General features: G+C 35.3%; 2 protein-coding genes across 4 annotated transcripts; one reads left to right on the forward strand and one right to left on the reverse strand.

Moving 5' to 3' along the window:
• The first annotated feature begins 23,842 nt into the window (after nt 1-23,842).
• On the forward strand, nt 23,843-34,601 carry LOC133822153 (alpha-glucan water dikinase, chloroplastic). Of its 3 annotated transcripts, none has more exons than XM_062254397.1 (34): nt 23,843-24,007; nt 24,478-24,759; nt 25,091-25,132; nt 25,296-25,405; nt 25,498-25,576; nt 25,681-25,772; nt 25,863-26,016; nt 26,256-26,477; nt 26,779-27,114; nt 27,209-27,319; nt 27,462-27,551; nt 27,658-27,798; nt 27,922-28,010; nt 28,117-28,251; nt 28,464-28,626; nt 28,749-28,838; nt 28,917-29,102; nt 29,653-29,715; nt 29,795-29,857; nt 29,946-30,005; nt 30,098-30,250; nt 30,330-30,413; nt 30,578-30,754; nt 30,840-30,946; nt 31,160-31,373; nt 31,453-31,556; nt 31,673-31,802; nt 31,936-32,061; nt 32,239-32,349; nt 32,771-32,869; nt 33,464-33,637; nt 33,717-33,809; nt 34,004-34,119; nt 34,298-34,601. In XM_062254397.1, exons 2-34 carry the CDS (start codon nt 24,508-24,510, stop codon nt 34,500-34,502), a joined length of 4,371 nt encoding a protein of 1,456 aa, XP_062110381.1. In that variant the 5' UTR covers nt 23,843-24,007; nt 24,478-24,507; the 3' UTR covers nt 34,503-34,601. The 3 variants fall into 3 exon arrangements, with proteins under 3 accessions (XP_062110381.1, XP_062110379.1, XP_062110380.1); XM_062254395.1 differs by having other exon boundaries at nt 23,849-24,007; nt 25,088-25,132; XM_062254396.1 differs by having other exon boundaries at nt 23,851-24,007; nt 24,487-24,759; nt 25,088-25,132.
• A 1,348-nt stretch (nt 34,602-35,949) lies between these two features.
• On the reverse strand, nt 35,950-37,064 carry LOC133820938 (uncharacterized). Its single transcript, XM_062253497.1, has 2 exons — nt 36,791-37,064; nt 35,950-36,705 (listed from the first exon to the last, which is right to left on the reverse strand). The coding sequence occupies exons 1-2, from the start codon at nt 36,994-36,996 to the stop codon at nt 36,261-36,263; spliced, it is 651 nt and encodes a 216-aa protein (XP_062109481.1). The 5' UTR covers nt 36,997-37,064; the 3' UTR covers nt 35,950-36,260.
• Nucleotides 37,065-72,089: the final 35,025 nt, after the last annotated feature.

Raw genomic sequence — 72,089 nt, forward strand, 5'->3', positions numbered from 1 at the left:
CTGTCATATGTCTTGAACAACCGCTATCAAAGTACCATGAACTAGATGCATGCATTTTATGACAGGTAAAAGTAGCCAAGCAAACAGAGTTAACCTTTTTGACCCATATTGTTTTTTATTTTGAATTTCTTTTGGTCAAGAATTGATAGCTCAAGTGGTAAGGGCGAACTTGAGGATCTTACCCATTCCAGGTTCGATTCCCCACGAGCAATTACAAACCTTCTTGGGGCCACTGGGGCAGTCTCCGATTGAAAGCGCTAGGGCCTCGAGGGATTAGTGGGGGTGGGGCCCCTGATACCCTCGGTTACCAAAAAAAAAAAAAAAGAATTGATTCATACTACCAAAGTGTTTAACATAATTCTTTTTGAACAAGTTTAACAGAGAAAAACACTTAGGTCTTCTGTGTCCTTTCATCCCACAAAAATGACAAACTGGTACAAAATGTTCAATGTTTCTTTTTGGAGAAATTTTCTTTAGTTGTAGATCTGTGGCAACAGATGACAACTTTGTGCTCTCAGCAGAGTGACTTGTTCCTGCAAAACGGTTAGTTGGCACAACAGACGGATAATTCATAGATTTTACAAAAACCGTTTTTCTTGAGGACTCATATCCATTAGATCCTAATCCACTGTAATCATCAAGCTTTTTTCCTACAGAAAGAATATCATCCAATATTCCTGTTGACCGCGTTTTTGGCCAACGACGTGTAGACGTCAAAAACGATAAAAACCTTCAAGAGAAATAAACGACACAGACGATTTTTATAGTGGTTCAGCCCCAATGTGTTGGTAATAGCCTAATCCACTTAGAGTTGTGATTATAGATCTGCACTCAAGATCAGATGAACCTGAGTCAACTGAGTTTCTTCAGTGCAGATTACAAGAATACAAGAATTCTCTCAAATACAAGTACTCTCTCTCTCTCTAGAAAATTAGAATTCGAATCAAAAGTTCAAAAGTCCCCTTTATGATGCCATGAGCCTTGTATTTATAGGCTCAGGATCGTACATATGATATCCCCCATAATCGGGATATTTTGTTATTCTCATTATATTTAATTTACAATAATATTCAAAATATAACAATATACTTTATTTGTGGGATAAACTGAGAGATTCCCGCACAAACCAAGACCGATTCCTGTTGAAGTCGTTTCTGGGATCTCTTGCGTAGCCCTGCTCTGCCTAGTCGATCCATATCACACTCAGGCTGGTCGGCCAAACCTTCACTGGGCAGACACGCACTTGACTGGGCAGACATGCACTTGACTGGGCAGACATGCACTTGACTGGCCAGACATGCACTTGGCTGGGCAGACATGCACTTGACTAGGCAGACATGCACTTGGCTGGGCAGACATGCACTTGACTGGTCGGACATGGTCATGACTGGTCGGCCAAGTTCATGCTTGGGCAGACAAACATGTGACTGGTCGGCCAAGGTCATGCCTGGGCAGACAAGCATGTGACTGGTCGGACAAGGTAATGCCTGGGCAGACAAACATGTGACTGGTCGGACAAGGTCATGTCTGGGCAGACAAACATGTGACTGGTACAAGGTCATGCCTGGGCAGACAATCATATGACTGGTCGGACAAGGTCATGCCTGGTCGGTCATGACACTTGACTGGCTAGTCAAAATTCTTCATTGGTCTACCAGGTCACTCCTAAGCCAAATCACCCAACCATTCCTTGCCATTTGTCATTTCTATTGCCACGTCATCGTTTTCAAATTTTGGGGATAACAAATCCAGATCTAGGATTAAGCATTTTGACACCTTTTTGTAAAAACTCAATTTCTTTATTTAAAGAATTAATTTCATCATTTTTTGAAGCAATAATCATCTCAAGTTTTTCAATTTTTTCAACAAAATTTTTATTATTGCTAGCCATTAGACGATTCTCAGAACATACTTTCAACCATTGATCATACATTATTTTATAAGACTCTTTCAATGACTCCTCATCTAAGTCAGAATCATCAGAATCACTGTCAGAATTCTCATTATTCTGAACATAATTATTAAGGCATAACACATTCTTGTAATCGACTGAAGAGAAAACCATACCTTTGTGAACAGAGGTTAAGGCAACACTATTTTCCTCCTCATCACTCTGTTCAGAGTCTTGATCACTTCATGTGGCTGTCATGACTTTCTTTTTCTTTAAGGTATTTGCACACTCAGATTTAATGTGTCCAAATCCTTCACATTCCCTGCACTGAATACCCTTTTTATTAGTCTCAAAGGGTTTAGAAAAATTACCTTTTGGGTTTTTGGATATGGCCTTTTTGTTTCCCAATTTCTTTATGTATTTTTGGAAATTTTTTGTCAACAGAGCCATCTCATCATCCGAACTTTCCTTCTTTTCTTTAGAATATTTCAAGGCAATAGATTTTTCCTTGATTTCCTCTGTCTTACCTTTTTGTCTAATTTGTTGGTTTAGTTCAAAAGTTCGAACTGAACCCATCAGTTCCTCTACTTTTATTTTGTGCAGATCTTTTGCTTCTTCAATTGCAGTGAGCTTTGTCTGAAACCTGTCAGGGAGAACTCTAACAATTTTTCGAACCAAAACATTCTCTTCAAGTTTTTCACCAAGAGCAAAATATTCGTTAGCAATATCTGACAATTTCTCATAAAATTCAATGAGGGTTTCATTTTCATTCATTTTCAAATTTTCAAATTTTGTTGTGAGCATAACAAGCCTAGAATGCTTGACATCAGCAGTACCTTCAAATTGAGTTTGAAGAATTTGCCAAGCATCTTCGGCCGAAACACATGAAGAAATTAATTTAATGTAACATTCACCAACACCATTAAAAATAGCATGTAATGCTTTATTGTTGTAACTGGACAGTTTATCTTCAGCATCAGTCCATTCAAGTTCAGATTTTACCTTAGTTATATCATCGCTTTCTGCTGGAGGAGTCCAACCACTTAAAACAGCTCTCCAAGCCTTTTCATCTTGAGATTTGATGAAGGCTCTCATTCTAACTTTCCAATATGGATAGTTCGAATCGTTGAGTAAAGAGGGGCGAGTTATGGAACCTCCTTCTGTGAAAAAAGACATTGCAAGAACAAGAACAACAAACGGAATAAACCAAGATCACACTCAGAAATGAGTGACCCGCTCTGATACCAATTGAAATTCCATTTTTAGTAATTACCAAATTAATTAAACCATGTGAATTAATTAAAGTGCGGAATGGTAATTAACTGTTTACACAGATTACAGTTCTGTCGGGACAGAAACCAAACTTGTCACGACAGAAACTGAACACAATAAAAAGACAGTGCAAAACAATAAAGAACACAGCGAATTTTTACAAAGTTCAGAAACCCTTTCGGATAACCTACTCCTTGGGGTCACGCCCAGGGAATAAAACCAATTAATAAAGAATCACAAGTACAAAAACATTGACTTAAACAAAACAAGACTCCCTTTTGAGATTTGCCGCAACTTTGTTGTACTTTTCTTCACTAATCTGATTTTGATTGAAACGCTCAACCACTTGAACTCCCTTCAATGGCCAGCGAGTGCTTGCATCCTCTCGACGCAAGGCTTGTAAAAATCTTCTCCCGAAGACTATAAACGTTGTGTTCAAATTACAATGTGTATTCACTCATGAACATGGTATAAACTCACCACTAAAAACTAAACACACATATTACTACAAGATCACGTGAATACTTATGATCTTGAATACAAAGAGGAACTCTCACAAATATTACAATAATACTCACGAATAATGCACCAAAGAGTTCACTTTTCTCACTACCTTTAGAGCCCTATTTATAGAGTCTTTTTCGTGCTCATAAAGGCTAAGAAAGAATTCTTCTAATAAAGGAAAGAATCATAGAAGTTATTCTTGATTGATGAAGAGTTGCCTTTTTTAGAAGATGCTGATCCGACATATACGATATTGGTGGGGACAGCTCAGACTTGTGTCGGATAAAAAACAAGCTAAAAAAGGAAACATCAATTAATGATATTAAGGAACCAGTTTCCTGTTTGTAATTTTTGAGCTGCACGAAAATATATAAGCAAATAAACCAGAAACAACTTTTGGAAAGTACCGAATATTTGCAATATAAATCTTCCCTTTATAAACAAAATGGGACAATATAAGCTAAATAAGGAAGCTCACAATTATCCAAAATTCACAAAATGGGAAAGTGAATTTCCGAAAATTATAATAAAGGGAAACAAACAATTCTGAAAATTATAATAAAGGGAAACAACTAATTCAACCAATTTATCTTTTAAGAAAAAGATATTTCTATAAAAATGCCAATTATAGGATTTACATGTTTTATGGTCCCATGTAGAGTCCCAGAATTTACTTAGCTAGTTAGATAGTAGTAGTAGTAGTAGTAGTAGTAGTAGTAGTAATAGCTAGTATTAGTTATAGTATGTTCATTACTATGGATTTTGGTTCAAGTCGGGACTTAGTTGGAAACTCCTAACAATAGTTATGGATTTGATAAGTTTAACCTATAGTTTAAGAATATTAATTATAACATAAGGTTTGATTAAAATTGTTGGTTATTAATATGATAATTATTATAACCTAAGATTTAGATAGAGCTAATAAGAATATGGCACTTGTCATGAGCATGGTTATTCCTAAGGTTATGATTATTAATGAATTATTATTTTAATGATAAAATAAGATAAATATAAGACTTAGTCTTCACCAAAATCTGATAGGAGCATGATATTTGTCACAATTTTATTTATTTGTGGATTAGGATGTAAATAGATTTTTCGTAACTTTAGAGTACTGTAACTTCCGACCTGTTTTTGACCCATTTATGTTATGAATTTCGAAAAATAGTATTTCTAGAAAGTTGTAGATAATTTAATTAGCTTTCTAACGGTATAAAGAGAGTCCAAATCAGAGTTCTACATCTCCAGATATGTTAATTTTACTGTAGGGGAGTTTAAAGTTACGAGATTTAGGGAGTTAGAAGTTAGGATTCTATTTGGTTTTATTATTTTAAAAATCAAGCTTTGAATCTTTAAACCTCTCTGAAAAATTTGACCAATTCCTAAGCCTTTGGCTGAAGGATATTCAAATATTTTCAATTAAATTTATTATTTTTATTCAAAGCCAAAAAGAAGGTTTTTATTCCTAGAACTCTATAAATAGGACCTAGCACCAAGCCTTTTCATTCATTCTTCAAGCATTGATCAGAGCCTTCCATGTGCTAGTGAGACTATAGAGTGATAAACACTTGGATTGGGGTTATAAGCTTAATCATTATAAGCTTAATAAACACTTGGGAAGTAAGGTTATAGTGTATTTCGGTTTCGAGGTATAGTTCGGTCATAGAAGCATTCAAGGTATTCCTAATTCTAGTTCCTTTCTGTATTGATTCTTATAGTTCTTCTCTACTCAAATCCTAACTCAGTCTTTTCTATTCTTAGGCATCTAAGTTCTTCGAACTTAAGGTTTTCATTGGTAAGTATCGTTTCGATGGTGTAGTTTATTCTTTCCATCTCTTTTCTTTAGTATACTCACCTCTATATTATGGTTTTTAGGAGTGTTCCAAAATCCTGACTTTGTTCTCATCATCCCGGTATATTGGTAAGGAAAATAGGATAGGATTTTATATGTTATATGATAGGTGATATGTTATCCTATGTTATGTTGTGTTATGAAATGTTATATTGTGTATGTTTGTAGACTTGGGCATATGACCTGTACACTAACAAGCCCCAATAAATTTATGGGCATATGACTTGCTTAGCTAGCAAGCCCCACAAATCTAATGGGCATATGACTTGTTTAGTTATGGGACCCCAAGTAATAATGGCCATTATAGTATGTGTGACATATGTTTATGATATGTTTTATTATATGCTACGTTATGAATTTTATGTATATGAGTTATGTGTTAGGTTTTCCTTGTTGGGCATTAGGCTCATTCCTTTATTTTTTAGTGTGATGCAGGAAACTAGATACAGAGGCGGAAGGATTCTTGGAAGCTTGGCATGTGTGTTGAGGATGAACGGATTGAGTGGACTGCGTGTCGATCGAGGATGGAGTTATTTATATTTAGTCTTTTAGATCATGTTTTTCCGCATTTAGTTTTTTAAACAATTGAATTAAAGTTTATGTTTTTCTTTTAAACAATGGGTACCCATGCCATATTTTCTATTATTGTGTATTTGATACAATATTTTGATATTTAATAAAGTTATATTATTTCTTATGTATCTTTCCCAAAATAGTAGTTATGTATAGTAGATCTAATGGTCCAAGGTCATAGAAATAGTTGGGTCATTACATCCCATGTACAGTTTTATGTTTTAAATAAAACATATCCATTTCTTTTGATCAATATTTTTCACCTTAGCCTATTAATAATACCTAGATGCACGTTTATAACCAAATGACTCATTTAGCGAGTTAAGCACTGTTTAAAGTCCATAGTGACGGTCTTGGAGTAACTAGGGCGTTACAATTTATGTGATTTAGGGTTGTATTCATTGCTTCCTATTGTTTGAATTGACCATATAAATATAGGGAATTCACATTAGGTTGAGTTTTCTATTTCTTAACTCGAATAGTTAACACTTTTGCATGCCTATCATTTCAGTGAGAAGAGTTTCAGTGGTAATTGCATTAAAAAATAATAGAGTGGATAGTAAAGAAAATAAGATTCCTAAATGTTTCATAGTGAATTTAATCTTTGTGTTCTTGTTATTATTTGATTTCTGCAATTTTCATTTATTTCTGTTTTCTTGTTTTCAAATTTCACAAATCTAGTTTTCATTAGCCAAATATAAACTATAAATTAATTATTTGGTAATTGATAAATCAGTCTTCATGGGACGATACTCGTTCTTATCGAGATTTATTACAAATTTTGATTACGTATACTTGCGTAGCTATAAAATCCGCAACAGTCGTCACTGTAGGGTCGTCAATAACACACGATCAGGTCCTCCGAATTCCTGGTACCCTGTAGGGTATCAGGAATTTGGAGGGAACAAGAGGCGGAAATTGACTCTACGGTGACGACATGTCGTCGCTGTAGGGTCATCGTCGAAAGAAAAGAGAAATATGTTTGTCTATAGCGATGACCTGTCGTCACTGTAGGATGGGGAGGGAACTCAACCGCTCATAGTTGGTTGCCTATTTGCACCCCCTATAGCAATGGCTTGTTGTCGCTTTAGAGTCATCGTGGTAAAAAAAGGAGAGAAATATGTTAGTCTAGAGCGACTACAAGTCGTTGCTGTAGGATAAGGAGGGAACTTAACCGCCAAGAGTTGGTTGTTTATTTTTCACTCCCTATAGCGACGACATGTCGTCGCTATAGAGTCCAATTTAATCCACTGGTCAGTTCTTTTGTACTCTATTGCGACGACATGTTGTCGCAATAGGGCCAAAAAAAAAACGTGGGAAAGTGAACCGCCAAAAAATTTAAGTCAAATTTTACTACTTATAGCGACGATATGTCGTCGTTGTAGGGTCTCACCGTTTGAGTGAAACGGTGTGTTTGATATCAGCGACGACCGTTTATTACCTATAGCATGTCGTCGCTATAGAACCCTTCGATATATTTCCCAACCCAAGCCCTTCTTCTCCATTTTCTCAAAAACTCTGAACTTTCAGAGTTGTTCTCCTCCGCCTCAGACTGCCCCAGGATGCCTCCCCAGCCCATTTTTTTGCCATTTTTTCGTGAGGTTCATGAATTTATACCATATTCTTTCTATTATGCCCTTAAAATTGTAATTTTTTAAAATATGTTCTATTTGGTATAAAATGAGTTTTTTTTTTTTTTTTTCAGATTCCATTGGAGCGTGAGCCCGAGCTTTTGCCTTTGGATAACTCCCCAATCCGAGCCCTTAGGTATTGTTTTTAAATTTTGTATTTTTTTTTGTGATTGATAATCTATTGATAAAATGTTAATTTATGTTTTCAAATTGTGTAATTAGTTATTCTTTTATTTTTTCATTTTAGATTTGTATGTTTGTTAATTTGATTATATTTGTGTGTGTTTTTTTTTTTAATATTTTGTGAGTGATTAATGGTTAAATTATGTTTGTAATTGGGTAATTAGTTATTTTAGATAGTGTTGAATTTTATTTTTCATTTTAGATTTGTATTGTTAATTTAATTATATTTGTGATTTTTAACTTTGTTTTATGTTAATTTAATTTAATCAAATGTTATGTTATAAAAAATGTATGATAGGTTAGATATATGTATATAAATGTGAATATGTTTATATGTATATAAATGTGAATGTGAATTATATTTTTAAATTGCGTGGTAGGTTAGATTAATATGATTAGATGTTTATAATATATGTATGTTCTGGGATTGATTTATATGTTTTTATGCATATTTTAAATTTTGGGATAGGCTAGATTACAGCCGATATGCTGCCGAAATTTTTGTAGATTTAGAAAAACTAAGTATTACAAAGTAGTTTTAAAACTCGTGTACGATTAAAATTTTTAATTAATAAATTTTAAAGCAATTAATAAAAATTAATATAAAAAATTATAAAGTGTAAATTAAATGTAGAGTCCAAGAACTTTACTTAGCTAAGATAGATAATAGTATGATAGTATGTTTAGTATTATCATTGTTACTGTGGATTTTTGGTTCAGACCGGGAATTATTTGGACACTCATAGTAGTACTTATAGATTTTCTAAGTTTAATCTATAGTTTAAGAATATTAAGTTAACCTAAGGTTTGATTAATGTGACTGATATTAAGGATTATATATTTTATACTATAAGGTTTAGATATCAACCAATAGGATTTTAAGCACATGTTATGAATGGTGATTAAGGATTAAAGATTTTTTAGGATTAAATATAATAAGGAGTAAAGTTTGAATGTTATAGGGTCAGTCAGCAGCTTTTAGTACGTTGAAGGCTTAGTCAAGGCTGTTTACTCCATTCAAACTTAGCTAAAAATGTGTAATTTCGTGTTTAAATATTCAGCGTGTGCCGATATATCGCAGCTATAGGGGGCGATATGTCGCAGCACGTAGATACGGAAAACACGAAACGATGCACGGTCGCCTCGGGCATACTGGCCCAGGCGATATATCGCCTACAGGGGGCGATATATCGCCTCCTCCAGCATGAATTCAAATACTTTTGAATTCTTTTCCTTTCAGCCATTCAAACTTCTTCAACAGTCCAGCATCTTTTGAACGAGTCTTCAGCCTCTGCTGAACGATTATTCAAATGATTTTCATCTAAAAAGCCATTATTTTTATTCAAGTAAAATCAAGATACTTTCATTCCCAAACTCTATAAATAGGACCTAGTACCCAGCCATTTTTCACCATTTGCTCTAAGTTCAGAAGCTGCTAGTGTTAAGTGAGTGTGAGAGTGTAAACACTTGGTTTGGGAAAAACTATAAGCTTAAACATCATAAGCTTATCAAACACTTTGGGAAGTGAGTTCTATAGTATTTCGGTGGAGGTTAGATCGATCTTGCAATCTTTGAGGTAAACCCAAAACTCTAGTTCCTTTCTGTATTTTATGTTATTTCCTTTCTCAAAACCTTCTACTCAATCCCCTAACCTTATTCTTATTTTGGTTAGGGAATCCAAGCTCTTAAGCATATAAGTTGGAGTGTTCCAAAAGTTCTAACTCAGTCCATTTTATCCCGGTAACTTTGGTAAGGAAAATAGGCTAGAATTAATATGTTATGTGCTTATGTTATCTATATGTTTTATGTTATTAAAAGTGTTATGATATGTATATGTGTATGTTTGTAGGCTTGGGCATATGACCCATATGACTAACAAGACCCCAAATGGGTTATGGGCATATGACCTACTTAGCTAGTAGGACCCCATTAATCCCATGGGCATATGCTTGTTTAGTCTATGGGACCCCAAGTAATAATGGCCATTATAATAAGTGTATTATGTGTTATGTTATGTCTTTACGTTATTATGAAATTATGTTTATGTTTATGACTATGTGTTAGATTTTTCCTTGCTGGGCATTAGGCTCATTCCTTTCTGTTTATGTGCAGGAAATAAGCTTTAGAGGCGGAAAGATTCGTGACGCTTAGAGGATGTGTATCGATGGTGAATGGAGTCAAGGGGCCGAGCGTTATTCGATTCGAGGATGTAGTCTTCTTTATGTTTTTTTTATGGTTTCAAATGTATTTTCTGCATTTTCTATGTAACCCTTTTTACTTTAAGTTGTTTTTGTTTTAAAGACGATGGGTACCCATATCCTACTTATTTTATGAAAGTAACCTTTGTTTCCACAAGTTTCAATAAAATTATGGTATTTCCGCAAAAATGTAAGTTTTATGTATAGATCCGTTAATGGTCCAAATAGTCTAGATTAGTGGGTCGTTACAGTTGGTATCAGAGCAACGGTTCCTTCGCATGAAGTTCTCCTCGATACACATGCTCAAAGCTCCGAATCGGACCGCCAAGTAAGTGTTTAAGTTACTAGTTATGTTACTTATGTGTATAGCTAACATTTTTAGTGTTTATGTTTTCAGTTAAGAATGAACGGAGCTTTAAGCAATGAGGATATCCGAGCCATTAAGGCTTTAAAAAGAATAAGGGAGCCAAGAAACACCATAGGAGCACTAGAAAAGATCACTCAAAGATTGATTTTGTTCCACAAAAAGATAGGTCACCTTCAAGAGTCTAAGCAAATCATGATGAGAGCTGCAGAACAATATGTCCTAGTAATTAGGCTTTTAAAAGATTTTCCGTCAGCAATTTTAACTTTAGAAGAAATATGGGAGAATATAAATAATGACGATGACTTACAAGCAGCCCTAAGATATTATTCTCTCATACTTAAGTTCACCTATGATTTAGAGTTTCAATTCACTAATGAGCAACAACATAGGATCTTCTTAAATCTTCCCCGAGGAAATTTTGAGGCTCAAGACAATGATGATTATAAGGAGATAGATAATGATATGCTAGATGAAGGATCGGATGTAGAAGATCCCGATTTTTAAGAATAGCTAGTTTTTTCAATGTTTGTTTTGTTTATTTCTTTATTTTATGATTGTAATAAGTGAAAATTATTTTTTTTCCAAATTAAGTTCATGTTATTTTATTTTCATGTATGAGTTTGATTTTTTTCGCAATCATAATGAGTAATAAATAAAATGAATAATGACTAAGTTCAGTGAAGGTGGATACAAATCAATGAACCAAGTTTCCTTATTGAGAGTTAGGGGGCCTTAGTAGTGGGAACGATTTTACTGATCCCAGCCCTCCCTCAATATGGTTAACTTTGGAACAAAGATAAGTTTCGAGCCTGAGAATTAAGTCATATAGGATGATTAGAAACACACTTAGAAAATAAAGATGACTTATTTTTCTAAGTATAGAAACCCACTCTAATAATAAATAAAGACCTATATAATTTTTCATAAGAAGTCATAATAAATAGGTCCGAGATATGTTTGTTTTAGAATAAGTTTTTGCCTTAGAGCCTATTAGGGTAAGTTCTAACAAGTTCTCGACTGTTAGAACTTTTGGTGAAGATGTCGCTCCGAAGATCTGCACGCACCAACGGAAACGCCTCCAACGTTGTTCCAACGACCAATGATGCCCTCCAGTTCGCAGAAGAGGAGTGCGTGATACTACTAGCCGCAACGTGCCGACACCGTCAGCTGACAACACCGCGGAAATCGCTAGACGGCGACAACAAGTCGAGGAACTCTTGCAGCAACAACGTCAACAGGCGCAGACTCAGCCTCAGCCTCCGCCGCAACCGCAGCCGTAGCCACAACAAATGGCCCTAGCACCCCAACAAGTTGGTCCATATGGGGGATGGCCAGTGACGAACTACGCACCACATCCAGTACCGAATATGGAGTCAGTATATGAGAGGTTCCGCAAGCAGCACGCTCCAAACTTCAAAGGGACTATAGACCCCTTTGAGGCAGAAGAGTGGCTAAGGATGTGAAGCCAATTCTTACGCACATGAATTTCAGTAATGCAGACCGCATATCCTGCGTCTCGTCATTACTCAAGAAGGATGCCAGAATATGGTGGGACTTAGTTCAACAGACTAACGATGTCACCACCATGTTATGGACAATATTTGTGGAGCCGTTCCACAAGAAGTATTACACCTCGGCAGTCATCGCTAATGGTAGAAGAATATGCTCGTCAGTTCAACAGATTAGTCAAGTTTGCACAGAGTTGGTCCCAACCGAATTTACGAGGTTGACCAAGTTCGTCAGAGGACTTAGACCAAAGATGGAATTAGGGGTTAAGTTAGCAAACCTGGGAACCACTACCTATGCCAATATTCTAGAGACGGCAATCGAAGTAGAAAGGATTCTGATGAATGTTAGTAAGGAGAAGAAGGATTAAACGATGGTCCCAGACCAAAGTCTCTGCATTGACCCAAGGAGGAACCCATGCTAGTAACAAGGATTTACAGGTCAGATCCTATCCTCGATAGTATATGTTCTAGTATTGCTTGATTGGTAGCTGTATACTCGTAGATCTCGTTAGGAATGATAGAAAAACTAGACAAACCTAGTGAAAGATTTAGAACTAGGTTTGTAACCGAGTTGCCTTCGGGCAAAGTAGTTCTATCATCACGAATAGTACGAGGCGTACCGATCAAGATTGAGGACATAGAACTAGAAGGAGACCTGATAGAGCTAGTGATCAAGGACTTCGACGTAATACTAAGCATGGATTGGCTAGCACGGCATGGCGCAACGATCGACAGCAAACGCAAGAAGGTGATGTTCGAGACTCCTGACGGCCAGAGACGATGCTTCATGGGACAAGCTTCAGGACTACGCACACCGTTAGTGTCATCTCTCAAAGCTCAGAGAATGATGGAGAAAGGATGCCAAGCATTCTTAGCCAGCATCATGAATGTGGAGAAGGAGACATCACTCAAAGTTGGAGATGTTCGGGTTATACAAGAATTTCCAGAAGTTTTCCCCGATGACTTGCCAGGATTGCCGCCAAATCGAGAAATAGACTTCACGATAGAATTAGTACCCGGCACCGAGCCTATCTCTAAGGCACCATACCAGATGGCACCTACGGAACTCAAGGAGTTAATGACACAGCTATAAGAACTCCTAGACTTGGGTTTCATTAGGCCAAGCCATTCACCATGGGGAACTCCGGTACTATTCGTGAAGAAGAAGGACAGAAGTATGCGCATGTGCATAGACTACCGTGAGCTGAATAAAGTGAACAAATACCCGCTACTTCGGATTGATGATTTGTTTGATCAACTCCGAGGCGCGACTGTATTCGATTTACGGTCCGGGTATCATCAGCTCAAGGTAAAGGGAGAAGATATTCCTAAGACAACCTTTAGGACTCGTTATGGACGTTACGAGTTCTTGGTTATGTCTTTGGGTCTTACTAACGCGCAAGCCACGTTTATGGACTTAATGAATAGAGTCTTCAAGGATTACTTAGATAAATTCGTTGTTGTATTCATCGACGATATCTTAGTATACTCCAAGGATGAAGTAGAGCACGAGGAACATTTAAGGATTATTTTGACGCGATTGAAGGAGCATAAACTTTACGCCAAGTTCAAGAAATGCGAGTTTTGGCTTTCACAAGTGGCGTTCCTCGGGCACATCATATCGAAAGACGGAGTTGCAGTAGATCCATCGAAGGTAGAGGCCGTGAAGGATTGGCCTAGACCAAAGAACGCGTCAGAAGTAAGAAGCTTCTTAGGGCTAGCAGGTTACTATAGAAAGTTGTAGAGGGCTTTTTCTAAGATAGCCACTCCACACACCAACCTGACCCGGAAGCAACAAAAGTTTAACTGGAACGATAAGTGTGAAGAAAGCTTCCAGTTGCTTAAAGATAAGCCTTGCTCAACACTAGTACTTAGTGTACAGACACCCGACGATAAGTTCGTTGTCTAATGCGATGCATCAAAGCTAGGATTGGGAAGCGTGTTGATGCAAAAACGACAAAGTGATAGCCTACGCCTCACGACAGTTGAAGGAGTATGAACAACGCTACCCAACTCACGATATGGAGTTGGCAGCGGTGGTCGATGCAAATCTGGCACCATTATCTTTACGGAGAACGGTGCGAGATTTATACGGACCACAAGAGTTTAAAATACTTCTTTACACAGAAGGAGCTCAACATAAGGCAGCGCAGGTGGATATAATTAGTCAAGGATTACAACTACGAAATCCTATACCACCCAGGGAAGGCGAACGTAGTTGCCGACGCGCTTAGTAGGAAAAGCTATGGGAACTTAGCAGTCTTTTCCGGAATAGAAAAGCCGCTACAGCAGGAGCTTATCAGTGCCAGAATAGAAGTGGTTGTAGGCAAGCTGGCTAACTTGTCTATCCAATCGAATCTGCTAGAGGACATACGGATTGGTCAGAGACATGATAGCACACTAGCAACACACATGGATGCAGTCAGAGAAGGCAAGGCTACAGATTTCTCAATATCCAGTCAAGGTTTATTGAGATATAAGGATCGGGTATGCGTGCCAGACAATCAAAGTATTAAGAAGACGATCCTAGAAGAAGCGCACAGCACCCCATACTCGGTTCATCCAGGGTCTACCAAGATGACTCATGACATCAAGGCAGTCTATTGATGGCCAGGGATGAAGAAGGACATAGCGGAGTATGTATCTAAGTGTCTGGTATGCCAGCAAGTGAAGGCGGAGCATCAGCGGCCTGCAGGATTATTGCAACCGCTTAGCATACTGGAATGGAAGTGGGACGATATAGCCATGAACTTTGTGACGGATCTGCCAAAGACGAATAAGCAGCATGATTCCGCTTGGATAGTAATAGATAGACTAACCAAGTAGGCTCATTTCCTGCCTGTTAAAACTTCATGCACGGCAGACCAATATGCAGACATCTACATCCAAGAGATTGTACGATTGCATGGAATCCCCAAGACGATAGTGTCAGATAGAGGATCAATATTTACGTCAAGATTTTGGAGAAGCTTATAGCAAGCCATGGGTACTGAGTTAAGCCTTAGTACAGCTTTCCATCCTCAGACAGATGGGCAGCTGAGCATACGATTCAGATCTTAGAGGATATGCTACGCGCGTGTATACTTGATTTTGGAGGATCGTGGAATAAGTACTTACCACTGATCGAGTTCTCGTACAACAACAGCTACCAGTCAACGATCGGAATGGCACCTTATGAGTTGCTATATGGAAGAAGGTACCGATCACCGTTGCACTGGGACGAGGTAGGAGAAAGGCAGCTTAAGGCTCGAAGCTGTTAGACAAGCTTAAGAAGCAGTAACGCTTATTAGACAGCGTATGCTGGCTGCTCAAAGCCGTCAGAAAAGCTATACGGATACCAAGCGACGCGATGTGGAATTCCAAGTTGGAGATCAAGTCTTCTTGAAGATATCTCCTATGAAAGGTGTCAAGCGGTTCGGGAAGAAAGGCAAGCTTCGTCCCCGATTCATAGGTCCTTTTAGATATTGGACAAAGTGGGAACAGTTGCGTATAGACTAGCCCTACCGCCAGCACTAGCCGATAGTCACAACGTCTTCCACATCTCAATGTTACGCAAATATGTGTCAGACCCATCTCACGTCCTCAAATACGATACGATAGCACTCCAGAAAGACTTAAGTTACGAGGAATGACCGGTTAGCATCCTAGATAGAGGGATGAAGTAGTTACGGTCCAAGAGCTTTCCTATAGTCAAAGTCCTATGGAGCAATAGTTCTGAATGCGAGGCAACGTGGGAGTTGGAGGAGGACATGCAAGGCCGGTATCTGGAGATATGTGATAAGTAAATTTCGAGGACGAAATTCTTTTTAGTAGGGGAGAATTGTAGAGTCCAAGAACTTTACTTAGCTAAGATAGATAATAGTATGATAGTATGTTTAGTATTATCATTGTTACTGTGGATTTTTGGTTCAGACCGGGAATTATTTGGACACTCATAGTAGTACTTATAGATTTTCTAAGTTTAATCTATAGTTTAAGAATATTAAGTTAACCTAAGGTTTGATTAATGTGACTGATATTAAGGATTATATATTTTATACTATAAGGTTTAGATATCAACCAATAGGATTTTAAGCACATGTTATGAATGGTGATTAAGGATTAAAGATTTTTTAGGATTAAATATAATAAGGAGTAAAGTTTGAATGTTATAGGGTCAGTCAGCAGCTTTTAGTACGTTGAAGGCTTAGTCAAGGCTGTTTACTCCATTCAAACTTAGCTAAAAATGTGTAATTTCGTGTTTAAATATTCAGCGTGTGCCGATATATCGCAGCTATAGGGGGCGATATGTCGCAGCACGTAGATACGGAAAACACGAAACGATGCACGGTCGCCTCGGGCATACTGGCCCAGGCGATATATCGCCTACAGGGGGCGATATATCGCCTCCTCCAGCATGAATTCAAATACTTTTGAATTCTTTTCCTTTCAGCCATTCAAACTTCTTCAACAGTCCAGCATCTTTTGAACGAGTCTTCAGCCTCTGCTGAACGATTATTCAAATGATTTTCATCTAAAAAGCCATTATTTTTATTCAAGTAAAATCAAGATACTTTCATTCCCAAACTCTATAAATAGGACCTAGTACCCAGCCATTTTTCACCATTTGCTCTAAGTTCAGAAGCTGCTAGTGTTAAGTGAGTGTGAGAGTGTAAACACTTGGTTTGGGAAAAACTATAAGCTTAAACATCATAAGCTTATCAAACACTTTGGGAAGTGAGTTCTATAGTATTTCGGTGGAGGTTAGATCGATCTTGCAATCTTTGAGGTAAACCCAAAACTCTAGTTCCTTTCTGTATTTTATGTTATTTCCTTTCTCAAAACCTTCTACTCAATCCCCTAACCTTATTCTTATTTTGGTTAGGGAATCCAAGCTCTTAAGCATATAAGTTGGAGTGTTCCAAAAGTTCTAACTCAGTCCATTTTATCCCGGTAACTTTGGTAAGGAAAATAGGCTAGAATTAATATGTTATGTGCTTATGTTATCTATATGTTTTATGTTATTAAAAGTGTTATGATATGTATATGTGTATGTTTGTAGGCTTGGGCATATGACCCATATGACTAACAAGACCCCAAATGGGTTATGGGCATATGACCTACTTAGCTAGTAGGACCCCATTAATCCCATGGGCATATGCTTGTTTAGTCTATGGGACCCCAAGTAATAATGGCCATTATAATAAGTGTATTATGTGTTATGTTATGTCTTTACGTTATTATGAAATTATGTTTATGTTTATGACTATGTGTTAGATTTTTCCTTGCTGGGCATTAGGCTCATTCCTTTCTGTTTATGTGCAGGAAATAAGCTTTAGAGGCGGAAAGATTCGTGACGCTTAGAGGATGTGTATCGATGGTGAATGGAGTCAAGGGGCCGAGCGTTATTCGATTCGAGGATGTAGTCTTCTTTATGTTTTTTTTATGGTTTCAAATGTATTTTCTGCATTTTCTATGTAACCCTTTTTACTTTAAGTTGTTTTTGTTTTAAAGACGATGGGTACCCATATCCTACTTATTTTATGAAAGTAACCTTTGTTTCCACAAGTTTCAATAAAATTATGGTATTTCCGCAAAAATGTAAGTTTTATGTATAGATCCGTTAATGGTCCAAATAGTCTAGATTAGTGGGTCGTTACATTAAAATAATAATTTTACAAGTATAAACTTTTTTAATAATTTTTTATAAAATAAGTAGAAATTAAAATAATAAATGGTAAATTAATAAATTTATAATTAAATTTTTTTATTTAATTAATTTTATAATATATTCATAAAATTTGATAATATATGTAGATAAAATAGGTAATTAAGTTAACTATACTCTTAAAATTAAGTTAAAATTAAAATAATAAAACTTTATTGTTATTTAAAAAAAAATAAAAATGTAAAAATTATATTAAGAATTTGATAATGATTAAATAACATAATAATAATTACAATTAAATATTTGATTATATAAAGAAACTTTATAATATATATTCATAAATTTTAATAATTTATTCATAAGATTTCATAAAATTATTAGCAAATAAATGTAGTTTTTCATGATTATCACATTGTGATAATTTATTTTCCACTTGAATCAGCTATGACGATTGACAAGAGTTGGATAACTAATAGACGACGTAACTCTGATGAGTTTTTGAATGGTCTTCAAGCATTTACACAAATGACCAAGAATCATGTGAATGCTTCGAGAGAAGTCAAATGCTCATGCGTTCAGTGTGTCAATATGGCCAAGAATCAACTTATTCACATGTAATGTTTTTTTTTTTATAATTTAAAAAATCTCACCATTTTTTTGAAGGAATTTTTCATTCTTTTCCGAGCTCTCCCTGAGTGGCAACTGATAGAGACTGGATTGAGCGAGAGTTTTAGGATTGCTACAAGGATAGAAAATGTCGCAAGAAAAGACACTTCGATGAACGTGGAGGGTATGATGATATTGAGATAACCAGAAAGAATCCACTGGAAGATGTGGACAACGAGAGTTGGCAGAAGTTCATTGACCTTTTCACCACTCCACAGTTCATGACACGCTTAAATGCAAATGCTACCAACAGAGCAAAACAGAAGTATCAAAGTCTCTATGGATCGACTTCTTATGCTTCTACTCGATTTAAGAAGGTAAATAAAAATATATAGATAATTTAAAATATTTTAAGTTATCTTAATAATAATTTCAATATTTAATTGAGATTTTGTTAAATTTTGTTTTCTAAAGATGAATATTCAGACTAAGGAACTGCCCAACATTATCGATATGTTCCATGACATGCACAATCATCCGACACGTGGATGGGTGAGCATGAATGCTAATGATGCATATGTAAGTACCTTTTTAAGTTTTGTATATATGTATATTATTCAATTATATTATGTATTAATTGTCTTGTTACTAAACTGCAGGATGCTTTGCAGCAAGAAGTCCAAACACAACCTCAATCCCAATCTCAATCTGAATCTGAAGCAGGAAGTGCCACTGTTAATGAGACACAAGTCGTCTAAAAGGTACTTGGTCAACGTCGTGGCCACAACCGAGGTGTTGGACGCAAGTTGAAGGGCAATAGTACCTTTGCCTCAAGCGCCACCGGATCCTCTTCACAATCAGAGGCATCACCGTTTCCGCCCACCATAGTTGACCATCCAACGGTACCACCTGAGGCTTTCCAGTCCATGATTCAACACTTCAATCAAGCCTTTATGACTCAAAACAACAACTTCCATCAAATGCAACAATTTTTGCAAGCAACAAATCCGAACATCCAAGGTCCACAATTTCAACCTGTCAACTTGGACATGAATATGATACAGTCCATGATGGCAAGATTTCAACCACAACCACCACAATAGCAACCACCACAGCCACCACAACAACCCGACAATAATGACTTTGCACTACTACAAAAAATGCTTTTTAGGACTCGCGAGTTCTCTATTTGAGAGCCTTAAAAACTGAGGCTTTTTAAGACTTGCATTGCGAGTCCTAAAAAATCTCGTTGACTGCCTTTAAGTAAGTTTTTAGGACTCGCATTTTTAATTTTTAAAAAATTAATTGATAGTCAAAGCTCTTGCCGGAGCTCCGACGTTAACGGCGGCGCCACCACCCCACGGTGGTGGTTCGGGAAAATGATCAATCATTTAGTGGGTTTTGATGCCCAAAGCATAAGGAATGCACTAGTGGTGTTCGTTTGGGTCGGGACTGGGCTCGCGGGGGTCGAAGGTCGCCGACCTTCTGCATCCATTGCGCTGGCGTGTGTAGGAAGGGGGTGGCCGGAGTGCCGCCGTCCGTGGCTTGGTTGTGGAGTTCGTGAGAGAGAGGGATAGAGAGATAAATGAGGGAAGAGAGCAAGGAGAGAGAGAGAGAATGAGCTGTTGTGTTATATTTTTCTTTGTGAAGTAAAAAATAAGAAAATTTTAGTTAAAAAAAATATGATGGAATTTGAAATTTTTTAAAATTCAAACTTTTAGGACACACATAAGTTTTTAGGACTCACAATGTGAGTCCTAAAAACATTCTCACAATTTTAGTTAAAAAAAAATTGGAAGGAATTTGAAATTTTTTAAAATTCAAACTTTTAGGACACACATAAGTTTTTAGGTTGCGAGTCCTAAAAACATTCTCGCAATTTTAGTTAAAAAAAATTGGAGGGAATTTGAAAATTTTTAAAATTCAAACTTTTAGGACACACATAAGTTTTTAGGACTCGCAATGTAAGTCCTAAACACATTCTCTCAATTTTAGTTAAAAAAAATTAGAGGGAATTTGAAAATTTTTAAAATTCAAACTTTTAGGGCACACATAAGTTTGCGAGTCCTAAAAAGTACAGGAGGTGTTTGTTTAAAAATAAACTCAAACTTTTAGAACACACATAGTTTTTAGGACTCGCTTCGCGAGCCCTAAAAGAAATTCTTTAAGGACTCGCAACGCAAGTCCTAAAAAGTCGATGAGTTGTTTTTAGGACTCGCATCTAGGTGAGTGCCCTAAAAATGTCATAAAAATGTGTTTTTGTAGTAGTGTTGGAATTGATTTTGATAACATTTAGTTTTATTATATTATTATTTTGAACTTATTAATATTTTGTATTATTTTTTTATTTTATTTTGGAGACAATACTACTTATGTTTTGTTATCTTACATTTTGGAGACTATGGATATTGTTAAATTTGTTTTATTATTTAATTAAATAATTTGGTTTTATTTATTTAATTAATATTTTATTAAATAAATTTTAATATATATAATTAATTTTTTTTTAATTGTATACTTACAGCGACAATATGTCGTCGTCGTAAGGTGCTCGCTGAACACAAAAATCTGAGTTTTCGTGACACTACGGTGGCGACATGGCGTCGCTGTAGGCATATAAACCTACACACTTTTCAGTGATGATATGTCGTCACTGTAGATGGGCAGTCGACGGACCTACATCGACAACATGTAATCACTGTAGGAGTTTTTGAAATTCAAATTTTGCAACCACCAACAGCGACGACATGTCATTGCAATATCGTAGTCTAACTGGAAAAAAAATGATTTCCTACTGCGACGATTGCGTTTTGTCGTCATTGTAGGTTGCTACACATACAGACCTACATCGACACCGTTTTAGCGACCTGTACAACTACAACGACTTCTTGATCTACAACGACTTTCTTGTAGTGTCTACCTCTTTAGCGAGCCATTATGAGCTACTTCAAGTTTTTTTTTTTTTTCGTGATGGGCTTGCTCTAAGCTCTTCATCTACTATTGATCTTCTTAAATTCTTTACTTAATCATTATTCATTCTTCTAAGATTTCTTCGCGAAGAGCTCTCTGCTTTTGATAAATTCTTCTAAGCTTTAATCTTGCTAGGATTTTGTCTAATTTCTTCTTTATTATTCAAGCTTTTATCAAGAAATTAAATTAAACCCATTGTTTCATTTAATTTCTTAAACCGGATTTGTCAAGGAAAATCATCCCCTACACTTTCCAAACAAATACATACCTACAAGAAATATCACCTTTTCTAGAATGTACAGGTATGGAGAATATATTAACTTTACAAATGAAGAAAAAATACAATAACTTCAGTAAGTGTGATACTAAAAGAAACTCTTGCGATTAATTGTATCTTCTTCGAAGTAGAGATACTCATGCGTTTCTTTAACTCCACTTATAGAATCTCATTTTACAAATTACTTTTTTTCTTTTCTATATATATATATATTTTATAATGTATTATTTTTTTTTGAAAAAAGGATTTTATTAGCAAATATCCTTCAACATTACATCAAGCAAAGCAGGAGAGAAATCACCACTCCTGATAACAAGATCAGCAACCAAACGGGATGCTCTTGCAAGGGCATGAGCAACACAGTTTGCAGATTGTTTAACAAATGAAATAGAAATAAGTGTATCCTTCCATAAACTCTTACAATCAGAAATAATACTCCCAAAGTAAGAATCCATTGCGACTGAACTTCGAAGAGCTTGAATCACAGTAAGGCAATCAGTCTCAATAATAACCTGATTCCATGCTTTCCTTTTAATCCAGCTCAATGCTTCCTTTACCCCAATAACAAATTAATTTTCCTTTATGTGAATATCTACATCAAATTAACAGATCCCACGTGTAAATAAATCTAAGAAAAGTATGCATGCCACGAGATTTGCAACTGCCAAAAAAATAAAGGCATTGCTTGTGTGGCTGGCTAAGTGTCTTTTACCTAATTTTTATCATATCATCTTATAATAATGATAATAATATAACCATTTTCTTTTCTTCCCCAACTCTCCCTTGTTTTCTAGTTGGATCGCGAACCCTCTATTTCATAATAATTATTATTACCACATACTCTTATCTTATGAGGTCGATTTGCTTTGTGATGGTGCTACTTTTGTCTGTGTCGTTAGGGTTTGATCGGCTCTGGGAAAAATTATAGTTTTTTATATAATAATGTATATTGTAATTATAATATATATTTTATTAATTTTTAAGAAATTTTGGATAATTTAAAATATTGAAAATAGAGTTTAAAATTTTGTTTTTATATATGTGCAAATGATTATTTTGAACTTTGTTTTTAACAACAAAAATTATTCGGATATTCTCGAAAATTAGTGAATGATTGTTATAACTATAATGTATATTATTATATATATATAATTAGATTATAATTTATTCGTGTGCCAAAAAAAAATAATGAGACTCTACCAATAAGAACAAAAGTGCTGTACCATTAAAAAAATTCTTATAAATTATAATATATATTTTATGTTTTTAACAATATTTATTTAATTGCTTTGATTTTAAATTTATATGTTAAACAAAGAGATCCTTTGATTTTAGTATTCATATAAATTAGGTTACGAAGGATATGTTCATTTTAAATCAAATTATTATATACGTATTTTTTTTTATAAATAGATTGTGTCATCATCATCATAAAATCATTATATTTATGTTTGTTGATGAGTTTATCAAAAGATAAATGATTTTTCAATATAAATTTAAATATTCATATATTTTTTTTATAAATATTAGGGCTGAAGACTTGAATCTTTTTAAAATAATTAATGGACGATCGATATATTTTCTACGTGATCTATCATATAATAAAGTTTAATTTTTTTTATTGAAGGGATTGATTATATTATATTTGACTGAGAGAATCTGACCAGTCTTGGATCTATCAATAAGTGCAAATGCAAAGATAACCCTCAAGATTATGTTATTTACGTAAACGGCAACACATAAACGATAGAAGACAAAAAAAAAGCTAAAAATATCTTATTCATTCAAATATTTGTTTAATTTTTCATGAAATAAAAATGTGAATTTTCTACTGCATGTATATTAATAGTAAATAGTAAATACGAATCTGAGTCATCTGACCAATTCCAGAGTAGCCTTATATTTGTGCTCAAACTTTGGATCGTAAAATTTTCTTCAATTGGAATGGTATATATATATATTTAAAAAATTATTAATAATTTTCTTTTTCTCTTTCATGAATTTTTATTTGTGCCAAAAAGAGAGGACAAAAAAAAAGAAAAAGGGAATTATAGAGCCACACATTCTGCTAAAGAAAAAATCAACCCACGATATTTTTGTAAAGAAAAAAAAAATCAAGAGAGAAAATACAAAATATTCCATAAAGGGAAGGGTCAATCGTGCAAATTTAGTAAGAATAGAGGGGCAATCAATCTAAACCAAAAAATTTAATATCAGAGTTCGCAGCTGCAAATATCTCACTTCCCAATATGATACACGTGACCAGTTTCATTACCGAGCTTTTGTGTACGTGGCCAAATGGAGTCGCTACACGTGGACAGTGGTGTTGATAAAACGCCATGTCACTCGTGTAAACCCGAAGAAGAATCGCAGACAGGACAACCAATCAAGAAGAGTGGAGCAAACTCAAAGCTTCGTTGTTCGGAGCTTTAAGCTCTCCTTTCACCATTGTTCAATACTCTCTCTCTCTCTGTCGTTTTCACAGAATCTGATTGTATTTTCAATCTAATTTCGAGCTCCGATTTCAGGTTGGCTAAGGAACAATTCTCTCTGCTTTCTCACTTTGATCGGTCTTTTGTATATGAATTGTTATTCAGTGATGATTTAAGTTCGATATTGCTCAAGAATGGAGTCATTTTTCTAAATCGATAATGGAGTTTAAAGAATGTGTTTTTAGTGTTTCTGTTCTTCTTTGGTAGTTTATTTAAAAATTGAGTTGTTTTTAAATCAATATTTGAGTTTAAAGTTTAAATACTGTTTTTAGTTGTTTTATTCTTTTCTTTCATAATTTAGACTCACTTCATTTAATAGTTGATATGAAAATTTAAAAAATATATATTATGACTTTTGAATCTCAAAAGTCTCGTTTTTTCAAAATCTATAATTTCGTTGAAAATCCAATCAAATAGTGATAATAAGAATCGTGTGGTTGAAGATTTTTTGTGTGTTCGTTTCTTAATTTGGTTGGGTCTTGGGCGGTAATGATTCTTTTCTCTAGTTTCTTCAGAAGCAAGGAGAGGAAACGAATATGAGTAATTCCATAGGGCACAATTTGGTAAACCAAAGTTTGGTTCAAAGCAAGCTCAATTCGTCTGGCATTCCAGCAAACACGTTGTTCCAAGCTCCTTCCGTTAATCAGGTCGCAACTCGGCCACGGAAGTCACAATCTTTCAAGAATTTTTCTGGGAGCAGTTTGGTCATTGGAAAATCCAAATTGACCATGGGATCACGGCGCTCAACTGTCCCTCGTGCTGTCTTAGCTACAGATCAAACTTCTGAGGTAATGGAAAGTTTTTCTGATTCTTCTTCTCATATTTGACTTAATGGCAGGGGTTATTTATTGGTTGATAAAAGAAGATGAGCCAATTTGATGAGATAGTCTAGTTGAATTTTAAGTCTTGGAAAGTATTTATGGTTATGGCGATTTGTATTTTGTTCCAAGATTGATATATGGGTGGGATTCGTTGTTTCTAAGTAATTAGAAACTGGGGATTTTAATTTTGATTTCTTAAACTAGTTTATTTAAGTCAACATGTTTATATTGTTTGAATAGTCTGAGGAATTGTTTTCTGCATGGTTTATGTTTTGACCATCATTTCCCTTTTTAGCAGCTTGCAGAAACATTCAACCTCGATGGAAGCATTGAATTGCAGGTACATATATTGTAAGTTTTAGTTACTTAGTGCTTATTCTGGGCACATTTGGATAATGAGTCTTTCTTGAGTGAGTTGTTGAAGGGAATTTCTTTTGAATTTGATCCGGAGACCAACATACATGCTAACACAAAAAAAAAAAAAAAAAATTCCAAACGAGCAGGTGGTTGTTAGTGCCCCCACTCCGGGGTCTACCACTCAAGTAAACATTCAAGTCAATTATAGTAGCGACTCTTTGCTTCTTCACTGGGGTGCAATTCAAGATAAACAAGAGTAAGTTCGGTTTTATGACTTTTAATAGACAAGTTTCCCTTTAGAATTTCAGATTTTTTTTTATTTGCTTATGGCCATTTTACTATTTCCAGAAATTGGCTGCTTCCTTCTCGTCAGCCAGAAGGAACCAAAGTATACAAGAACAAAGCTCTTAGAACTCCATTTTCCCAAGTACAGTTAACCAGCATATGATTTATTTGTCGAACGGCTTATTTTTAATACAAATGTTATGACTCTTCAAAGTTCTAACTAATGTTGGTTCATTTTTTATATAGTCTGGCTCCAATTCCATTCTCAAAATTGAGATTGATGATCCCACAATACAAGCAATAGAGTTTCTGATAGTTGATGAAAAGCAGAATAAATGGTGAGATATCACAAATTTATCTCTTACAAAATGTAGTTAATTTAAGAAGGCTAAATGGTGCATTTCTCCTTCCTTATCTTCTATTCACAGGTTCAAAAATAATGGCGGCAACTTCCTTATTAAGTTACCAGCGAAATCTAAATCAATTTCAGATGTTTCAGTTCCTGAAGATCTTGTACAGATTCAAGCATATCTTAGGTGGGAGAGAGAGGGTAAGCAGATGTACACACCAGAGAAAGAGAAGGTATTTCCAATGTGCTCATGTCCAAAGTATCTCTTTTCCTCTTTCCTTTATCACTTTTCTTCTTTAGGAGAGGAAGAAGATTGATTGTGTGTTGCTCTTTAGGTGAAAAGCTTTGTACCAATTATGTCTGATTTAATCTGTTCCTTCATTCTCTCTCTAATTGGATATTTATAGCTTGAGTTGGAGTCCCCTTAATGTTTTCAGTACTGATAAAGTGGGGCATTTTATTAATGACATAGGAAGAGTATGAAGCAGCTCGAACTGAACTATTGGAGGAAGTGGCCAGGGGTACTTCCGTACACGAAATTAGAGCAAGGCTGACAAAGAAAGATGATGTTAGTGATGTAAAGGAGTCATCTCATTCTAGCTCTAAAGAAATTCCCGACGATCTTATTCAAGTTCAATCTTTTATACGCTGGGAGAAAGCAGGGAAACCCGATTACTCCAAAGATGATCAACTTGTAAATTCCATATTCCCAAGATCTTTTTTTTCTTAATTCCAAATAAATTGATTGAGATTTTGTCTTCCTTTGTTGTCTGAACTTAATTCTTGATTGAAAATTCCAAATAAATAATTAAATAGAATGAATCTGTGTCTTTATTTGTTGTCTGAACTTAATTCTTGATTGAAAATTCCAAATAAATTGAATGAGTTTGTGTCTTCATTTGTTGTCTGAACTTAAATCTTGATTGAGACATGCATGGTGTATCCACTGTTAATCTTTGTACTTTATTGTGATAAATGTGATGTTTCTAAAATAGAGGGAGTTCGAGGAAGCTAGGAAAGATTTGCAAAAGGAACTAGAGAAAGGTACCTCACTTGAAGAGATACGAAAGAAGGTCACCAAAGGAGAGATACAAACTAAGGTTGCCAAGCAACAGAAGGGTAAAAAAAATTATAGAACTAATCGGATTCAGCGCAAGAAGAGAGACTTGGTACAGATTCTCAACAAATATGTAGCTAAACCCGTTGAACAAAGCTTTTCAATCAAACCGAAAGCCTTGACAGCAGTTGAGCTTTTTGTTAAGGAAAAGGAAGAACAGGATGGTCCTGTTCTGAATAGGATTATGTTCAAGCTTGAAGATAAGGAACTTCTGGTGAGACAATTATATGTCTGATACTTCTTCTGTTTCTAAAAAACGTACTTTTGTAAGAATTGTTCTAACTCCTGTGTCCTGTCATACTTTTAAGGTACTCGTAACCAAGCCTGCTGGCAAAACAAAGATTCATATCGCTACAGATTACAAAGGGCCAGTTACCCTTCACTGGGCTTTGTCTAAAAACAACGCTGGAGAGTGGTTGGTAATATTCTAACGTTTATATGTTGAATATTGAATTTGATATCATTGATTTCTGCTATATTCATTTGCTCAACATCTTTTCATGCATTTGTATTTGCTGTAAAACCTAGCATCAAAGAGTTATGTTAAATTGATGTTTTCAGGAACCACCTCCGGAAGTGCTGCCACCAGGATCTGTTTCTCTCACAGGGGCTGCTGAGACACCATTAACTTATTCTGAATCTTCTACTGAGGTATTCCAAAACATACATTTCTTGTTTCATATTTCTTGCTTAAATTCGGGCTAGTAGATTTAACATCTCTTGTCCGTAGTCTGAATATTCACAATATAATCTACAGGTTCAGTATTTAAAACTAGAAATTGAAGATGAATCTTTTAGAGGAATGCCATTTGTCATTCAATCTGCGGGGAATTGGATTAAGAACAAAGGATCAGATTTCTATGTTAACTTTGCTGCTACACCGAAGCGAGTCCAGAAGGTTTCTCCTTGTTTTTTGTCTTTATGTGTATTTCTTGCAACTCACTTATGTAGGTCCTTTTTCCTCTGTATTCTACTCCATCGTGACATTTACAAGTTTGATGTCTGAATTTTAAACATCAAGGATGCTGGTGATGGCAAGGGTACTGCAAAGGCCTTGTTGGAAAGGATAGCCGAGTTGGAGAGTGAGGCGCAGAAATCTTTCATGCATCGGTCAGTTCTTTCTCCGAAATTAAACTAGTCTTAGAACCACTGATTTAATCTATTCTTAAGTCATATTGTGCATTGTGTATTCCTCTCATTTGTTTCTTTTTCTCAGATTTAACATTGCAGCAGACTTGACAGAACAAGCCAAAGATGCTGGTGATTTAGGTCTTGCAGCTATTTTGGTGTGGATGAGGTTTATGGCTACAAGGCAGCTCATTTGGAATAAAAATTACAATGTGAAACCACGGTACATCTGTTACTAGCCCTGGATTTACTTATTCATACTTGTTTCAAGGCTTCTGGGTCTTGCATGATGTATTGCTAAATAGCTATTCAAACTCTAGTTTCTGTCATTTGTTAATTTCTTATACTACTTCTTGTGTTATTCTTTATGGAACTATCTTTTCCCAAATTTTGACATGAGGGTTGTGCTATAAGTCATATGTCTTGATGGTGCAGTGAGATCAGTAAAGCACAGGACAGACTCACAGACATTCTTCAAAATATTTATACGAGTCACCCAGAGTACCGGGAACTTCTGCGGATGATAATGTCTACTGTTGGTCGTGGAGGTGAAGGAGATGTAGGACAGCGAATTCGAGATGAAATCCTTGTTATCCAGGTGGAAATAATATCATTTTTTTTTTCCTTCTTCCATTTCTAATAGTGAAGTCTATACCCACTGACCATTGGTTCTGTTCAAAGTTTGGAGTTATTTGAACTATGTTTGTTGGTTATTTTCAGAGAAACAATGAGTGTAAGGGTGGAATGATGGAGGAATGGCATCAAAAGTTGCATAATAACACTAGCCCCGATGATGTTGTTATCTGTCAGGTACTGAAGTTGTAAATACTTCATGAGGCCTAAGATTCTCTTTTAGTTTGCACTTTTTCACTCTTGTTTTCATTGCAGGCTCTAATTGATTACATCGAACATGACTTTGACATGAGTGTTTATTGGAAAACTTTGAAAGATAATGGAATAACAAAAGAGCGTCTTCTTAGCTATGATCGTGCGATTCATTCTGAACCCGGTTTCAGGAGAGATCAAAAGAATGGTCTTCTACGGGATCTAGGAAACTACATGAGAACATTAAAGGTTAGCTTCATAGGCTTTTGAAGTTCTCATTTTTTACTTGGATATTATTTTTCTCCGAATTAACCTTATAAACCAGATAGGACTTTTTGTTTGTTTTTGTGTTTATTTGGTAGCTTACCTAACGTTACTTTGAGCACTTGATATTTTTTTTTTAAAGTACTGACCATAATGGACCATTTTATAAGGGATTCTATCTAGTCTGTTGATGTATTATGAGAGGAGTAATAATATGTGCACTCAAAATATGCACACAAATATTACACACAGTGACTTTTTAAAACAATGGTCCCAGTTTTAATAAATGTGATTGGCTAGGTTAAACTGCTACATCACTGTGTGTAATGTTTGAGTTTATATTTTGGGTGCACATATCATTACTCATTATGAGAGATATGAATTTCAATAATGTTGTACAGGGCCCATGCACTTGATCTTCAATTCTAGCTGCATACCATGTAGCAACTTTCCTTGCTGTGTTTTTTTTTTTTGCCAAGTATAATATGTTGAACTTGAATGTATGATGACGTTGATACAATCTTATTATTCACAGGCTGTGCATTCAGGTGCAGACCTTGAGTCTGCCATTACAAATTGTATGGGCTACAAATCAGAGGTAATCTGAAACTAGCTTGACCTCCTAAAGAAGCTTGCTTGCTCTTGTCAGCGTTTTGATAGTATATAATTGTTTTCAGGGTCAAGGCTTCATGGTTGGAGTACAAATAAATCCTATATCCGGCTTGCCTTCGGGATTTCCAGTAATGTTTGCTGACTCTTTTGAATTGTTGTAATGTTTGTATTTGAAAAATTATGAGAATAGTTTTAATTGACAAGATTTTCAACCAGGATTTGCTGCAATTTGTCCTAGAGCATATTGAAGACAAGAATGTAGAACCCCTTATTGAGGTACGGTAAATTTTGACGAAGGAATGATATTTTTTTGCTCAAATCCTGTATACCGTGGTTTAGTTTTCAACATTGTTTATAATCTGATGCAGGGTTTGTTAGAGGCTCGCCAGGAGCTTCGTCCGTTGCTTTCTAAGTCTCAAAATCGTCTGAAGGATCTTTTATTTTTGGACATTGCTCTTGATTCTGCTGTTAGGACTGCCATTGAAAGGGGATATGAAGAACTAAATACTGCTGGGCCTGAGGTAATTCCTTTTAATTTGGTCACAATACATGATTTATATATTAAACTATCTTACTGACCAGCTCTGATTTATTCTGCAGAAAATAATGTACTTTATCAGTATGGTGCTAGAAAACCTGGCACTCTCGTCAGATGATAATGAGGATTTAATCTACTGCTTGAAGGTAAATAGCTGTTGCAATACCTAAGATAGTTCTGTTTTATACTAATATTTCCATGAACAAATGATGTAGAATATCTAATCATTTGTCTGTCAATTAGATGGATGTTTTCCCTATTCTTCTTCTCTAATTTTATTTTTGAAACTTTTATTCCATGGCTTATGAAGGGATGGAATCAGGCCACCAACTTGTTAAATAGTCAAAATAATCAGTGGGCGTTATATGCAAAATCAGTCCTTGACAGAACCCGCCTTGCTCTTGCAAGCAAGGCAGAGTGGTATGATCAAGTTTTGCAGCCATCTGCGGAGTATCTTGGATCACTTCTGAATGTGGATGAATGGGCTGTAAGATATTACCTGCATTAAAATTCAGAGATATTGTCCCATGTTATAACTACCCAAGTTTTGTCCTTATGATTGCTCTTTGCAGGTGAACATATTTACTGAAGAAATTATTCGGGCTGGATCTGCTGCCTCATTATCTTCACTTCTTAATCGACTTGACCCTGTTCTTCGAAAGACAGCTCACCTAGGAAGGTAAATTATTATTTTTTACTGACTAATATCAAGATGATAAAACGTTAATTTTAATTTATCAAAATCAGATGAAAGCAAAGCACTGCATTCTTATGTGTTTCTTTAACTACAGTTTTAAATAAGGGGTTTAAATGTTGTACGGCCTTGTAGCTTTCACCACTGCATAATATTACGAGTGTTTCTCTTATGTCATTATTTTTTGGCGTGGAACAGTTGGCAGGTGATCAGTCCAGTTGAAGTTGTTGGATATGTTGTTGTTGTCGATCAGTTACTTTCTGTTCAAAATAAAACTTATGAGAAGCCAACCATTTTGGTGGCAAAAAGTGTTAAAGGAGAGGAAGAAATTCCAGATGGTACTGTTGCTGTGCTGACGCCTGATATGCCAGATGTCCTTTCTCATGTTTCTGTTCGAGCAAGAAATGGCAAGGTAAATAGTTATCAAATTAGTTTGCTTTTCTTGCCTACATATGACACGACAATCAAAATGACCAACTTTTTATTGGCAGGTCTGTTTTGCTACATGTTTTGATCCCAATATACTGCTTGACCTACAATCTAAAGAAGGGAAGTTGTTACGTGTAAAACCAACATCGGCTGATGTAACTTACAGGTATTTTCATCTCTTCAGTTCAGGTTGCTCTCTGAATTATAGTTAAATTTCCTATAGCAGTAGATGGATTAAAAGAACTGATATAAAAACTACTTGCTTTTCTTAAATAATTCAAGTGAGGTAAAGGAAGATGAGCTAACTGGTGCAAGTTCTGTTAAAGATGATGCTCCATCAAATCTGAAATTGGTCAAAAAGAAGTTTCTTGGTAAATATGCCATATCATCTGAGGAATTCACAAACGAAATGGTAAACCGTGCAACATTTACTTTCAATTTGAATCTAATAAGTCATATTTTTATATGTTGGAATTTATTATTGTGGCCAAAATGATATGTTATAGATTTTCATTTCTGTATAACATGTCTATCGCATTTCCTAGGTTGGAGCCAAATCACGTAATATTTCTTATCTAAAAGGAAAAGTTCCATCTTGGGTTGGAATTCCTACATCAGTCGCCCTCCCATTTGGATGTTTTGAGAAGGTTCTCTCAGCTGATTCAAATAAGGTCTTCGACCCTTCTAATCTTCTTTTAGTCCTTTTATTATTATTTTTTTAAAAGAAAAAATATTGGTACTTCTGGATAAGGGTAAAAAGATTGCCCCTCAATTGGTCCAAAATTATCAGGCTATGACTTGTACTTGTAGAAAGAGTTTATGAAATGCTCTGCATGTTTAATTTACAGGAAGTGGCAAGAAAGCTGGAAACTTTGAAGAAAAAGTTAAAAAACGCCGAGTTTGATTCCCTTGAGGAGATTCGTGAGACAGTTTTACAGCTTGAAGCACCGCCCCAATTGGTATGCTCTTTCTACTGGTAGTTCTATTACTTGAATTACATCAATCACGTACCCAACAACATGGTTGTGGCAATAGTACATACCAATCTGCAAAGAGTCCAGTAATGGATGTGCCTGTGGCAGGCTGGCATATCTATTGCTTCACCAGAGATTGGATGAGCAAACAAACATAAGAAAGACTTTATGTTTCAATCATGCAAGAAAATCCATAATTATAATTTCTAATTATTCGCTTCATATACTTATCCGGATTTTATGAGTTGCTACATTAGAAGCTACCTACAAAACAATCTCTCGATTCCCCTTTATTTACGTCTTTCAATTTTTTACTTTTTTGACTAAATATTATATTAAAGTGGCAAATACTGAGGTATGTAATTAATACTTGAAGATAGTAGCTTATATGAAAATTTATTTTCAGGTGCAAGAGCTGAAAACAACAATGTTAGGTTCAGGAATGCCTTGGCCTGGTGATGAAGGTGAACAGCGATGGAATCAAGCGTGGATGGCTATAAAAAGAGTAAGTCTACCATTTTGTGCCATGATATAATAACTTATTGAATCAAAATAGTGTTTTAGTTTCAACGATGAGTAGAGAACATAGATTGATAGGCCTGTTGTTGTATTCCTTTTTTCCTTCCTTAATAATGTTTTATTCTAAATTTTATCAAGGACATTTGCGATTAAAGTACCCAAACTTTGGCTGACACTTAAATACCAAAACCTTTTTTTTTTATGGCAACAGTACTAAATGTTACATATTCTTGGCATTCCGTAGGTACTAATCCTTAAGTGTGAGTGTGACTTTTGACAGTCAAGCATAAGTTGGTCTACAGTGTAAATCATTTAAAATATATATATTTTTCTCACTTTTTAAATCTTTAAAATTAGAAAAATTAAAATAAAAAATATATTAAAGATATTCAAAAGTTTAAAACAATTAAAAGTAAATATATCTTTTTCTTCTTCCTCACCCGATGCTTCATTTTCTTCTTTCTTCACCTTCTTCTTGTATTGAACTACAGCAAGAATCATACTATATATCATTTCTAACTCAACATTAGCTTTACAAACGCAATGTCATAAGTATTGCCATTAATATATTACAATTCAGGTGTGGGCTTCAAAATGGAATGAGAGAGCATTCTTCAGCACCAGAAAAATAAAATTAGATCACGATTATCTCTGCATGGCAGTCCTTGTTCAGGAAATCATAAATGCCGACTATGCATTTGTCATCCACACAACTAATCCATCTTCAGGAGACTCCTCTGAGATATATGCTGAGGTATTTATGTTGTTTTGATTATGCTCTATATTCTTTTAATTAATCAAGGATACTTATCTAGGTCTCTTTACTGGGATAGGTTGTCAAGGGACTTGGAGAAACCTTAGTGGGAGCCTATCCTGGACGTGCTATGAGTTTTATCTGCAAGAAGAACGCTCTGGATTCTCCTCAGGTATAACACTCTACTGAGTCTCTACTATTTATATAAATGCAACCAGGTGTTGGTTTCATTAATCATCAAACTCTAGCTACCAAAGAAGACCAATACGATCATTCCTTTCAGAACAATAGAAACAATGTCATAGCTGTTACAATGAATCACTCATTGTTTACCATTTACACTTTGTTTATGTGGAAATTTTTCAGTTGTTGGGATACCCAAGCAAACCCATTGGCCTCTTTATAAGACGGTCGATAATTTTCAGATCTGATTCCAATGGTGAAGATCTGGAAGGCTATGCTGGTGCAGGTCTTTATGACAGGTAACTCCCTGAACTTTTTTTTACACCAGCGAGAAGGATTGGTACTACTACCAAGCCACATTACAGGCTTGTGGGACATTCTGTGTTTGGGGTCGGCTCGGAATCAAGTCACTCAACACACTGCACTCCCTCCATTCCTGTTACAATTCATGCTAATACAATCAATATTTCTGTATAGTGTGCCTATGGACGAGGAAGAGAAGGTGGTGCTTGACTACTCAACCGATCCGCTAATGGTTGATCAGAAGTTTCAACACTCAATTCTCTCAAGCATAGCTCGTGCAGGACATGCAATAGAGGAGCTCTATGGCACTCCACAGGACATTGAAGGGGTGATTAGAGATGGGAAGCTCTATGTCGTCCAAACAAGACCACAAATGTAATCTGTAATAATAGTCTTTGTATGTGGCATTTCTGCCATGGTCAAAGGAAGAGAGGCAACAAGATTAATATATCAGAAAATAAAAGAATAAAATTGGACATTTTAATTGTTTAAAAGCAAAAATAATTAATAATATATTTACGTAGAATATATATATATATATAGGTTTATAACTCCATCTTATTATTTACATAAATGCACTTATTTTCTTAAACAGGAAGTGCGAGTCTGCTTCCCCACGCAACGTGCCTGAAGCATTGCATGTTTATCTTGTTGCTCTTTTCTTTGCTTTCTTTCTTGTTCTTTTATTTCTTTCTAAACCACAAAAGATACGAGAGCTGCTGGGTTTATCAAGAAATTTAAACATAAGAACTACTAACGATATTAGAAGCTTGGCCGAAGAAGTATGGTGCTTGAGAGTCAAAAGAGGAAGTGATCAAGATCTCTCTGACTATTATAAACCCAATTTACATTATCTTTAACCAATGACTTATTATTTGAAGGGAAAAGAAGATATACCAAAATATAGGATTTTTTTGTGAAGAAACAAAAAAATTCACTCCCACTAATTGAAAATATACTCATCTTTTTTGTCACGTAAGTGACAATTATATTGTGTAATACATGGACAAGAAAACGTGGCTAACATGACTCGATGACCATTATTTGTGAGAGAGATCAATAATATTTGGCAGCTTTACTTTTTATTCAGAAATGTGTTGAGAAGTCTATTCACAAGCTTAGTCTCGTTTTCTTTCTAATAATTTTTTACGTTATTATACTTCGTAAACTGACTGATTGTTTGTTCAATCTATACAGTGCATTTTGAGTATTATCAATAGTATCATTTATATATAAATTTTGTGAGAGGGTATATAATTGTTATAAGTTTAATTCTAAATGATAATGTTTTTTAATTTAAAATTTTTATAATGTTAATAATCACCAAATTAAATGCAAGATATATATAAAACTGAACCGATAGTCATTGAAGGTTTAAAAGCGTAGTTAACCATTTTATATTCTCAAAGTAATATTAAATTTGAACCACCTACACTTGTTATTTATAACTGTCATTGTTTTAACTTTCCACTATTTTATTTTTGTCGGTCCACTGAATTAAATTTTAACATGTTAACTTTAAATTTTAAATATTTAACAAATTTATTTATTTTATATTTTATAATCACAAAAATATATACGACATGGTTTAATAGTACATTAATCATATTATACATTTTTTCACAAAGGTGAAGTTCGAAGTTCAAATTCCTCTCCCGATTAAAAAAATCTTATTAGTGCAAGGGCAACTCCAACCACAAAAGTCATTCTGGTGTTGGTTCGACACTAAATAATAAAATTTTAACATTATATTTTTTTTTATTCCAACCATAACACTAAAAATTACATAAAAAATATTTTCTTTATTATTATATTATTTTATCTTATAAATAAAATAATATAACTTATTTATAAAATATTAATATAAAAAATATAAAAAAAGGAAAAAAGGCATTATACCGTTATATGTTGAGACACTGTACCATTCCAAAATGCTGCAATGTTTACCGTGCTATTAGAATTGAATTGGTGTGAATTTCACACCAAAATGCATATATAAAATATGTCCTTCTTGCACTTGTTAACAACCAACATCATAAATTCTTTCTAGACTCCAACAGTGAAAATATCAACCCAGTTTTCACCCTATTATTACTCCATTTATTTACCTAACATAGCTAGGCTAACAAAACAACATTTATTCCCCTTGAAAAGTAGGGCATCCCTCGGCAGTAAAACCTGAAACGACATTGATCCAAACTTCATTCAACCTACCAGTTCGGTGGCGCGAAGAATTGTACTGAGCAATGGTGTAGGAACTACTAGTACTAGTATCAGTAATAAGACTGTTCTTCAGAGAATCAACTTCTTTATCAATGTTATCATCCTTAGCAAACCCAGCAAACTTTCTTATGGCTATGCAATGACTTTTCCAATTGTTAAGCTGCAGATTCAGCTCTGGTAAGGGCTGTGGAGTTGCTTTATGATCATATTTAGTAGATAAATAAAGCCTTACGTAATAGTCCAACCCATGTGACGATGATGATGAAGAATCAACATCAGTAATAATGCTTGTTAACACAGGAGCACTCACTGGAATTTTGGTTGAGTTAAGGTTGGCTCCATGAATGTATTGATACAACCTGAGATTAGAAGTAAAACCCACATAAATAAAAAACAGTGCAATAATCATTAGTTATGTATATGCATATACATAATAATAAGTACCTGTGAAAGCCTTCTTTGGTGGAGTTTTCGAATGAAGTTGTTCCTCGGACTAAAGCTGACATCCATGAACATTCTGGGTAGAGTCTGACCTCAAAATCTGATTCAGAGTAGACCACTTTGTACTGTGGCAACTCAATTGAGCGAGCACCAAGCTTATCAATTATGCTGAGGTAAACTACTGCCACAACAACTAAGTACATCATCATAACGATTATTTTTGAGAATGATCTTTCCAATATATTTTTTTTCCTTCTTGAGTGGTATTGACTAATTTTGCTTTGGTCCTATATGGCTTATATAAGCAGGAAAAGGAAATAGTAGTGCTCTGTGCTACTCTCATTTTAATTTATAATTATGTTTCCTCTGTGGGCGTTCCACCCCACTCAAACCAATATTATACTATATTAGAGTTCTTTTTTAATGCGATAGATACATTAACTACCTACAATTATTTTTAATACCAACATAATTAATAAAGATTAAAACACATTTGAATTTTTTATGACATAATTTTTAAAATTTAATGAGGTGTTTACGTAATATATATGTGTATATGAGAATTCTCCTATAGAGGCTTCATTTTAAGCCTTACCGGTGGGGCTCTCAATGTTCTCGATCCGCAAACAGTTTTTGGCGCAATTTTTTTTATGACCGTGTATACTATAGCTATTTAGAGCATCCTGCAAATTTTCAGAAAATTCCGAATAGTTTACAGTACCGAAAACTAAGTTCAAACATATTGTTGCACGCGTGACTAATTTTTTTTATGCGAATGGAAATCAACATATTTGAATCTAGTTTTTGGTACTGTAAACTATTCAGAATTTTATGAAAGTTTGCAGGATGCTCTAAACAACTACAATATACACGGTCATAAAAAAAATCGTGCTGAAAACTGTTCACGAGTCGAGAAACACTGAGAACCCTACCAGTAGGGTTTAAAGTGAAGCCTCTATAGAAGAATTGTCCTTTATATATATAAGAAAAATATGGATACCAATAAAATCATCTCGTAATATGATTAAAATAAAAGGGCAGTAAATGACACGTTTAGGACTATAAAATAAACACACATATTTGAAAATGAGGATTGTTATTTGATACATTAAGATATCCAACACCATATGATGTGACACCCTAAAGTTGATTAGCGATATTCTATAATATTTATTAAATTAAAACGTGTGTGCCAGATATTATATTACACAAATAGTAGTATGTCACATCATGTAGTATTGAACACCACTGATGGTCTTTAGCAATACTCTTTGAAAATAGATAAGCATCACTTGCTTTTATTGGTAAGAAAAATGTCACTTAAAATGATAAGAAAAATAACGAGTGTTACTATGAGACACCTTAAGGGTGTCTAGTACTATTTGAGGTGAGGTTTAAGTTATTTAATATTATTTATTAAATTAAAATAAATTGGATCCAATTTTAAAATTAACCATATATAAGATGGACTCAAGTCTTATATTCCAATTATGTAACCTTATTTGTAGATTATTGCAAAGGGACACCTTAAAGGTGTCTAATACTATTTAATATGACATATCGTTATTAGTGTAAATCAATATCAAGTCCCGCATAACTTATTTTAAATTAAAAATATATATGAGACCTGATATATTATATCAAGTGATGTTGGACCCCTTAAAAATTCAAATAAATATATATATATAGGACAATTCTTTTATAGGGGCTTCACTTTAAGCCCTATCAGTAGGACTCTCAATGTTTCTCAACCCGTGAACAGTTTTCGGCGCGATTTTTTTTATGACCGTGTATATTGTAGCTATTTAGAGCATCCTGCAAATTTTCAGAAAATTCCAAATAGTTTACAGTACCGAAAACTAGGTTCAAACATGTTTTCCACGCGCATAAAAAAAATTAGTCACGCGTGCAACAACATGTTTGAATTTAGTTTTCGGTACTGTAAACTATTCAGAATTTTCTGAAAATTTGAAAGATGCTTTAAATAGCTATAATATCTACGGTCATGAAAAAAATCGTGCCGAAAACTATCCATGGGTCGAAAACACTGAGAACTCCACCAATAAGACTTAAAGTGAAACTCCTATAAGAAAATTTTCCAATATATTTTATTTCATTAGTGAAATTTGGATATGCATCTTTGTATTTGAACAATTGGAGTTTGTTTCCTATAATGTCTATCAGATTTGTTGATATACTATTATTAATTGTTTTCACTTGGATTTATATATATATATTTTACTTTGAAGATAGATGAGCAAAATTTTAATTAACGAGAGAGGAAATGAGATATTTAACTTCAATCCATGTAAGATACATTTATATCTTATTTTTACATGTTTTAATGTCCTCAATCAAGAAAATAAGACAACTTAATTAAATATTATATTTGTTGATTATATAAAATCTATTAAATATGATGGGTCATTTTAATTGATTTATTTATACCACAAATATAAAGATGGGATAGAAAATTTGAATAATAACATGCTATCTCATGTCCTTTACAACAATAGTAAAATATATATATTTATATATAAGTGTATAATATTGACACGTGCGTGGTGCGATGTGGATTGTGGTGTTCCATAAAAGAAAGACAAGTAGTAGTGGTGCTCTTCCTAGTGAAAAGCTACGTAATATTATTGTTGCCACTAAACCAACTTTATCTCATAAAGTTGCTTATATCTCTTAATTCTTGGTGGGTATTTCCTTCATCGTTTTAATCACATCATTGACCTCTCTTTCGAATTGGAATTTTAAGATGAACAAAAAAAAAAAAAAAAGAAGAAGAAGAAGAATTCCAAAGATTTTCCTTTTCACATTTGGATTCAAATAAAAAATACGAAATTGAAAAAAGAAAGAAAGAAAAGAAAAGTTCAATTAAGTCTTATTTTATAAATTTATTTTAAAAATATATTTTCTCATTTTTGTTTTTTTTTTTATATAATTTTATTAAAAAAACTAAATTCCAAACACACCAAAATTTATTGTGATTGTTTTTAGTAAAATATCTACTTAGAACATTCTCAATGGCTACGATAAAATAATCCAAATGTAAAATAAAATAAATAAAAGGCTTAATATGACCTCCATCTCCTCCTTTATATATTTAAGTATAATATATTTGCACTAAAACCAATAATTCCTACATTAAATATAGCTAAGCTTCAATCAATATATAAACATTTTTTAATACTTTTTTTTATCTTTTACTCCTATTTCTCTCCCATTAGCTAATTTTTTATTATTATTTTTTAATTTTATTCCTTAATGGTAATTATTAAATAATAATTATAAATATAATATTTAAATAGTGTAAAAGAAAATATAAAGAAGTTAATGTATGATGTAATATAAAATTGTGAGGTAAAATAGAATAAATAGAGTTTTGATGAGTTATTTTGATGGATAATAACATATTATATCTTTTCAAATGATTATCCAAATAAATATTGACGCAGTATAATAGTAATGTTACAAATCCATCTTATAAAAAATTAAGTGCTCATTTGGAATAATTAACTTCATTTATTTTCTTTAAATAAATTAAAAATTAAATTATGAATAGTATTTTGGTTTATTTTCTTGAGGATAAAAAAAGTTAGGTAAGAAAATATATATTTTGTTTAAATTTATAGGTCTATAAATGTATTATTTATACAAACACATATATTTACTAGGTAGAAGTAAACGTGCATTGTATGTTTGCTTAGTTTTAAAATTATAAACATTGTTTATAATTTTAATAAAAATTGGTTCGTTGTTTTAGAAAATAAATAGATATATATAATAGAATGAATTATAGTACATGTATCAGCTATTTTTAGTTCCTAATATATCTTACAATGTCATTTGGTGAATTTGACGAAGAAAAAAAGCTCAAATTACTTGATAAAAAATAAATTATCACACAAATTTATAAGATAAAAATAATAATATGTATGTCTTTATTATTTTTAAATAGATATAGTTTAATTATTTAAATTATCATAAAATTTCTTAAGAATATCCTATTTTAATTAATTAATTTATTTATTTTTGTTTAAGTTTATGTTTGTTCTAGTTTTTTAATTTTACATTAACAATAAAAGATTACATATTATATATTTAATATAATATTAAGTTTAAGTTTAATTAAATTTTATTTAAGTTATAAAATATATTATTTTTAAATAATTATCATTGTAAAATATCTCAAAAATATCTTATTTTAATTTGCATAATTATTTATTTATTTAAGTTTAAGTCATGTTTACAACTTACCGTTAAATATAAGAATATTCTGTTAAAGTTAACTGGAAAAAAATAAAAAACTGTTAAAACTAAGAATTTCCGTTATCTACACACTTTTTATATAGAAGAGATACTAGGTACAAGTTGTAACGCCTTGGTTACCCCAGAACAGTTACGGTGAACTGGAAATTTGACCCGCTACCCAAGTCATTTGGTTAAAAACATGCTCTAAATGTGATTAACAGGTTAAGGTGGAAAAACCAATAAAAAGGAAAGGATATTTTTCATTACAAACTGCTCTGCAGAGCTAATCAAAACATTTACAAGTTGTTCTCAGTACAAAATGGCCATTACTGTCTCAAATTTACAATCCCACTGACCTGAGCGGCAAAATAGGGTAAGCCCCCTAGTTCCTCTGAAAACTCATTGGCCGTGGTGGTCAAGCGGCCGCATATGTACACATCACCACCTAAGCTCTCCACTCAAGACTAGGTGAGCTTTTCTTTCCTTTTACCTGCACCACATAGCACCCATGAGCCAAGGCCCAGCAAGAAAACTCAATATAGCATGATATAATATCAACAATGATCATAATAATCATTCAGGACTATCAGTCCATAACAAATAGGTGACAGTCGCAAAAGTCACAAAAGTGGGTACAGCCCCCTCTAGCCATGTGACGATAGGGTCACCAGGGCTTAACAGATAAGTGAACCTTTCATAAGTTTGAACAGGATAGGTGTATGGTGACTAGTCACCAACATAACCTTCCTCATGACCATAGAGTCATAACCCTGGAACATCGTTCCCTAGCCATGTGACAACAGTCACCGGGGCCTTATGCCCTGGCTCTGAGTAACTAGTCTTAGACTAGCCAAGCGCTTATAAGTTCATCGACCTTAGGGTCGGTCCAGCGTTAATGCCTTAGAGCCATTTAACGCTGATATCGATTAGATCTAATCTTCATTTGGCCTTGCGTTCATGACGCTATACCATTTCTGACTCTCAAGTCAGTATCCCTGACTAGTCAGTACATATACGAGTATACCACATTCACTAGCATATAATATGCAATCCATGTCCACATTTATCAACCAACATGCCTCAATTACAATCACGCATGTCAAAAATACACAGGGTGCAGTTTTCTTACCTCAGATTCAAGCTAGAAAGATTAAAAGAACGACCCTTGAGAACGATCAACCTTTAGTCCTTTAGCGGTCACCTAATCATAATCAAACATGGGACATCATTAATAATAATGATCGACATAGGTTTCCAAACCAATATCTAGCCTCCGGGAGATCAATCCAAACTAATCCAAGTAGTAGGAACACTCCCGAGGCCTATAACTAAGTTCCCGCGGTCAAAACATGCAAACGGGGTGAAAACTGGGCAAGGGTTGCGGCCCTAGCACCTTGGGCCGCGGCCCCCAGAACTTCCTGAAGCAAGGGTCGCGGCGCCCTTCATCAAGGGTCGCGTCGCCCAGCATGTACAACACTCCCACCTGCTTCTTCAAAGTATGGCCGCGGCCCCCAACTCTGGGCCATTCCCAAACGTGTTTTTAACACTCCAAAGCCTCCAAAATCATACCTAAACATTCCCCAATCATCAAAACAAAGTTTCCAAGCTTCCCAATACTCCAAAACCCTCAAAACCCAAGGTTCAAACCAACCAAAAACTCAACAATTTACAAAATCTAATTCAAAGCTTAGAAACTCGAAAAACTCAAAACTTAAACTTCGATTACCTTTAATTGGGTTGTTTTCCGTCAAATCCTTCGGTTAAGAAGCTTCTAATCTTTCCTAGGATCGCTATGCCTCGATCCTTGCTTGATTCCAACTCCTAAAACTCGAGATTTCTTCGAAAAGGCTCAAACGGTAAAACGAACTGACGAAAGGGAGAACGAGAGGTTTTCTAACGTACGTTCTATCTGATAAGCTACTTCAAGCTTAAGTAACCTCAAATAAAACCTAGTGCTCGGGGTCCCGAAAACACCCTTGAGGACATTATAGTCAAAACCTCTGAAATTTCCTCCTGATCTCAAATATTCCCAATTTATCATCAAATAAACATTCCTATTACCCCAAAACTGACCTCGTTATGAAAAAACTGCTAATCCATTATATATGACCGTCTCATGCCGAATAGCTCGAATATATCTCCATAATAATAGAATCTCATTCACAGATCACATTATCCACCCAAATACACAAATATACCCTTAGAGGGCCAAATCATCAAAACAACATAATATTCAAATGTGGACCCACATGCACGCATATAACATCCTATCATAATATAATTCACATATACATGCATATTATCAATTAATGGTATAATTAAACAAATATGGCCCTCCCGGCCTACTAATCCCGCCATTAAACCATACCGGAGAATTCGGGGCATTACACAAGCAATGTGTAATGAACGTTTGCTTAGTTTTATTTATAGAATTTATTAATTATTTTTATTAAATTTGTATGATTGTCATATAAATTTAAAATAAATAACCAATATTATATATAAAAGAATGACATAAACATATTAAAAGGAAAATTAATATGGTTTTTAAAAATCTATATATACAGTAAAAGCTCAAGTAATAATGTTGGAAGCAACATATTTTATTACTATGAGGAGGTTATAACTTAATAAAATCATGTCTATATAAAATTGATAACTCTACAAAATAGAGTTATTTTACCACTTTTTATGTGCTAATTGTTGCTTAATTCTTGAGTTTTTAATTGATTTATTAAGTTTTTAAGTAATTTTGAATTTATTAGGTTTATTTTAATTTTATAGATTTTTGTGTATTTTTATAGTTATATTATTGTAAAATGTTATAATTTAAATTATTTAAAATTAATATTGTTAAGTTAGGAGTAAAAAGATGCAATGTTGAGCTTAAATGTTAAATATAAATTAAGTTATAATTAATATTTTCAAAGAATTAATTTGATTTATTTTATAGTTGAAAATATTTTATTATGATTTATTTTATATTTATGTTGTAGGGAACTTTGAAATTTTTATGCTTGAAAATAAAGAAGAGAAAAGAAAAGAAAAGTGATAATTTTGTGAGAAAGACAGAGATTTTGGCATTTTTCAAAGGCCCAAAAGTCATTCCCTTCCACCAGCCATTGGGCCTGCCTCTAGGAGCCCAACCCGAGGCCCACCTTCAGCAGCCTCCTGCTCAGCCAGCCACCTGGCCCGTGTCCCTCCAGCCAACACGCCTCCTGTGCAGCTCAATCCCTCTCCAGTTCCCTGCAATTCGCCAGCTGTCGCCACCAAGCAGCTCCCCAACCCAGCCATGCAGCTTCATCACACCTGGCACCTCACGTGAAGCAATCAACCCCTGCCCAAAGCTTCTCCCAGCATTGCTCCATCAGCAGCAGATTCCCAAGCCCGAGCCCAATTCACACCCGGGCCAATCAAGCCCACCTGCAGTAGCCTTCAGCTGCCAACACAGCCACCATAAGGCCAACAATCACATTTTTCTTCCCAATGTTATTTGTTTCCTTTCACTCAAATATCAATTCACTCTTTCCCTTTTTTTTTTACCTTAACATTCCTAATTTTTTTTTTACCCTAGTTTTTCACTAATCTTCCATCCAACCAAACATTTCATCTTTCCAATACCCTTACACTTACTCTGTTTATCCTACCACTTCCCAACACAATTAAATTAATCAATTTATTTATTTTAATTTGATTAATTTAATCTTCATATTTTGCCTATAAATAGAGTCTTGTAAGACCATTTTAGGTTCTTCATCTTTTCAACATCTTCTACACTTCATATTTTTTACTCTTCTTTTCACTATTTTCTCTCTACCATTTTCATCTTTTGAAGAGCATGTCAAGTATGTTATTTTGTAATTTTTATTTCAATCTAGTTATGAGCTTCTAATCTTTTTTTCAAGATTATTAAGATGATGATGAAGCAAAATGTAACTAGATAGTATTTTTTGTTGTATGTTGATTTCCCATTTGTACAACATTGTTTATGGATTTTTCTATCAAAGATATGCATTTTTCATCTATTATTGATTGTTAAAGCATATTACACTTAGTTCTTCATTATGCAAAAATATGATATTCTTTGATTAAATGTTTTTCATTAAATTGTTCGCATCTAATTCTTAGAGCATAAGTATCATATTTTTCCTAAACATAATCTCTTTGATTTTTTGTAGTTTCATTAGGTTGTAATACAACTAATGCTTAGAAATTATATCTTATATAAGTGAACAAAAATCTTACATTTTGTAAAGTAACTTGTGCTTGAATAGAAAGTGTATTTTGAAAAAAAGTATAGTGTGATTTATTTCAACTATATCTAAACTTGGGAATCAATATACTTATAAATACTATTGAATTTGCATTTTGTGGATTCTAATATCTTAATAATCTTATTTTACATATCTCATTTGAAAACCATTTTTCTATTTAATCTTAAATCTTTTTATTACTTGTCTTTTATTTTTCTAAAACAAAATCTCATCAAATATTTGGAACTACGTTAGAATCTTCTTGCTTTGTTTGAAATAGTTTCTTTTGATGTTAGTCAACTCCCATGGGTTCGACCTCGTACTTACATGAACATTATATTCCGAAACGATTCATGCACTTGCGAGTTTAAATATTAAAACACCCTCTTTTGGATTCAACAAAAATGTTGTAAATATATACATCTAAATCTAAATTGAATAATAATTGATAAAACATGTCAAATTCAATGTATAAATATTGATAAACAAAAATGACATAAATGTATAGCTACAATGTACATATCTATATAATGTTGAAAATAAACAAAGTTATTTTAGAAGTCTAAATTGATAATTAATTTTATCATGAATTTTTAGTATGTATAAGATAACATACATATAAATATATTTAACATTAAGATAATTATTACTATATAGATGCATATTTTATAAAGATACGATCAAAAAATATTTTAACTTATTACAATGTGGAGTTTATTAAAATATTTTATGAATATATGGGAGTTATTCCAATATAGAGTAACACTTTATGGATGTTTTACTGTATATATATATATAATATGATAATATTTTAGATCATAAACTACCTTATTTAAGGTATAAAACATTTATGATATTATTCAAATTACACCTTAACCATTGGAGAATAAACTTATTTATTTTTTATAGAAGATAAATGCTATTATAATTTTTTATGTAGTTACACAGCCGTACTACTTGTATACACACGGTACACACACACACACACACACACATATATATATATATATAATATACTAGATACAAACAACGTGCAATATGCACGTTTGGTTAGTTTTATTTATACAATTTATTAATTATTTTTATTAAATTTATATTAATGTCATATAAATTTTGAAATAAATATCTTATTGTAATTAAATAATTTATTTATTTTTGTTTAATTTTATGTTTGTTCTAGTTTTTGAATTTGGGAGTGACAATAAGAGATTATTTATTATATGTGTTGACGCGGTTTTTCGCCAACAGGAAATTAAGAAAGGAAGAGAAAGGGATTAGTGCTTATGTTGAACCGAAATAGATATATGATCTTAGGAAATGAAATGGTGACTCAAAGTACGTTTTTTAAGTGGTTCAAAGGTTAAAATCCTTCTACTCTACTAGTCAGTATTATTGTTATATACTGGATATTTGATTACAGGGTATTTCTTACAATAAAGAATCCAACCTCTATTAACTCCCAGGGTCTCCATATTTATAAGAGAAGGCACCTGAGTGTTGGTAAGAAGGTCATCCCGTGACCTTCTTACCTATCGTATCAACTCTGTGACATTCATGATTAATTCCTAAACCTGACACATAAGTGTGGTCAAATCAATAGGTAAGGAGATAATGGGCCGCATGGCCCAACTCAGTCGTGGGTGTCTGAATACGCACGTTCACGCTGCGTGTCCGAGAAGTCAGGGATATATCAGACACGTGATGTCTGATATATGCACGTTTACCTTGCGTGGTTGACTTTATAAAGGGTCATAGCCTCCAACTCTAGCTCGTACCACGAGCTGGATACTTAACTCGACCTTCGGCCTTCAGAGCCCGGACTCAGTCCTTAAGCAACCAGAGGCGAACCCTTATGATACCTCGAGCTAAGGAGGTACGATCTTATGATGGCAGCTCTGGTTTTGGGGATGTCCACGAGGTAATCATGCTTAGGCCGTAGCTCAGCTCGCTAATCAGCCCGTGGGAAAATCAGGGCGTACATCTGCCCCCCAAGCCCCTGCTCGTGGCATACGACGTCGTATAAGGCCACAGTAGGGGCTTTTAGGCTTCCCCATGAACTCTTCACATTCCACATTTTACGCAGGCGCTTGATACGTGGAACATCATGGTTGGTGACGGTACGTCTTCCGAGAACCGCATTTAATGGCCTAGCCTATGCCCAGCCGTCGTTTCGTATTTCGAGTGGAGGGTCTTGGATCCCACATCAAGGCCATCCAACGGCCCTTTTTACATGACCCTTCGCGTATATAAAAGGGGTGGCCACCCTACGCATGGGCCACCCTTTCATTTGAAATTTCTGAGAAACTCTCTCCTTCTTCTCTCTTCATCTCAGAAGAAAAACCCTCTTCTTTCCGACTGCCATTCTCAGCGTTCAAGAAGCTCAGGCATAAGGACTCCTTCAAAGCTTTGGAAACAAATACTCCGACGAAGCTCCCACCTAGACGACACCTTCATCCACCTCCCAGCCAAACACTCTGTAAGTCTCCTGACTATGCATGTTTTGAAAATATTTTTCACTGTAGCTTAGGTAAATATTTACTGTAGCCACATGCAAGGGTTTACTGGTTTTTGTGGGTATGAAGGGTGAAAGCCTTTTAGGTTAGGGAATTTTTGCTGTAGGAAATCATTTAGGAGTATATTTTACAGGATGCATTTTCTGGGGAAAATTTCTGGGTAGGAGTTTTGGAATTTTGGGTGCAAAACCGGGTAGCTTAGGGGACACGCTTCACAGGCGGTTTTGCCCTCTTTGCCTACTAAAACTTTCCCTCCAAGGCAAATTCTATCCTGACCCTCCTGACACACGAATTTCGAGTAATCGGGGATCTGTTGGGAGCACAGGCGCGTGTTCATAGAACCGCGTGGTCTCACTCTTCACGGGCTGGGCTTACCTCAGCTCGTGCAAAGAACACTTTGATTCTTCCTCATGCTTAGGTCGCCTTTTCTGAAATATTTTCTTTTGTTCGCTAGGCAACCAAATGGCACCGAAGAGGAACGCTCCAAAGAAGACCGTCGGCAGCTCGGCCTCCCAGCAAGACAAAGGAAAGGCGGTGATGCCGGAATCCCCGATCCCTAACTTTGGGCTGGCAGTGGAGCAGGAGCTCGAGGTGGCTCCTGACACGTTCTTTGAGGCGGAGAGGACCGTCTCAAAGATTACCGACCAGACGAAGATCAACAAGCTATTCCTCTCCCACAACATCGGGCTGGGGAGAGCGTCAGTGATTGCCCGACCTCCCGCGGAAGGCGAGCGGAGCTGCGCGCCGCTCGACGAGGAATTCGCGGCCTGGAGCGGCGAGCATTTCAAGGCAGGGGCATTCCTCCCGCTGGACCAGTATTTTGCTGACTTCCTAAATTATGTGAAGTTTGCCCCATTCCAGTTCCCCCCCAACTCTTATCGGTTGTTGGCGGGGTTGAGATATTTATTTTTGAAGCACGAGTGGGAGGTCCCCACTCCTGCAGATATTTTGTATTTTTTTTGCCTCAAGGCCAACCCGGATCAGCGGGGGCGAGGCGACGGGTTTTACTACTTAACCCGATTTCCCAATACGGCTGCGGTCATCGAGTTGCCCAGCCACCCCAACGACTTCAAAGATCAATTTTTTATGTCGACGGGGTTCAGGAACTGCGAGCTCCACTACTTCAATCGTCCTCGTAAGTGTTGTTCAACCTTAGCTCGTAAGTTACGTATCGTACATCTCCTCCTGTATCCCTTTCTGATTTAGATTAATCCTGCAGCTATCTTTGCGAGGACGGAGAAATCTGTGACCCTCGGGGCTCAATACAAGACATTGGCAGGCTTGCCCCCCAGTGAAAAGGATTACCGCGTGCTCGTGACAGACGAGACAATGGTGGCCTGCAAGCTGATTTTCCCAAATCAGACTCTGAACCTAAGGAGGCCTTGGGGGCTTCCCCCAGCCCGCGATACCAGGTCCATCATCGTGGAGGAGGTCACGGGGAATGAAGATGAGGAGGACGAGGTTTCCCTCGTGAGAAACAAGTAGCGGGCGTTGGAGGTCGCCCAGACATCGGGCGAGGAGCGGATCCTGTCCGGAGCAGCCGCGCGTCCTTCTGTCCAAGGTAACCCTTACTTGTTTAGGAGTTTAGATAGGGCCACAGCAGACCCCCGGCTAGCTAGGTTCAATCCTAGGTAGCTCGTCCATCGTCACCGAAGTGATCCGGACCTGAACACAACCCTGCTCCATTGTGTCGACCGGCTTGTGTTGGACTACCAAGATAGCCGGCCTAAGGGTACCGTAGTAGTAGATAACACCCTAGCCTTTAGGTCGATCCTATTCGAGGAGTATGGGACCAACCTTCGGTCATGGCCATCACTCCGGAGGGGTGCCTAGCTCCGGGGCTTAGGCAATATGTAGAAGAATCTAGCCCTGAATCAGCCTCAGACCCAGAACTCGCGCCAGCTCGGGAAGTAATTGACTTAGGTTCTTCTTCTAGCTCGGGGGGTAGGATTCCCTTTAGTATACATATACTTGAATTTCTCTTTTTCCCCCTTTGTTTTTGTTTATGTATGTTTGCTAACTCTTGTACTAACCATGTCTTTGTTTTGACAGAAGAGATGTCTCAGCCCGAAGAGAGCCTGCGGGGTGCGTTCGTCGGGGGGAACCCCTCAGCTGGGGCCGCTGGGCCAAGAATGAAGAGGCTCCGGACGTCTAGGCACGCCGCCAGGACCCCCACCAAGTCTCCTGCAAAGGAGAAGGAGCAACCCCCAGCTGCCCAGGTCGTGGGAGCGGTTCCTCCTGCTGCAGGGGGAAGCAACATTCCCCCACCCCCTCCGCGAGCTCCGGCCGCCGCCCGGGACGCAGGAACGGAGCTCGAGGCTTCGGCGATTGTACCCTCCGAGGTACGCATCCCAGTCAATCCCCAGGACCTGGAGAAGATTCCAGAGGCCTTTCGGGGAAAGGGGTATGAGTCGGTGAACTACGCCATCAGCCACATATACAAGTTCAATGAGAAGGATCTCCGGGCCATCGAGACAATGAGCCTGGTGGGCATGCTGGAGTCTTCACTGGGCATGACCCTAACGGTAAGCTGACTTTACCCTTTTATGGCTTTTTATTATTACACTTTGCCCTGTTTTTTCTTTCTTCTCCTTTTTCTAAGGCAATTGCCTTTCCGCCTTCACAGAGCGCCGTTGCCCTTCATCGGAGCATCACCAGGACCAAAACTCAGCTCGAGGATATGAGGAGCGAGCACCAGACTTCTCTGCAGGTGGCTAAGGATGCCTTGGCGGTCTCGCAGGCCGAATTGGAAAAAACCCGCCCAAAGGTTCAAGAGCTCGAGACCGCCCTCGCCACCGCGCAGACAGACCTAGATGCCGCGAAGGCTGAGGCCAAAGCCACCCTGGAGGCCGAGCGGACAACTTCGGAAAAGGCCTTGGAAGACCTGTTCTACCATTGCTGGGCCTACAACACAGACGCTGACTTCTCTTTCCTGTCAGCGAACCTCTGGGAGCGCTTGCTGGTGAAGTTCCAAGCTCGCCTTGATAAAGAGGCACCCTCCGAGGCCGGGGAAGGCTCCGGTGCAGCTGAGCAGGGCGAGACGGCGACCTCTAAGGGGCCACCTGGCGGAGCTTAGGGCCTTCTTCTCTCGTGCCCTTTCTTTCAATTTAACTTTATTTTATTTTTAATTGATTCTCTTTCTTGCCCCTACGCATTTTGGTTACAATTTTTTAAAAACTTAGTTCGCGTTAATCTTTATCCATATCTCGAGCTCTTTAGGAAGAACAACGATCAACAGATTTAAATCAACTTCTAAGTTTTATGACCTGGTTGTATCCAGGAACTTAGTTTGAAAACTTAGTTCGTGTTAACTTTTATCCATATCTCGAGCTCTTTAGGAAGAACAACGATCAACAGATTTAAATCAACTTCTAAGTTTTATGACCTGGTTATATCCAGGATAGGACTTAGTTCGCGTTAATCCTCATCAATATCTCGCGTTTTTTAAGAAAAACAACGATCAATCGATATGAATCAACTTCTAAGTCATTAAGGTGACCTGGTTATATCCAGGTACCATATGCCCCCCAAGTAACTGGGAAAGGGTCTTTCGTGGTTACTTTAGATTACACTTGAAAACATGTACAAATATAAACAAAGAGTTAATTCTCATTGCTTAATACATGAAAAATGGCCTTTCAGGCCTTACAAGGGAATCATTCCTTTAAATGGATGGCGTTCCAAGTCCGCGGGACTGCCCCTCCATCAAGCCGAGCTAACTTGTAAGTTCCCTCTTTAATGACTTCGATGACCTGATATGGCCCCTCCCAGTTCGGTCCCAAGACTCCATCTTTGGGATCCTTACCGGCTAAGAAGACTCTCCTTAGGACCAGGTCGCCAACGCTAAAGGCGCGCTTTTTGACTTTGGAGTTGAAATAGCGAGTGATCTTTTGCTGATAATGGGCGAGCTGGAGTTGCAAATCTTCTCGTCTTTCATCAACTAGGTCAAGGGAATTTCCCAGTAGCTCGTGGTTGCGGTCCTAGTCGTAAGACTGGACCCTATGCAAAAGCACCTTAATTTCCACAGGGAGGACTGCCTCACTCCCAAAGGTCAAGGAAAAAGGAGTATGACCTGTAGGAGTCTGATGCGAGGTCCGGTATGCCCATAGGACCTGGGGGAGCTGTTCTGGCCAGACCCCCTTCGCTTCATCTAATCTCTTCTTGAGGCTCGCCTTTAGAGTCTTGTTGACAGCTTCGACCTAGCCATTCGCCTGAGGATAGGCCATGGAGGAGACACTTTTCACAATTCCGTACCTTTCACAAAACTCGGTGAATAGGTCGCTGTCGAACTGAGTGCCATTATCGGAAACGATCTTCTTGGGCAGGCCGAATCGACAGACAATGCTTTTAACCACGAAGTCAAGCACTTTTTTGGATGTTATCGTCGCCAAAGGTTCTGCCTCAGCCCACTTCGTAAAGTAGTCGATGGCTACCACAGCGTAACGGACCCCGCCTTTTCCAGTAGGGAGGGCACCCACCAAGTCGATCCCCCAAACAGTGAACGGCCATGGGGACGAGATCATCTTCAGCTCGACTGGAGGAGCTCGAGCAACTGCGGCGAATCGCTGGCACTTGTCACACTTCTTCACGTATGAAATTGAGTCTTTGGCAGAGTTGGCCAGTAATATCCTTGCCTCAGGACCTTTAAGACTAGACTCTGCCCCCCAGTGTGGTCTCCACAAAAACCCTCATGCACCTCCTGCAGGAAGGCTTTTGCTTCGTCTGGAAGAACGCATCGCAAGAGAGGTAGGGAATGCCCACGTCGGTATAACACTCCATCTACCATTGTATACATGGGAGCTTGATACAGGACTCGCCGTGCATCATTATGTCCTTCAGGTAGCTTTCCCTCGACGAGATACTCAAGGATGGGGGGTCATCCAGGTCGGCCTGGCATCGATCATCATGACCTCCGTCCTGACTTCTTTTATACTTGGTTTCTCCTAGAATTCTATTGGCACTAACCCCAAGGTCTCCGTCTCCCCAGAGGTGGCGAGCTTGGCAAGAGCATCTGCGTTAGCGTTCTGCTCCCGAGGTATCTGTTCGATCGAGCCTCGCCTAAACGCGGACAGCTCATCTTTTACCTTTGCCAGATAGGCGGCCATCTTGGGTCCCCGTGCTTGATATTCGCCCAGAACCTGGTTTACCACGAGCTGGGAGTCACTGAAGCACTGGACGGAGCTCGCCTTCAACTCCTGGGCTATCCTCAGCCCGACCAGCAAAGCTTCGTATTCGGCCTCGTTGTTGGAGGCCTTGAACCCGAACCTTAGCGCCGAGTGGAATCTATGTCCCTCGGGGGATATCAAAATGATTCCAGCTCCGGAGCCGTTCTCGTTGGATGAACCATCCACAAAGATCCTCCACGACGCCTGGGGCGAGGTGACTTGGGGTGAGTCTTCTGTGGGATCCTCCTGGAATCCCGTGCATTCTGCCATAAAATCGGCCAGGGCCTGACTTTTTATAGCAGTTCGCGGAGTGTACAAAATCTCGAACTGACTGAGTTCGATTGCCCACTTTAACAAACGTCCCGATGCTTCAGGTTTCTGTAAAACCTGCGTTAAAGGCTGATCGGTCATGACGTGTATCGAGTGGGACTAGAAGTACGGCCTGAGCTTTCGCGAGGCCGTGATAAGGCAAAATGCCAATTTCTCCATCAACGGGTACTGGGATTCAGCCCCGAGAAGTCTCTTGCTGATGTAGTAGACTGGTCTCTGAACTCGATCTTCTTCCCGTACTAATACGGCACTAGCTGCATCCTCCGTGACAGCTAGGTAGAGAAAAATAGGCTCTCCTGCCTTTGGTTTGGATAACACGGGCGGCTCGGCCAGATGTGCCTTCAGGTCAAGGAATGCGCTTTCGCACTCTTCTGTCCATTCGAACTTCTTGTTTCCTCGGAGCAAGTTGTAGAATGGCAAGCATTTATCAGTGGATTTCGAAATAAACCGGTTGAGGGCTGCCACCCTTCCTGTCAGGCCTTGGACGTCCTTGCGCGTCCTGGGTGAGGGAAGCTCGAGCAATGATTTGATCTTGTCGGGGTTTGCCTCGATTCCTCGGGTATTGACAATGAACCCCAGGAACTTCCCTGATGCGACTCCAAAAGTGCACTTCTGTGGATTGAGCCTCATGCCATACTCCCGTAGTATCTTAAAACATTCTTCCAGGTCGGAAACATGGTTATCGGCATTCTTTGACTTGACTAGCATGTCATCAACGTACACTTCCATGTTTTTTCCGATCTGGTCCGCGAACATTCTATTTACTAGCCTTTGGTAGGTAGCTCCGGCGTTCTTCAGCCCGAACGGCATGACCTTGTAACAATAAACGTTAGTCGGGGTCATGAAGCTGGTGTGTTCCTGGTCCGCCGGATTCATGGCGATCTGATTGTATCCTGAGTACGCGTCCATAAAGGACATGCGCTCGTGCCCCGCCGTGGCATCCACCAACTGGTCAATCCTTGGCAATGAAAAGCAATCCTTGGGGCAGGCTTTATTCAGGTCGGAGAAGTCGATGCAGGTCCGCCACTTCCCGTTAGGCTTTGGAACAAGCACAGGGTTGGAGACCCAGATCGGAAACTTGGCTTCACGGATAAAGCCGCATTTCTTGAGCCGGGCTGCTTCTTCTTCTAGGGCTTCAGCCCGGGTTGTTCCTAAACGTCTTTGCTTCTAAGACTTGGCGGGAACGCTTTTATCCAGATGAAGCGTGTGCATGATGACACTCGGGCTGATTCCCACCATATCTTCGTGTGACCATGCAAATACGTCCAGGTTATTCCGCAGAAACTCGGTCAGCTCCGCCTTCCTCTCGCTACAGAGATTTTTCCCGAGCTTGACCTTCCGCGAAGGGTTCTGCGGATCGATGCGTACTTCCTCGAGCTCCTCAATAGCCTGGAGCTCGGATCTGTCCTCGCCTATTCGGGGGTCAATATCCTCACTTAAGACGATATTATCCCCTTCGGCACTTTGAGGTTTTTCAATCTCAGGACCAACCAAGGGGTCTCGAGATTCCTCTTCTCCACTTTGGATGGCCATTGCCAGCTGCCCGGGTTTAGATTTTCCCTTCATGGAAATGCTGTAGCATTCCCTGGCAGCGAGCTGATCGCCATGGACAGTGCACATTCCCGTGGAAGTAGGGAATTTCATCGCAAGGTGGCGAATGGAATTAAATGCCTCAAATGCCATGAGCGTAGGTCGTCCCAAAATTGCGTTGTACGCAGCGGTGCAGTCAATGACCACGAACTCGAGGAGTTTCGAGACTGTTCGAGGTCCTTCTCCCAGGGTGATCTCTAGCTCGATCGTCCTTATGGCCGCCGATCCTTCTCCCGAAAAACTATACAACATCATGGAGGTCGCCTTCAACTCGGCGACAGTCAAACCCATCTTCTCTAACGTGGATCGGAATAGGAGGTTCACCGAGCTCCCGTTGTCGATCAGTACCCTCCTGACTCTCCGATTGGCGAGCTGAACTGCCACGACCAAAGGGTCATTGTGAGGGAACTTGACATGGCCCGCATCTTCCTCTGTAAAAATGATCGGTTGCTTCTCCAATCGCTGCTGCTTTGGCAAGCGCTGCTCCGGGATGAACTCTACTCCGTTATGAGCCTTTAGTTCGTTCACATATCTCTTCTGGGCGCCCCTGCTCGTGCCGGCCATATGCGGACCTCCAGAGGAGGGACGTCCTGATCTATCCGAGACCCGGGCTGACTGGCCGGGACTTCTGGAGCAGGTCAACCTGCTGGGACTCTATTCTGCGCATATTGAGCCAAGGGGCCGGCTCGGATGAGGGTCTCGATATCATCTTCTAAATGCCTACAATCGTCGGTATTGTGGCCAACATCATTATGAAAATGGCAAAACTTGGAGGTGTCTCTCTTCCCCTTGTGGTGCTTTAATGGCTCCGGCCTCTTCCAGGGGACTCGAGCAGAGTTGGCTAGGAAGATGTTCTCCCTAGACTGGGTGAGCTTTGTATAAGTCGTGAAGACGAGCTTAAACTTATCTACAGACTTATTCTTCTTTTGGCCGTGCTGGCTGCCTTCACCATTTCCCTTTCTTTGTATGTTTTTCCAGAGATCCCCTCCGACGAGGATTCCAGTTCTCATGGCCATGAGCTTGGAGCTATCTTCCGCATCTCTGGCTCGAGCAGCGACGTTCGCAAATCTGCTTAGGTAGGCCTTCAGAGTTTCACCGGGCAGCTGCCTCACGTTATTCAGGGAGTCGGCCTGAACGCGCGCAGCCTGGGAGGCTCGGAATGCCCTTTTGAAATCTACTGAGAAAGTCTTCCAGGAGCTGATTGACTATCTTTTACCTTGCTTGAACCACTGCCTGGCTAGTCCAGTCAGCGTGGAAGGAAAGATTAAACACCTCAGCTCGGGGCCAATGTTGTGGGCCATCATCAGGGTGTTGAACATCCCCAGATGATCCGACGGATCTCCATCTCCGTTGAACTTGGACAGGTGCGGCATACGGAAACCAGGTGGGTACGTCGTTGCTGCTATGCTGGGGGCGAAGAGCTCCATCTCGTCCCCATAATCATATTCATCTTTTTCTTTTTCTGACAGGAGCTTCCTCATTAGCTCCTCCATCTGGGCCAGGCGCTCGAGGGTTTGGTCCTGATGTCCTTGGTTATTCTGGGGCTATTCAACAGCTCCAGATCCATTGTACATATTTGGTGGGTTATTGCCCCTCCTATCTTGAGATAGGTTATTTGGGGCATTCCCTCCGTTACGTACTTCGGACAGGGCCCCCCCTGAGCGAGCATGGCTGTCTCCTCCTACCTGCTCCCCTCTATGGGAGTTAAGGCGGTCCCATAGGTCACCTCCCTGGTTGGCTTGTGGGCTTTGTGCCGAACTTAGGCGTTGACGCAGGTCTCCACCAAAAAGGTCACTCCGGCGACTGCCGGTCCAGTAGCTCCTGTTAGAGAGGCTTGGAGCTCGTCTTTGGTGCTGAGGACCTGGGCTTTCCCTTGGCGCCCTGCTACGCCGGGAAGGTCCAACTGATGGCGGATCTCTCCTGCTACTTCCGTAGGCTGGAATATCTCAGACGGGCCGAGGAGGAGATGGATATCTGATTGGAGACGGAGGATGCCTGACTGGAAGTTCAGTGGGGGCCTTTCGGCCCTGCCAACCTGCTGGTCCCGCGCCTGGCGATCTGGACGAGGCGCAGGACGGTTGTTGGGGACGGGCTGATGCTGCGAGCCCTCCCCGGATCTCCTTCGGGAAATTCCTCGAGCTCCCCTGGGCGCTCTCGAGTATGGTTGGGAGCTAGGAGTCGACGTCCTGACCGAACGGCTGTATTGTTGTTGTCTGGCTCTAGGCACTTCTTCGAAGTTTACCTCTCGATGGTGTGATGAAGGGGTGGAGTTGGCTGTCGGAAGTCTGTCCGAGCGGCTATGCCTGGACCGCTTACCCCGGTGAGACTTAGGAGCCTCGCCTTGCCTCTCTCCGACGTTAGCGTCGATTGTGAGAGGGGGTAGTCGGGCCAGCACATCCTTGATCTGTTGGCTAGCTATTGCTAGCTGGCTCCTCAGCTGAGCATTCTCCATCTCCACCGCAGTGTAATAACACGGGTTTGGATTAGGTGGCCGGGGGGCCGAACTTCCGGTGTCATCTTGGCCCGCCGGCTGCTTTCCTGGCCACTGCTGGACTTCAAGAATTTGTTCACCAGGGGTGGCAGTATGATGAGCCTCCTGCCCATCATGTTGTTCTGTCTTGTTACCGTGCCTGGATCGAGTAGTCACCATAGTTGGATGTTTGCGGCAGCACTAATCTGACTTGCTCTCAATGAAAGCACCAAACTGTTGACGCGGTTCTTCTCCAACATGAAATTAAGAAAGGAAGAGAAAGGGATTAGTGCTTATGTTGAACCGAAATAGATATATGATCTTAGGAAATGAAATGGTGACTCAAAGTACGTTTTTTAAGTGGTTCAAAGGTTAAAATCCTTCTACTCCACTAGTCAGTATTATTGCTATATACTGGATATTTGATTACAGGGTATTTCTTACAATAAAGAATCCAACATCTATTAACTCTCAGGGTCTCCATATTTATAGGAGAAGGCACCTGAGTGTTGGTAAGAAGGTCATCCTGTGACCTTCTTACCTATCGTATCAACTCTGTGACATTCATGATTAATTCCTAAACCTGACACATAAGTGTGGTCAAATCAATAGGTAAGGGGATAATGGGCCACACGGCCCAACCCAGTCGTGGGTGTCTGAATACGCACGTTCACACTGCGTGTCCAAGAAGTCAGGGATATATCAGACACGTGATGTCTGATATATGCACGTTTACCTTGCGTGGTTAACTTTATAAAGGGTCATAGCCTCCAACTCTAGCTCGTACCACGAGCTGGATACTTAACTCGACCTTCGGCCTTCAGAGCCCGGACTCAGTCCTTAAGCAACCAGAGGCGAACCCTTATGATACCTCGAGCTAAGGAGGTACGATCTTATGATGGCAGCTCCGGTTTTGGGGATGTCCACGAGGTAATCATGCTTAGGCCGTAGCTCAGCTCGCTAATTAGCCCGTGGGAAAATCAGGGCGTACAATATGTTTAATATAATATTAAATATTATACATGGATTTTAAATTTAAATTTCTTGCTAGTTTTTTTTTAAAAATAATTTGTTGCTAATTCACACCAGATTATATTATATATTTAATATTATATTATTATAATAAGTGAGTTTAAGTTTAATTAAATTTTATTTAAATTATAAAAAACATGATTTTATTATTTTTAAATAATTATCATTGTAAAATATATCAAAAATATCATATTTTAATTTATTTTATTTTATTTAAGTTTAAGTGTTTACAAACTACTGTTAAATATAATAAAATTTTGTTAAATATAAGAATATTCCGTTAAAGTTAACATTAAAAAAATAAAAAACTGTTAAAACCAAGAATTTCAGTTATCTACACACTTATTATATAGAAGAGATTTATAATATTTATTGTTATTCAATATGAATATATATATTTATATGAGTTAGATCAAATAAAAAAATAACATGTTTTCTTTTTAAATATCAATGATAATTTTTTAATAAAAATTAATATTATGTATTATATGTACATAATATAATATACACACAACACCTCTATATGGTATTTAATTTTTTATTAATATAAGTATTAAATATCTACGCATTAAATATTATTATAATAATAATATTTGAATTCATATTAATCTAAATAAGAAAAAATTAGGAATATATTATTATTATTATTATTATAATTTATAAGATTTGAATTTACATTAATATAATTATTAAATATCTAGTCTTGTATTATATATTATTATAATAATGATATTTTATAACATTTGAATTTGAATTCATATTAATATAATTATTAAATATGTAGTCTTATATTAAATATTATTACAACAATGATATTTTATAATATTTAAATTTATATTAATAGTATTAATAAATATCTATTTTTAATTAGTTTTAAAAGTATATTCCATTAAATATTTAGAATATTTCGTTAAAGTTAACAAAAAAAAAACAGTTACAACCAAGAATTTCTGTTATTTACACAAAGATATATATATATTTATACTAGGTAATGATAGTTTATATGTGTAAATTATTAATTTTGTGATAAAATAAAAAAACTAAAATTAGAAATTATAAAAATAAAAATGGTTTGTTTTCTTAATCATAATATGCATGTATATTATTTCTCTTTATATAAGCAGTATCGTGGAAATCAAAAGTATTTTTTCAACCCCATCATTTTATAGAAAGTATAATAATAAAAAAATATAAAATATTTTTTAGTTATAGTATAATTTGAAAACATAATTTAATAGAATAATTATAATATTTTAATATGAAATTTTGAAATATGTGATTAGAAAAGTATTATCTCATTTATTACTTTTCCTTTTTATTTATATATTATATAAAAAAAATTCTGAGTGAAATAAATTATTACAATATATAGTTTTATACTTTCTTAAATATACATTGAATTTTAAAATCGGATCAAATGTAACAACTTACACATATAAATATAGAAGTATGAGCAATGATATGTCATATGTATTAAAATTATGTACAAAAATATTACACTAACTAATGTGATAGTTTCTTTTAACTAATTAAATTTATTTTAAACAGGATCTACTATTTTTAAAAAACAGTATCACGTGAGTTGTTGTATTATTTTGGTGCACAAATCATTACTCTAAAAATATATATAACCTAAAAGAGAAAGAATTGTCATTTATTTCCATTTTTTTTTATAAACAGAATTCTTCTATTTTTTTATAAACCATCTGTTTTTTTTTTATTAACAGAAGTCATTTGACATACCATTTTGTTTCCATTTTTTTTGATAAACTATCTATTCAAATATTGTTAAATACATTATTAAAACAAAAACGGTAACACACATGCAATATATATAAATATTTGTATATTTTTCTAATTTTATTGGCACATTTTTTTTTCTCTCCATCTCTTCATCTTCTTTCTAAATAAACACCCTAAAAAAAATTTAAATTTCTTTTGACATTTTTTAAGTATAAATTACCATTAATTAAAAAAAAATGGAAAAATTTATTTCTCCGCCTTTATTTCTTATTATTCTTTAAACTTTTTTTATCTAATATTATATATTTTTAATTAAAACAATAATAACATATATGAAAAAATATATATATTTTTTAGTTTATTTTGTACTATTTTCATTTGAACAGGTGCCCATTGAGGCAATAGTACCAAACCTCTTCTTAGAAAGAGAAAGTCCCAAATTTTGAATCCTTATTCCTTATATATTAGAAAGAAAAAAAAAGGAAAAAAAGGCCATCTGCCTGCCTTACCCAAAAATCTCGTACGAACAGTAAGTGGACCGAGGTACGGATTTCCCACCAATTAAAATTAGAATAATTTTCTATCCCCACTTGAATTTTCTGCTATATCTTCAAACAATCAAATCAAACCAAAGATTTAGTTCATGAAAAAATATTAAAATTTACAAATTTAGTATCGATAGTGGATTATAATGGCCAGGTGGAGAAATTATAAAATTAGTCCTTCCTACCTTGTTTTAAAATTTCCTTTTAGTTTAAATATAAATATAATTAATTACTATTTGCCAAACTTGGCACTAAAGTGAACTTATTCTAAATTTTTAACAAATATCTTATGAGAATATCTCTTAGCCACTAGCCCATAACCAAGCCTGGAATCGGAATCGTTAGTTACATTGCAAATGAAAGGAAATGAATTTGAAAGTCTCCAACAAAAAAGAATCTAAATTTTTTAAAGACCACAAAAAATTCGTATTATAGAAAAATATCATCATTTACATATTAATTAGAAAAATACAATATTTTGTTTTGGACCTCTTTTATGTCATAGCCAGCTTTGGATATTTATTTACTCTTTGATCATTAATTTTTTTGTGATTAATTGGATAATGTTTTAGAGATCGAATTAAAATAATCTTGATTTGCAAATTAATATTAATGTGAGAAAAGCTTCTTGCACGTATGTTGATATGTAGTTGGGATGAAATTTTCATTTTCTATTTCAATTTTGGAAAGTAATAATAGCAATGGGATAGCTAGAGTTAATTCTATGTGTAATAGGTCTTATGTAATAACTCTTTTGGTAGTTTTATTGCATAATAGTGATGGTGGTTTTTTTTAGCAAAGTGATGGTGGTTCTTGTTTATATGTTTTTTGTTCGACCAAAAAAAATATATGTTTTGAGTTAGGAAGACTTCCGAATAAATTGCTATTTTAATAGCATCTAACATTAATGAATGAAAATTATATTTTCCATTCAAAAAATTTCTTCTACACTTTCCATATTGGTAACAATTTCGTGAGAAATAATAACTAAATATTACTAATATTTTTTTAAAGGTTGAAAAAATATTCATTGATAAGTGAATCACACATAATTCATTATAAGAAGATAATGCTCATATAACAAAATTAACCAACATAGGCATACCAAGTTGTACAATAATCAATAGAAATGAAACCCTAACGGAAACTTTAACTAAATGTCTAATTAGCCACAAACAATCAAGCTTCCAACGAGTGCGAAATAAACTAAGTTTTCTTTCCAAATGGGCATATGATAGATCAACCCCACCAATGTCATCCACCAATAATCTTCCAATAGAAGTTAGGAGATAACAATTCCATTATTCAAACTTGGAATAAGGAAAATAAAACAACTACCAACCATCTTCATAAGCCTCGACACTAGATATCAGAATTCCACGTAACACAGGGTTAATAGAAATCGAAGAAATCTCCCACATCTGATAGGTGATAGCCAATGAGAGAAAAAATGAGACCCCTAAACAAGCGATTTGTGCAGATTGAAGAACCACCAACCACCCAATAGGAATCAAAACCATCCTCCCCCATCGTTATAACTACTAACCTTGCTAATCTACTAGGGCAGTGGTTAAAACCCACCATTATTTTGAAATTTAAACAAAAACAAAGCCAACAAAACTAGGCAAATAAAATAACAAAACTAAAATAAAAATCAACCACCAAACAAGTGTAGTTTCTAATCTACGACCTCTTTTGTCCACCTCCACATAATTATCCCAAACCAAAGGCCCCGAACCTATAATCTGGCCTTAACTGAACAGATCCTCCCAGCGACGACAGCACCCATACGAAACCAAAACTCTAACATCATCAACCTCCGAAAAGGAAAAATATATCCCCCAACTAAACATAAGAAGTAGAAGATCCAAAGTACCCACATTCTACGCTCAACCCCACCAACCCAATCTGCAACGACATCTTCTCGACCAAACATGATCAGACGTACGAACGACAATAGCACCCCTGGTTGAGAAGAGAAGACGAAGAAAAAAGGACTGGTATTTTCTTTTCTTAATAAACATGATTTATTGTAGTCATACATATATGTTATCACGAAAGGACAAAAAAAATGGCAACTGGTAGGTATCAATAAGGTATGCTTATTCCACGACCCTACCCTATGAAAAAGCTCTACTCATACCCTAAATTGTTAATCTATAATTTTTTGTGGGTAGGGAACGGGTATTATTCTAACAGATATCAGATACCCGCGGATAACACTACCCTAATAAAATTTAAAATAAAAAAAAATATTTGAAAAAAAATCAATATACAATACTTATAAAATTAAATGAAACATAACTTATGTTGAGAATTAAGGATTGTAAAAACTAATATAATATATTGTCTGCACTTATAAAATAAAAAAAATAAAGATCCTAAATACTAACAAAACATATTATATCTCTGTTTAGAGTATGTACATAGTACATATTGATTGTATAAGTTTAGATTAAGCATTTAAATTCTAGCTACAAATTATAATTTAAAATGTATACATTAATTATTTATAATATATTAAATATATTTATATTTAAAGATATACTAGTATTTGTATATATATCTTTTAATTTATCTTATAATTTTTTAGGGTACGTAATAGAATTGGATACTCCCATACTCGTACCCTACCCTATACCCATATGGTACATATTTTCATATGCTTATCTTATGCTAAATCTAAATTAATCGGGTAATAACATACCAATTAAAGTAGGGTACATATATAGGTAAATGAGTTACGGGTAAAATTGCCATATCCATAAATATATATCACACGAAATAATTGAAGGACTATATAGTGGTGTGAACATGACCTTAAAAAAATGCTTGGATACGTTGACAAATTTAATTGAAACTCAATATCATCATATATATGAATAAGAGCCCAATTACTTAGTGGCAATAGATTTAGTGTAGCCCAAGTTGAGGTTTGGGCATATATTTTAGTCAAAAGATACTTATTAGTATTATTATCCTCGCACATGCTGATCTACCAAAATATATGCTGCGGTGGACCTTAGAGCGAGCTACTATAACGGACTCTAATGGCCACCAGTCATGCCTATATCCACTCTAGCCAGCTCCACGTTAGACCAACCTTGCCAAAATAATTTGTAAAGTATATAAAACATTAATATTGTCTAATAATTTAAAGAAGAAGACTTCGAAAGTTTGGTATGACTATTTGCTCATCAATACATAACAGTGGGTCCAAATTATTAATCTTAATCAAGAAAAATTAGCTTAATAATGATAATTAATTAAGGCCGTCGATTATATATATATATATATATATATTTCTCCAATCACACGCATCATAAGTATGAGATACTTAGATTATTTGGAAGTTAAACCTTTGTCAAGGCATGTCAGCTTGTTTTTGTGTCGTACCAACCTAGCAGCTAATTAATAGTTTTATGTTTCAAGTTTTAACTAACAAAAGTCATATATATGCTAATTAAGTAGAGTAGTACTAATCATGATGACTAGGGAAATAACCTAATTAAGCTAATTTAAAGGCTCTTCTCTAGCTACAGCACATTCCACAGGGCAATGCCTAGACCCCACACGTAGCAACATGCCATGATGATGATCAAACTATATTTGATTGAGATTACCATTATGGTGTACTCTCCATAACAAGCAGCTCCAACAGACTCCTATTAGGCTTTGTTACTTGGTCCAAGTAACATTATGATCATGATCATGCATGCAACATGATCATCATGGTGTATTGGACATGGCCCATGATATGATGCCCTAAGACCCCAAGCATGCAGCCATTTATACCCTTAGAAAGACTGGTTTGGTTTGGTGTGGTAGATAGAACTAGCTAGAAACATATATTATTAATCTTCCCAACACTAAATAATTGAAAGAGATATAGAAAAATATATATATCATGTTTTCACACTACAAGTCCCATTTTGCCAAATCATGGTTTTTATTTATATATATTCACATTAATATATTCTCACTTTGGACTTTAAAGAATATATAAGGACATGGCTAGCTAGTGTGTCCCTTTAGAAAGGCCTTTAAAGGATTTTTAGTTGTGGCCTTTCATTTATCTTGGAAAGCTGACCACAGCTCTCCTTAGACAAAATCATTGCATAACATCACTGTTCCACGCTTGGAAGCCTTTAATATCTTCTTTTTATTGCTCTTTCAAAGGACCCCTTTTGTATTTAAATGTGATACACATATAGAGGAATAATAAAGAGTATCTAATGAACAGTAGAGCGCTCTCTCTATGTATATATATATATATATAATGGTGAGTACACTTTTTAGAAAATTGGTCATTATTTCTATCTATTAATCTATACATATTCCATAACCAACTGTGTGGCTCTCTGCATTGTATCATGTAAACTCTATAAACTATATATTACCGTTCTTTCTCATGATTCCATTCTTTTCTTTTCAAGTGGGACTAGGCTAGAAAGAATTCTCCACTTTAGAATTATTCCACTGTTAAACAATAGTTTTTTCAGTTCTAGAAATTAATATTCTAACAACAGGTGTAGAAAATATAATTAAGAACCTTCACGTTTTTTTATTACTTTACTTTTGGTTTTATTATAGTAGCTATTAAGAGAATAATACAGTGTCCTTATTTGTATTTATTATTTAAGTAATATTTTTTTTAAAAATGATAGTTCACGTATTTATTACTAATGACAAATTAAAATCTAGCATTGCCAAGCTAAAGTATGTATACAGTGCATATATATACTTTTTATCGATCGAGGTCTATATAAATATATATATTTTTATAATTTTCACATTAGTTATCTAAAGTGGGATCGGATAATAATGCAGAAAGTTTTTCACATGAAAACTTTTGGACTTTGAATTGAAACCCACTTAAATGGCTGACCAATATTAGCGGCTAAAGAGAAAACAAGTCAAGGATTTACAACTATATGTCATCATGAGAAACTTCTTCTTACAAAATAATTATTATATTTTTTTTAAGATGAGAATGAAAACGATTTTCTCAGAGCCCACAAAATATGGAAATAAAGTAGCTAGGTCATTTCATATTTCACAATAATATTCCTCTTCAATATTCTTTTCATGGTTTCAAGGAATCGAGACCAAAGAAAGAAAAAGCTCACCTTTGGTTCTTGTGGGATTCAAAAACCATCAGAAGAGCAATGGTCGTATAGTCATGTTGTCGAGTCTATGCCTCCTCATCACTTCAGCTTTTTATTAGTTATGGGTCTTTGGTCAATCTCATCTCTTTCACTTCTTTTCTTTTCATTTTATTAATGTTACGTCTATTTTTTTCCCTTTAATATTATATATTTACTCAATCAAAATCACTTGTCTATTCCTCTCCAAAAAAAAAAACACTTATGTCTCATTGTTAATAATGATTTATTAGTGACACAATATTTAAATTATAAAAAAATACTTATTATTAATTTAGTTTTTTTTTAATTTAAATCATTTTTGTTGGAATTCTTAAGTAATAAACATCTTGTGTCATCTCCGGTTGGGTTTTGAAACACCCAAATTGAATATATAATTAAATGGGTTGAATTCATGTTTGATAATCACATTAACCAAACTAAATTTGTAAAGAAGGAAAATTGAATAAATGCTTAATTATAGGAATATTGCTATAGTAATCAAGAGAATTCATATTTCAGAATATAAGATCCTTGCATGACGTGGATCAGTCACTGTACATATATAATGCATTCAACTCATATATATATATATATAGTCTAATAAAGTCAAAGAAACCAGAACAGCACTGAAATAATGTCAAAAAGGAGAAGTTTGGCTCCAATATGCATGTGTGCCTATCATCAACAATGAATATGCGTCACATTGTGTGTACTTTATTCTATATGAGAGAGAGAGAGAGAGAGTGCTTTATACACTCTTTATCTTTTCTTCATATATATATATATATGCCTCAACTTCAACTCTCTCATGGCCACAAGGTGGAGACACTATCATTATATCTAACCATTAGAACCCATTTGAAAATACATATGAGGGTTAATAAAGGGTGCTTGCCCTAGCTATTGGCCAACTCTTTTTCTATAATATATATATACATGTGGACCAAAATATATATATATATATATATATATGTATAGTGGATCAGTGGAATGGTAAAGTATATGAGTTACCCCGCCGGTCCAAAGGATTGGACGTCTGGCAGATCAGATCTAATTAGAGCCCTTTAGAAACGTATAAACTGATCGGAATGCAGAAGTTTCGGACAATCGATTATAAAGAAAAATGACTTGATGACCTAACTTTATCAATATTTCATAATTAAAGGTTGTGACACGTTTTGGACTATATATAAATAATAAACAAGTGTTTAATTTTCTTATAGCAATATTAATTTATTACTACATAAAATTAATATTTTCAAAATATCATTTGAGAATATATTCATTTATCTCACTTAAAATTAGAGTCTTTCACTTCTTTTATTTCCCTTTTATTAATAAGCTGTAAGTGTGACAATCTGATCATGACACCTCGTGACCAAATATTCCTCAACAATATATAGAGTAATATATATATATATATTTATATAGAGCTAGTCTATTTAATATTAATTTGGTTTTATCAGTTGTTTATTATTACTAGCTAGAATCGTTTTTGTATTTATAATCAGCTTTTCTTTTTCTGTCAAGCTGATGAAAAGCAAAACACTGAATCTTATAATAATAATCAACAATTAAAATCACATGTGGTTGATCCTTACACTACACCAACATTGGCATTGGCATTGAAATGTATATATGTATATGTGTATCTCAGCACAACAAGCCTAGCTAGGTTGCTTATTATCTTCATTATCCTCGTTAAAAGAGAAAAAACATGCATTATTAATTGATGAAGATCTGTATTGTGTTTTAAGCTCAAAAAACTTTTTGATTTCTTAACCCAACAAAGGTATATTTTTCCCATAAAATCAAATTATGCTTTTTGTCATGAAATGTTGGACAAAACCAATAGCACATATCGCTTTTGTCTGCACAACCACACCCAAGTAGACAGTTCCCTCGCACGTATATATATATATATAAAAATATATATATTTCTATTTAAACTTCTCAGATAATGTAGTTTCGAGAGGTTATATATATATATACTTCAACTGCAGCTACCTCAAGTCTGCACATTATTAGATCAAAAGCATGCTTTTATCGAAAAGCGTCACTTGGGACTACTTGCAAACCAGATTTTGTTAAATTAACAAATGCACTTAATTTCATGCAATGCATATATATGTATATATATATATATATGTTGATTCCTGATGAGAATAAATTTAGTTCCTTATTCGATGTAATACCACCTAAATAAATAGACATCACGTACGATTTAAATTCTTACATGTTATTAATTAATTAGACATCAAAACACATGCATGCATGCATGTTTTTTCTTTGTTTTTTGTTGCAAATAACCAAATACTTATTAATGAAAAAAAATGGCCTACATTGGCCATAATATAAGGTGAAATTTACTCCAAGTAAAGATAACGGAAATCTAAAAAATTTAATAATACAACTTCATTTGCGAGTGCATGCATGTTTTTTATTAAATATATATATATATATTATATAAATATATAGTATAAGTAGTTTGGTGGCTTGATTACAAAGGGTATGTTTGTGTTGGTGTGTTTTTTTCTCGTAGTTATATAATTTAATTTGTATATCTTATTTTAATTAATAATATATATATCAACCTAATGATGAACGCAACACCTTTTTCTTTTATATTGTTTTGCCTTTGTCCACCCCCCCCCCCACCCCCCTATGTTGCTTTGACAGCCTTAACCACATCAGCTTTATTAATAAGTCGAAAAAGAATTTTACCAGACGAACATATAATTTGAATTTATCGCAAAATGACATTATATATGAGGATCAACTACATAAATAATGCGTGTTCCCGATATCATGTGTACATTTCTATTCTATATAATAAGTGTGTAGATAACGGAAATTTTTTGTTTTAACGGTTTTTTATTTTTTTAATGTTAACTTTAACGGAATATTCTTCTATTTAACAGAATATTCTTATATCTAACAGTAGTTTGTAAATACTTAAACTTAAATAAAATAAAATTAAAAAATTAAAAAAAGATATTTTTTAAATATTTTACAATGATAATTTTTAAAAAATAATAAATAATTAAACAAATTAAAATATGATATTTTTTTAGATATTTTACAATAATAATTATTTAAAAATAATAAATAATTAAAAAAATTAAAATTAGATATTTTTTAGATATTTTACAATGATTATTATTTAAAAATAATAAAATTATTTTTAAAACTTAAATAAAATTTAATTAAACTTAAATTCACTTATTAGAATAATCTCATATTAAATATATAATATAATATACAGTTAATTAGTAACAAATTGATTTTTTTTTAAAACTAGCAAAAAACTTAAATTTAAAATACATGTATAATATTTAATATTACATTAAACATATAATATATAATAGTCACTCTCAAATTCAAAAACTAGAATAAAACATAAACTTAAAAGAAAGAAAAAAATTATTTAATTAAAATATAATATTTATTTAAAATTTATATGACACTAATATAAATTTAATAAAATTAATTAATAAATTCTATAAATAAAACTAAACAAACGTGCATATTTCACGTTGTTTGTATCTAGTATATAAATATATATGTATATATTTCGAAAGTGATGAGTTTATTAAAATTAATTTTTAAATTCAAATTTAATTAGAATATTTTGAATCATAAACCAAATTTTGGAATGCATACACCTCATAAATATATATGATAAATATTTTTTTGTGTGGTAGATTCGTCCCAATACATTAGGATCAATACAAACCATTAATATTTATAGCACGTACGACATATTCATATAGACAGAGGAATCCTATATATGTAGGAGTATATTTATAATTGGTGTTGATGCTGAACGTTTATGTGGATTTTTTTTTATCAATTTAATTCCTGAAGATAATTTTAAAAAAAAAAAAATACCCTGACATTAAATATTCAAGGAAAACTCTATGAAGTCAAATCAATTGGCCAAAACACTATGAAATCAAATAATTCTACTATTCCTGAGTCATATTAATTAATGATGTTGCAATATTAGAATCTCTTTTATACAAAATCTGGACAAATTTTGTGTATTTCAGAATCCATATTAAGTTTTGTAACATTTGTTAATCCTCTTAAGTAATATGATTAATTAGGAAAAATGTTCTTATAACGTCAAAATCGTTATTAATGCTAACATTACAATGAAATTTGATGAATGACAAGATGTTTAGAAAAAATACAAAATCTTGTATTTATCTTATTTATTATTTTTTTAAAATTGTATTTTTGTAGTACGGACATAGATTGATTGATAAAGAGGGTAAAAAAAAAATTACAAAAATCCTCCCCATGCATTTTACTTTTGTTTTTAATCACAAAAAAATCTTGTAATAAAAAAAAATCCCAACAAAATTTTGACTATAACTATGAATAAATTTAGTTATAATTTTTTTAACTAATTAAGGTATTTTTTGAACTTTAACACACATATTATGGGATCTGAAAATACCAAGTTTTCTTCTATTTTGCATAATGAAAAAAAAATCTAATGATGCAAAATTACTAGACTTTATAGGATTAATTTTTCTTGAATTATTTGACATAATCGCGAGTCTATTTATAGCTGTAAGGTGCATTTATCAAGTCGAGGTTAGGTTAGGTCGATTCAAAATCAAGTAGAATTTCCCCTTACTATATATGTCTACCTAAATTTGACATGAATCCTCTTTTTATACTCGAATATGTTAATATTCCAAAATTAATAAGTTGTGTTTAGCCATATGCAAAAAATAAAAGGATGTGCATTAAGAGCTCAAACTCATTTTTTGCAAGAGAAAGAGAAGAGATAAAACAAAGGAAATAGATCGCTCAAAATTGAGTACTTCAAAAAATAAGTAACAGAAGTACACACTATTTCTTGGCACAATGGAAAAGAATTTCACCACTCCCGTGTCAAAGGACTTCAACCTATTTTTTTGTCACCAAACACTAATGGATATTCAAAATTGAACCATTCAATCCAATCCAATTCGTAAAGTATTTGAAGTTGTATTTATACGTATAAGTGCATGAATGAAAATTTTACTTCAAACAAAAAATAGAGCGAATCACTAAAACTAGAACACTCAAAGAAATAACAGTATCAATATCAATAGATCAATCAGTGTCTTAACCGTGGTAGACTTGTCCTCATCATAAGACGTTAAAGAAGTACCAACCATGATAATAATACGGATATTATAATATGGAAGGTTCTGTACGTATAGTTAGATATCAATTATTTGGGGGTGGTTGGTTGATTAAAATTGTATCATATATAGTCAAATTAATTTACTTTTTATTAATTGGCGTTGTTCTAGTTCTACAGCAAAGTCTATCTTTTCTGGTGAGGAATAAAATGAATAAATGACACTCTAATTTCAATTGCTTTATATATGCATGCAAATTATTTCAAAAAATAATCAAATGGATTTAATTAAATTGAGAAATTATTAAATTAAGACGCGTTGGTGGGTCGATTTTTTCCTGGATTGGCTTTGTATTATTTAGGTGGCGCCAGAGGTGGGTAGGTGCAGAACTTTCTATATATAAGGACTAAAGAGCAGAGTGAAATTTATTATTAGATTTTTTTTAAAGAAAAAAAGAAAGAAATTACGAAAATTGGAAAGAAAAAGGTGACTGCTAAGGCAGTGGCTAGCATCATTGCCAGACCCCTAAAAAGAGATAACTTGTTAGGGATCATTCTGGGAAAAGCTACTTAACCCTTGATGCCCACTAAATATCAATTATATATATATATATATATTAAAAGTAATAATTTCTTTTAAGGAATATGTTTATGATAAAAAGATGATGTTATTGTTTATGGAATTTATTCTCTAATAGGAAATCCATTCACTTATCTCATCAAAATTAAAATTTTGACATTTCCTTTTACTACTAGAGTTATCAGGGAAAAAAGTAAATGTTTCTCAGTCTCACTCACTGTTTATCTCAGAAGTGGAAGTTGGGTAGTCATTGTTGAAAATTATTTGTTTCTTTCACACATGTCTTTCAGTTTTGTAGCAGTATTTTTCTAGATGATGAATTTAATGCTAACACTATTGGCAGTCTTTTAAATTCATTAAATGTTGAACAAATAAAAAATAAAAAGCCTTTGAAATTTAATCAATTTCTTAGAATACTCTCCCAACATGTCATCTAAAATAGAGCATTTTCTAAATTTTTAAGTATTAGTCCAAAAAAAAACTCTTTCATTAAATGTACTATATATTATACATATTTTTTTGTTGCATTTG

Source organism: Humulus lupulus, chromosome 3 (genome assembly GCF_963169125.1).
Source record: "Humulus lupulus chromosome 3, drHumLupu1.1, whole genome shotgun sequence".
Lineage (NCBI taxonomy): Eukaryota > Viridiplantae > Streptophyta > Magnoliopsida > Rosales > Cannabaceae > Humulus > Humulus lupulus.

Coding starts and splice junctions, on each gene's coding strand:
- LOC133822153 (XM_062254395.1), top strand. CDS start 24,508: ATGAGTAATTCCATAGGGCACAATTTGGTAAACCAAAGTTTGGTTCAA. Junction 29,103..29,652: donor ACTACATGAGAACATTAAAG/GTTAGCTTCATA, acceptor TATTATTCACAG/GCTGTGCATTCAGGTGCAGA. Junction 31,803..31,935: donor AGGAATTCACAAACGAAATG/GTAAACCGTGCA, acceptor CGCATTTCCTAG/GTTGGAGCCAAATCACGTAA.
- LOC133820938 (XM_062253497.1), bottom strand. CDS start 36,996: ATGATGATGTACTTAGTTGTTGTGGCAGTAGTTTACCTCAGCATAATT. Junction 36,706..36,790: donor ACCAAAGAAGGCTTTCACAG/GTACTTATTATT, acceptor TTCTAATCTCAG/GTTGTATCAATACATTCATG.